Here is a 72,089-nt window from a genome sequence, read left to right on the forward strand (position 1 = left end):
TTCGAGGAGCCAAAAACAACATCAACCAAGGAGGTTTTAATCTTCAACAAGGGATTCAAATGACTCCTCCCAAGCATCTTTCTCTTAAATGTGCATGGTCTTCTTATTGTTATTGTTTATTAACCCAAGATCCTTGTTTTTATCTTGCTTCTTCCTCTATTTATTATTGCAAATTTTCTTCTTTTTAATATTCAAAGACTTGTCGATATGAGAGGCTTTCATCTATGAAAAAAAATTATGAGTTCATTAATGCTTCAAAATTGCTTAAAATAGTTCAAATTTCTTGTGAAAATTCTGTTGTACAACTTAACCTTAATTGTTTATAAAATAGATAATATCTCTATACAATTGACTACTATATAAATTGTAATAGCCTTCTTTATCAAAAAGGTATGTGTCTTATAGTAGACCTTGTATTCTCCATTGACAAACACAAACAAATACTAGTATTGTCCACCAGTAGACACAAGTAATACACACATGTGATTTTTATGATTGTTTTTTATCAAGACATAAAGCACATTACTGCAACACAATATTTGGCTCGTATAAATACGTTTTGTTTGAGTTGTATAAATACATTTTGTATTATAAAATGAATGCTTGAATTTATTAGAGTTTTGAGTGTACATCAATTTAAATGGAACAATTAAAAAAACATCTTTTCATATACATATCGCCTAAATGAAAGACTTATTAAAAATTATGTTATTTATTTATTTATTTTTCATGAAATATAATATATTCTTCTAAGATCATTCTCACTTAGTGTTAAATATATATTTTTCGAATAAATACATGTTAATGATTTGCAAAACTAAATTATTCTTCTCAATACAACAATTATCTTGATTTCAAACATAATGCCTTTTATCGAAAGAACAGAACAATTGTCTTGATTGATTTTTTTTAATAGTAAAATCTTTTAGATTAATAAAATCTATATTACAGTGTGTTAACATTTTTAATTTTTTTTATTGTTTAGGATTTAGTTTGTTATTGTGATGATGAAATTAACATATCCATAACACTTCTATTTTAGTTTTGTGCCCACCTTGGTTGCAAATATCTTAGTGAAATAACCCAATACCTGTTTACATCCATTTCATCTCTGTTTTGCGCCATTTTCCATATATTTGCCATTATTGTACATTCATTTGCACTAGCTTCTATTTATTCCCTCCCTACTTATCTCACCACTCTTTGTATTGTCTCACTCGAATCTTATATGTTATTCTTATTAGATCATTTACCTACAACCATCTCAAATGTCCATTCAAGAAAATAGAACTAGTTGTCCTCCTTAATAGAAGTAATTTCGACTTTTTTACCAGATGTATGGAATCTCTTTTAGGTATACCAATTACACCTTCTAACAATGTAAGTGCTAGTTTATGATTTGTTTGTTTTATTATAAGGAAAGATTTCATCCTTGTACTTAGACTATCTATAATTTGTTTGTTTTATCATAATCACGTGATTCATCCCTATTCTTATCTTTTGAAAAAGTTAAAAACTACACCTAAAATACCTAAACAAGAAAATTAAACATAACACCTAAGATTCCAAAACTTTTATCATTTAATATTATACAACAAAAATTAGATATGGCAACCATCTAATCATAATAATCATACTTAAGAAAATAACTTATTTCTAAAAAAATATACCTTCTTTCTAAAAATATCTGACATACAAATCCAAACCTTAATCTTCAAGCTGCTTGTGATTAAGACTACACTGGCTTGGGAATAATAACAAGAAGCTTCTCGGATTGTTCCCAATTTAAAATTGATAATGACAAATAAATATATTTAAAATTTGGGGAAAGTGGAAGGCGGCCCAACCTGCAAGTCATTTTGCCAACCGCTTTTTCAACAAGCATATCAAATTTCGTTATCGTGGGGCTCATTTTTGTCAAATACTTCGCCTCACACTAAATTTTCTGCGCACTATTCGTCAAATTCTTTGGTCTACGAGGGTAAATTTCAACGTCTACCGCCACTAGAGCTCGGGGATTAAAACTTGAAAGACCGCGCGTAAATCTTGAGGTAACTTTCAAAGATAAAATTTTACATGGGTTTCGAGGATTTTTGGGGTAGACCAGAGATCGAATCTCAAGGCCAGCACGAGCGATTTCGAAGGGAACAAAGATTAACAGGTACGGTCAAAAGCTGCCTCAAGATTTGGAGTTCTTTGAAGCCCGAGTATCGCCTGAATGCTTTTTTAAGGCGTATTTTTTGATTGCCTGAGGACTGAAGTAGGAATCTCCAAGCGCACGGTCTTAAAAGAATGGGAATTGTGGTTTTAAATTGTGTGTAGTTTTGATCTCAAGATTTGAAGGTTATCGATTGAAATATATGGGTTAGAATTTGAACTTTGGCTCCTTTTTTTAGAAGGTTGAAGTTCGAATTTAGTGTCTGAAATGAAGGCCTCTTTGAAGTTGTAAAAAAGTTAGAAGCTGTGGAGGGATCGGTTAAGTTCTTTGGGAGCTGTGGTTAAAATCCCGACTCTAGAAGCCTAGAAATTGTAATATTGTTCAGAATTGTTTAAAGATTTAAGTGTTAGTCTGGAATCATGTTACTTTAAGGGTTGAAAAGAAAAAGCTTCTTTCAATTTGAAATTTCAGGCGATGTTATTCAAGTCATTTGAGACTGAATGCATAATCTGAAGCTTTGAAGCTTTGAGATTGAATGTGATAGTTCGAAATTGCCTAAATACTGAAGTTTTAGTTTGGAATTGAGTCTTTTTTAATTTTAAAAGATTGAAAAGTAAGGCACAATTTCAAACTTGTCTGCATGATTGAATGATATGGTTTAGAATTACTTAAAGAATGAAGTTAAGAGTTTGAAATTAAGTTTTTTCCAGGTTGAAAGATGGTTTAGGATTCCCTTTGGAGATAGAAGATTGTCTGTTAAGTTCATCTGTTCTGAACTTCGAAGCTTTTCATTAATGGAAATTTGAATTGAGGACTGTAGAAAGGCCTGCCTTGAAATGAGTTGAAGAGTAAAACTTGATTCCCATGGCTGAGATTTGCTTGGAGACTGTTTAGTTTTAGGTTAAACTCGAGGTTTGGGAAGCATGCTTAAAGTTGATTAAAGAATAAAGATGGAACATTCATTGCCTAATCAATCTGTTTGGAAGCTTGTGAAGGCTTCAGACCTGTGGTTTCACATTGCCTTTAAACTCCAGCTCAAATCTTGAGGTAAGCCTTTGTGAAGATTAAGGTTTGCAAGTCATGTTTCCAAATTTACGCTGTTTTAAGGCTTTTGTGAATATCAGTTAATAAATTAAAGCAGTTTTAAAGTTTAGTGAGGCTTGTGGAGGGTGAGAACAACACTTCAGGAATGCTTGAATGTGGACCTTAGATTGTCATTTTATGCCATTTTAAGGATCAAACCTGAAAAACATTTTTTGAAAAATATAAGCTGAGGGAAAATGTTTCTCAAACTAGCCTTTTTTTGAAGTTAATGCATGCTTGAGAAGACCGAGTCACAGGAACTGGATGGCAATAGTTGAAAATGACAAAGTAAACCATAATGAAAATCTAAAATCGTGATTGTGCTTCTTGTGATTAGGGCTCAAAATAGACACCCGCTAAAGATTTCAAGTTTAGATCTCAAAGTAAGTAGTTTGAAGTTTTCTGTAATAGCATAAACCATGGCTGGAAATTGCTTTGAAGGTAAAGCCATATGATATTTTGCTTGAAATAATAGTTCAGCTGTGAGAAAACGAAAATCCTGAGAATGTTGTGATTTATCTTAGAAGATTTTGTTCCCTGTAGATTGCTTTTAAGGTTTTGAAAATCTCTGCCTTTTGCATGATGGATGGTTTGTATTTCAGTTAAACCTAATGGTATGCATATTCAGCAAAATAAGCCTTAAGCAGCATGTTCAAATATCAAAGCTGATGAAAATAACAGTGCTGTGATACAATTTTTATTTTACTGTTTGCAGGGCTGGGGTGATTCTTCCCATGATCAGGTGCAATCCTTTGTAATTATGATAACCTGCATCTGGTGATCTGGGCGAAATTCTTGTCTAGTAACTTTCTGCAATCAAGCTCAAACACAGCTGGCCTAATAAGTGTGGGTTAGTGTTTTCATCCCTGATCTTAACTGGGTCAAGAGACTCAAGACTCAAATTGTAAGTACGAGGGAGTCTGTTAAGGACACATACGGTGGTGAACATGCAGTTCTGGAACTCTGTAACTCAGATATAAGCCCGAGTAAACTCTTTGATTGCAGGAGGATGCCCAGTATAATGGAGAAGTCAACTAGTGGTAAAGATGGTAACAAGGACCTGTTGGATAGTGGGAAGTATGTTCGTTATACCAATGAACAAGTGGAAGTGTTGGAACGAGCTTATAATGAATGCTCAAAGCCCAGTTCAGGTAGACGTTTGCAGCTTATCAGAGAGAATCCTATTCTTTCCAACATAGAACCCAAACAGATAAAAGTTTGGTTTCAAAACAGGAGGTACGTTATGTGATGAATATCTGAGCTTTTTGTTTTAGACATAATAAATGTGTTAGAATTGTGCATATCTTTAGTTGATACAGTATAGTTTCCTGAGAAAAATAAGGGTCTATGGAAGAAGCAATTAAGCTTTTCTTTTTCCTGGGAATTCTTTATGTGAATATCAAGAGTTGGAGTTTGCCATAATTTTTGCTGTAGAATTGCATATATGTAATGGTGTTCCAAAAGGCTACAATATCTGGTTATGTTAAAAATTCACATTTCAGCAGCTTTTATGTGAATGAATTCTCTAGTCCAGAGATGGTTAGGTTAGACTAAATTTAACACACTCAATTGAAGTTGCTTTTAATTGCATTCATGTAGGCATTATCCTTGAATTTGATATAATCACTTACAGGCTCATTTCATGTACATTTACTAGGCCTTCATTCAGTTGCATTTACAAGGGTTCTTGTTCTTACCTGTTGGAATATTGAACTGATTTTTATGGTTGGATTACAATTCTTCTAGTTACCAAGTTCTGCAAGGTTTTCTTATACCAATCCAGATGGATCCCATGGAGATCTCAATGGGTCTTAGGGTTCTTCCCCCCTTATAAATCCTTTGATACTAGAAAGAATGTCTATATCCTAACACTAAGATTTAGGCCATGTAGATCATAATGAATCTCGGGGTTCTTCCCTTATATAAATCCATTGATTCTTGAAAGAATGAGTAAAGCCTAACACTAAGATTAAGGCCTAAATGTAGGAAACACTACAACAGGACGACAATTTGAAGACATAAGTTTATAATTTTTCACATTTTGGCATATACCTTCCATGTTGTTCAAAATTCCCATTCAACTGAATCTTTAATGAATTTGTCAAAATTATTAGCTATGTCTTGCTTTTGTTGTCATGTGCATTACATATAGATCGTTTTCCTGAAGTTTGAACATATGGACCAAGTTTTTGAAGGACTACAACTTTAGCAAAATCAACCATGGTCATGATTCTCATTGACAGTTCAAATTATCAAGATGGCCATTCAAATTCAACAATTACTAAAATTAATTGACATCATAAGATGGAAAATGGTATGATTCAATAATTCTAATGTTTGTTCTCGAAAAGTTGTAATCATAAAGTCTAGTTTAGCATGGGCATTTGTTAGCAGCGATTCTGTTCAAACAAGCAAAATCTAGAGTCAGTTTGTATTCATGACATTTCCATACTGTTTATCAATACATGTCAAATTTTGAGTTGATGAATCAGCGTGTGAATGGCTGTTATAGGAGAGATCACTTTTACTTTTAGCAAAAGTTGTATTCATTTAAAGTGATTAGGCTGTCTTGGCCAGTGGTGTGGACTTGCATCTCTTGATTAAACTTTCTGCTGCTGGGAGCATCAGTATTTGTCCCAGACAAGAACTTTCTCCTTCAGACTTGTATTAACGATAAAAATATATTTTAGTTCAACTGAAACTGTTCACATTGGCAGTCTTATCTGAAACTTTATGCTTAAGTTTTTTGTTAAGGATCAAATAGTCTGCCTGTAAGAATAACTTGTTGCTACCTTAGTACCCCACTCCCTTTTTTCCAATCTCAAACTGCAGGACTACAGGATCTTGCTATAGGTTTTTGGTGAATTCTAACTTTTAAATTATGCCTTGAATGTGTTGTCCATTTCAATCATGTGATAAACAACTAGCAGTGTAACTGTATTTGCACTTGTAGCCATTTCATTACATTGTGCTTTGCAAGTTGTACAGTAATAAGGATGTTCAAGTCACTATCTATTCCTTCCGTTGCCTTGTTTATTTATAAGTGGATGAAATTAATACCTTAAATTAGATGAAACTAAAATTGCTTTGATTTTGGATAGGCTGGTGGTGATATCTTCACTTGTTGGAAGACATGGTCACAACTTCAAATACTTAAAAGTTCATTATTGAACAAAGGTACTAATTTAGAAGTGTAATTTGAAAAAAAAATGACCTTGGGCCATAGTTAATAGGAGATGGGTGCTAGTACTGGTATCGGAGACGGGGATGTGTTGAAGTATCAGTAAATAATATTTACTCATGCCTAAGTTTACTTAGGCATGATTATTTAATATTTCTCAAGTGCATAGATATTTGCATCAGGGTAGTTGTACCTACTCTTGCATATGATTGAGACACATGTCCATATCATGTGATCTCCTACCTATTGCCATTTGCTCTATAAGTAGGCATATTGTACATTATTTCACATCTCAAATCAATTCATCTCTTTGGTGAAATATTTGTTTCTCTCCGTGAAGGTTATAATGCAAGTTGTGTTCTTGGCAGTGGAGTTTTACTACAACATGGTAGGTATTAGAGCAGTCTTCGTGCGTCTCCTTCTGCATCTGAGAGTTTTTGCTAGTTTGATTTTGAGGTTAGTTTTTTGGATAGTTATGATTTGCAGTTAAGGTAATCATCATTTGATGCCCCAAATTAATTAAAGATCTTATATTAACTTCTCGGTTTTGAAGTTTGAGTATTTTTCGGCATTGAGGGCATCTTTGTTTTGCTATTTGTTGTGCCATTATCATTTGGCCCAAATCGATTTTTGCCTTTTGGTTTATTGCTTGGCTTTCATATTGGCAGATTGTGTAGAGTAATTTGCATTTGTTACTAATCTTTGCGTGAGATCTAATTGGTGGTGTATATTCCTCATTGCATTTTTCTTGGTTGTGTTGAAGATTTGGTTGTTCTTCCAAAGTATCCCATTAGATAAGTCCCTTGGAGGTTTCAAAAATAATTATATCCTCTGCATTTGTTGCTTGGATTGTGCTTTGGATCGGCCCACTCATCTTATTGTTGGATGGCATTTGAGGTGATTGGTGTTACGTTTCACAGTGAGCTCGTGGGTTCTTGTGATCGACTCTTTGTTGCAAGCGTTTAATGCTTGGTGAGTGGCGCTCCTCATTGCTATATTACCTGATTGCACAAGGTAGCATCCTTATTTTGTTGAGGGATGACTTGTTTTTCCACATTGCTCGATGAACCACCTACCTTGGCACCGAGTTCTCTCCACAACACGCATACCTTCTATTCTTGGCTTGATCTTCAATTGTATATGGTTGATAGTGCCCAATTTCTCCATTGACACATTCGACTCATCATCTTGGCATAACTTGTATTTTATTAAGGCTGGCTTGATATATCATGTGTTTTGCTTGGCGTTGATGTAGATTGGGCTTCATTTCATATTCACTAGACAAGCTGTTTGTAGGGGCTTCAACATTGTCTGACGGTTTATTGCCTTTCTCATGATTGTATCATTCCTTTGGTTTTTAATCATCGAGGTCGAGCTGTTTCTTGATTGGCTGGAGAGATCTCTTTGAAGCTGTATTTGCTGTTCTTGGACCGGGTTCTTCACCTTGAGATTTCGTGGGATTATCCATAGTAGCGACCTTCATATATCTGTTGCAGCCATTACCTTCACTAATTCCCAGCAGTTATATGCTAGTGCGGGTCTTAATTGATGTGGATCGTGCCTTTCACTATGTAGGTTTGTATAATGGCCGAATGCCTTAATTATTTGGCCAGCGATTTCATCGTGTCTCTAGTATAAATCCGATTGGTTATGATAGAGGGCTTGTGGTTTGTAGGCACCCTATGCACCATCGACTGGCTCACATTTCCAATCAGCCCTTCCTACAGGTGAGAGATTGGGTTGGTTTATTTCTTTCACAAAGTTAGATCACACGATTTTGGCCGGCGTATCAAATTTGTTGGTAGGTCGTGGGTTCATTTAAGTTTCATTTGTTTGAATTGGGTTGCTTTGTGTTTGATCCACCTGAGTTCTCCAACATCGCCGATTTGTGATCTTCTTGACTGGCTAGTTCGGCTTTGGCGCAACTTATTTCTCCATTAATGAAATTTCATTGGCCATTTTTCATTGATTTGAGTGATACTCTAAAGTCTCAAGCCAATAAATATTTGTGTTGTATTAGGGTTTGGAGATATTGTTGTGAAAAGCTATTTGGTGGGTTTGCAGTGTGTTTTGAGGTTTTGGGATTTTTATCCCACATTGTCTATAGACTTGGATTTGGGCTCTTTATATGTGGTGCTGCTCCCTCCACCCAATTGCCATTATGACTTTTTCCAACTTGTGAGGTCTCTATTTTTGTCTTCGATATTGGATGTGGCCACATGGAGTGATGTACTGCTGCGATTTTAGCCCCTTGGGTGCCTCAAAAGTGCTTAGAATAGGCCTTTTTTTCATTTTTGCATAACTTTTGCAAACAGAGGGTGGTTTTCGCAATCTAGACATTAACTTCACAATGGACAAGGTATTTTTTAGATATTTTGTTGTTTGGTGCCAAGTTTTGTCCGTTGAAGTTTGAATCTTGGTTTTGCACAATTTCATTTTGTTGATCTCTATTCATGATGTGAGAAGTGTATCATTGATGTCATAATGGGTTATACAACACATCCTTTTGTTATCACTTTGACTAAGGATAATTATGAGTCATTGGCAAAAGGAATCATCACACATTGTCGATGGTTTAATCTCTTGCCTCATCTTTATGGACTCATTCCTGAGCCAAAGACATTATGGAAGCAATTAGTTTGGGCTAATCGAAATGATCATATCATAGGGTTGATTGGTTGTAGCATTAATAAAAGCTTCTTCCATGATATCTACCCCAAGTTTAGCAGTATTCAGTGCCCACATATAGTTTGCACCATTATTTGGGAGATTTTTTGGAGATCCACATGTTCCTCCATTCTCAGATGATCTTGCTTTAGATTGCCTTCTACCACTTGATGATGTTGACAAGATTCCCTTTGATGATCGTATCTTAAAGGAGTTTGAATATAAAGCAACACTTGAGTGTTATGATGATCTAGTGACTCCACTTGCAACTCCTACTTCTCCAGTTGAGATCAAACATTCATCTCTTGTTAGTGATGCATTGCAAGAGGTATCTATTTGTCTTCCTGATTGGGATTCCTATTTGCCGGACATTGGTTATTTGGATGACCCATTTGAGGGTTTATCTCTCCTATTTGATGATAGTTGTGGTACAATTGTTGTCACTTCATCTTTGTCTTTGGAGCATGTTCACAATCAGTTTCCATTGGTTCCTTGTTTGTCACTTTCTAGTGTGGTTGGGCATGTACCTAATTGGTTTGTTGCAGCTTCATCTATCAAGGACTTGGTGACACATGAGCAGATTTCAGAGGCATCATCTTCATACATTTGGATCTAGCTTCCTACCAATTCCTATCCAGAACAAGAAGCATTCCTACATTTGTACTTGGTATATCTTCTTCCCAAGGGGAGAAATGTTGTTTGTAGACATTGGAATATGTTTTGTCTTCAAGCACTCACCATTTTTGCAGGACATTGTCCATTATGAGGGGGGCTATGTAGTTTCTTTTCTTCCTTCCTATGGGGGGATTTTTGATTGTATATACATGATGTATGTTGTCTTTGAGGGGTGTGATTGAGTCCTCCATGCATCATCTTGTTTGTTTTGTTTTTCTCTTTTGGAGAAGATTCTTCTCCCATGTGGTTTTTTCCTTTCCTCTATTTGCGAGAGGTTGCATTTGCATTTTACATGGGTATCTAAAATGGTTTTGTAGCCGGGACCCATATTGCATTTTGCTCTTTATTGCATAATAATCTTCTCCCTAAGTTGCACTTAACGGGGGGTGTTGAAGTAAATAATATTTGTTCATGCTTAAATTTACTTGGGCATCATTATTTAATATTTCCTAAGTGCATAGATATTTGCATCAGGGTAGTTTTACCTACTCTTGCATATGACTGAGACACATGTCCATATCATGTGATCTCCTACCTACCACCTTTTGCTTTATAAGCAGGCATATTGTACATTATTTCACATCATCTCTTTGGTGAAATATCTGTTTCTCTTTGTAAAGGTTATATTGTAGGTTGTGTCCTGGTAGTGGAGTTTTACTCCAACAATGGGTACTGTATGCCATTTAAAAAAAAGGCTAGGTACCAAAATGCTTAAAAGTTAAAAATAAAACTAATATCTTAAAGTATTGAAATAGATAACTTATGTTGATATTTGATAATCATCAGCATGATTAGAAAAAAAAATTTAAAACCATAATCATTAGGAGATGACAAAGAAACTAGGAGGGGAATCGCATTTTTTTTACAAACATAGTATCGGGGACGTTGGAGATGACTATATATTAAATCAATTGATAAAACTTCAATGCATGTACACATCCTAAGCCTTATTAGTTATTGTTGTTTTGTTTTATATTCTTACTTCTTTGTGATTTAGGAAAATTTCTACCCACAAAACAGTTGTATTTTTTTGTTAAAAAAATAGAAAATTACAAGTTTAATAGTGTACATGTTTAGTTCTTTTAACTTTTTATAGGTCTCCGAGATAGTTGTGTGATTTTGGTGCAGGATACAAATACCATGGGTCAGGTTACAAGTCTCCTTGTAATTATGCTTTGTGTGTTGGTTATGACCTGAAGGTTGGGTGACTGATTTTTTTTGTATGGGAAGAGCTATTTAACAAAATCATTGGGGCTTATTTTGATCTATAATGCATCAACTTTCTCATATTCTACGTTATTGATACTATTCAAGCAAGAGATTAGTTATGCCAAAAGTAGACCTTGCAGCAAAGTTCAATATGGTACCAAACTAAAAGGTTGCACTTAAGCCATAAGATTAGCTTGCTTCCAAGCTCTTGCTAAAATCATTTTTAGTACAAACTGGAGGTTAATGCTAAATTGTCAATGCCAAGAACCATATTAATGCAAGAAAGGAATTGACATCACTTTCCAGCTGCACCAAGTTGTTTTGCCAAAGATTGGTTTGTGTCAAAGACTTCTCTAATCTCAAATCAAGACAGAGCAGAGAAGAAGTATAACGAAGCTAGGTGTTTGCTGTTGTTTGAACATTCTACCTAGAAATCCTTTCAAGTAGTTTTTGTAACTGACATTGGATTTGTCTTGGGGATGGATACAGAGGGGAATAAAAAACTCCAGCTTTCAGATAATTCATCTGCCATTTCCAAGTAAATCCCTTGCCCTTCTAGTTATTTATTGAGCTCCTCCCGTGACCCAAATCAGTTCCCCAACTTCAGTGCAGCATTATTTCATGAAGCAGATCAGATCAGAAATAGGATTTAATGGCTTACATTACTCAATTTGCCAAGTGCTCTGATGATGCGTGTTTTACATGCACAAAAGGTAAGAGAACAGACTTATTCAAGAATTATCTTGTAAATAACAATAATTAATGTATATTTTAATACATATATGACTTAATTTGACTAGGAGACAATTACTATAATTAACTTTTAATAACAGTTCTTACTTAATGTGACTACGAATTCAGTTATTATCTCAATACTACAATATGATTATAATCAGAAAATTATAAAGTACATAAATTAAGATTTGAGACTTATCTTATGTGAGATGAGTGGAGTCTTGTAAAAGGATAACCTGCACCCAAAAGGAAAGGCAAACACCTACATACATGTTCAATCAACATCAGTCCTAATCCATTCTAATGCAAGCAGACAGAATTTGGTATATGAGACATGAGAGGGGTTGCGCAGGTCTGTTGTCTACCAAGCCCAAGGAATGGTTGCTTCTCACCTCCTTGCTAGACTTGGCAGCCCATGTTGCTTGCCCTTCAAGTCCATTAACAGTTCTTACACACTTCACCTTGTGAGTTTGGCATAGAGAGTGCAATCTGGTTCCTTGACTCCCAGGGTCCTTATGACCACCTGTGAGCCCCTCGTCACCACTGGATTACACCTCTATCCTTTCCCTGCAAGATGCAACAACAGATTGCATACGTTTATGCTACTGTATTTGCAAACAGTTTCAGTCTGATATTTATTGGCAATTTGTATTACATTGATAATATCATACTATATTAGCAATATTATATCAGATTTTATTAACTCTGGTAGCTTCAGATTTTATTAACATCATTATGTTATATTGTTACCCTATTTTAACAATATTATTATGTTAATGTTTTCCTCATATATCATATTAACATTATTAATTGTGATAGCAGTATTATATTATATTAATGCATCATGTTGTGTTAACAGCATCTTATTATATTAGTAACATCCTACTATAATCTTAGTCGGCCATATTCTTACCAGCACAGACCGTGGGAGTGCTGACCTTTTTTTCTTTATTTCCTCTTTCTTCCCAGAATTTTTCCCTCTTTCAATCCTTTCGTCTGAGTGAATGCTTGATGATATTCTGATTTGATAATCTCTGCTGTGTATGCTTCATCTTTTCCTTTCCTTTATATCTCTCAATGTGAGGGAGAGGTCACATCTCTTCATCATGTGTGCCTTTTGGCAAGAGACGCACACTTTCACCATTAGCACCCTTTTAAAGAGTGCAACTCTTCATTATTTCTGCCCTTTGAAAGGGACACAACCTTTCACAGTCAGATCTACACTTCTTATTTAAATCAGATCTGCACTTCTGATTCCCAAATTATCCCCCTCGCAAATGAGGTTCGCTTCTCCCTTTTATATCTCATGTTTGAGGGAGTCACGACTTTTCATTCCATGTCTTTTGACAATTAATTAAATTAATTAAATTTTAAATATATTTAATTATATTCTTTTACATTTTACTTTAAATTTTATTTTTATTCTTTTGAATTTTAATTTTATTGTTATTATTTACAATTAAATTCTATTTTAAAGTGGGAACATTACAGATATCCTACTGCCAGAGGCCTTTTGGATAGATCTAGCAAAAGCATGTTTCTGTCCTTTAAAATATAAAATTACCAAGGCAAACTACAATAAAGCAAGAAAGAAAAGATCTATTTACTATCACCGAACTAAGTAGATTACCATCTAACATGATTCCAAATCCATCTGAAAAAGATTTATGGCTGCTGCAGGCATCTACATAAACACAAACCAAAATCTATGTAAGCAAGTCTTAACATTATTCAAAATTGAAATCAATGTTGATGAAGAGAGCTGAAAAACTAGTTCCCAAGATTGATACTAGGTCCCTTATCATCTCCTGCAACATTGGTGGATTCATCCTTGAAACAATCTGATTTGCCACCTTATGCTCCAACACAGACTTCTGGTCCTGGAAAGGAAGAGGGAACTGGTTTGATGCATTCGTTGTTAGGTTTTATACAAGGTTTGATATTGATCACTGGTTTCATAGCAGACTGGCCTAACAGCATGTGGGTTTTCAAAATTAGAAACCACCCTTGGTTGAGGATGGGCCAGTCACCAAATCAAATAAACAAATGGTATATGTCTGCAATGATTTGATGCAGGCCCCTACCAACTACCGTGCCATTTCCTTTGTTAACCTGCTTCTCCAAGACCTTGAAAATAGCAATAATATTATGTAGAGGCTTGGCATTTGTGTTCACCACCTCTGCTATTATTAGTGGCCTCCTAGTATAATTTCGCTGCTTCCCTAAGTAACCCCACCTTTGCAGCAAGCTGATTAGGAGCGATCCCATCACTATTTTCAATGTAACATCTAAATTCTTGATACTTTTTTTTGAAAGATGTTTATGCCTTCTTCCATTAGCCTCCACATTGAATTTTCTCCCCTCTTCTCTTTGTCATGAGCTCAGTGGGTGGTTTTCATACAACTGTCAACTAAATGGAGAGGTGGAGAAATAGTTTTCAGAAAACTGCCATCAATCATGGCCTTCCTGATTAGAAAATTGTGAAAGGAAAAGAAGATAAGGATGGTCACCAATTATTTCACCATTAGATAGTTTATTTGTTGATAGTCCAACCATGAAAAACAAGTTGTTAAATTTCAAAGCTCATGCAAAGGGTGTTCCAAACTTACAACAATTAACAACAAAAGGATTGTGGAAGGAAAGGAAAATAAGGATGTTCACCAAGTATTTCACGCTCCTAAATTTGTTCCATGACTTTAACTTGCACATAACCTATGATTGAAATCTAGTTAGATTCATCATGATCAACGTACCTTCCACTGGGTTGAGAATGAAAGCAAGGATAGAATGTGACTTGTAATTGCAACTCCAAGTGGAAGTATAATTTGGGCCTTTAACAATCCCCAATGATAAATTTCAAAACTTTAATGATCCTTGGGGTCCAACAACATAGATGGTGCATCCCAATTGAATACCCACCATCGTGAGGGTTACCCCTATTAGGGCTTTAAATTTGCCTACCATTCACTAGCTCTTCAAGTGGTTCCCTAACTGTTTGGTCTACCTCTCCCTTATTTAAATGATTCTTGCAATGGTTTCTCTACATAGACAAAGTCCATTTAGCTAGGTAGCATGCTTACCATGTTACCTTATCCCTTTCATTTGACAAACCACCATCCCCAACTAGAGGAATGATAGAAAAGTGTATGCTTTTGACCAAATCTACAGCTGCCAAATTTTTGTGTCTCTGGCTAGTCTCTTAGTAAGATCATCAAGAAATCATCTTTGGTTTAGTTTCAACAATGATCCTCAAGGTGGCAACTTGTGGTAGTAAAGGCTACTCTAAATGCCAAAGGCTTCCACAAAGTTGTTAGAGGTCACTCATAAGCAACAGTCAAACCATAGAACAATGTTACTTGTATCCTTTTTGCCTATTCCTCTAGCCCCTTATATTCTTTGGTTTCCTATAGCCACCCCCATTGGTGTTCAACTTACACAATCTCAGATCCAGCATACCTTGGCTTGGCTCTTTTACTCAATTAATCACCCCTTCACCCCTTCACTGCGGAGGTATTTTTTGATGTTATTAGCCTTTAACTGAAAGGGGGATATAAATTTGTATTGCATTACTTGGAACTAGTCTTTTGTGGAATTATTATTTAATGAAGTCAATTGTGAAATTATAAAGTATATGATTATCGAGGAGATCTGGATGAAATTTGTCTCTAGGTTGATAAGACTGCCCTTTTCATACATTTTTTGAAATTCAGGGAGTCCTTATTTATTAATGACTATCATCTCAAATTCTCAATAGTTGGGAGATGGTGGAAACTCCACAGGGTTGGTACATGTATTAATGAAATTTTTAATTTTTTTCTAGAAAAAATTGTCAAGTGTGGTGATTTCCTAGAAATCACCAAACCTACTTCATCTGCAATGTGGAAAACTCTCCTAAATTTTTTTAAGTAGATTTTACAATTTATTATAAAAAAGATAGGTTTCTGTTTACCTAGTGCAATGAAATAAATGAAAAGATGAGTTTACCTTAACTCATCTTATTCAATGAAATATTGATTTAATTACGTTATTTCTTATATAAAGAAATCTCATCAAGGATAGATAATTTGTAGGATTGGCTGCAGAAAGTAAAGTTAATACTCTTAGGTATCACTAAGTCAGGATTCATGACAGTTATAGTGGAAATTAGTGTAAAATATATAAGCAAGGCTAATACAAGTGGTTATTGATTTTTGGTTTATTGAGTGAGCGGATGCCATTCATGATAATTTTGATTGGCTTTATAAGACCTTACGTAGAGCACTTAATCATTGTGGATGATATACTATTGTTTAATTAGACATGTAAATTGGCATCTCCTGTATTTGGAGCAGTGCTGGAAACTCCACCTCAAAACTAATTGCAAGTGAACCTGAAGAAGTGTGAGTTTGCATGTCAATTACTCATGATTTTGAGTTTTGTAGCTGGATTTAAATAGTTGAAGATAAACCCTATAAGTATTCATGCCATTTAGACTTAGCCAACACCTAATTTGACCAAGATGCATAGTTTTGTATGAGCTGCTTGGTTCATTGCTAATTTGTCAAGAATTAGAGCACCATTAAATATGTTCTCTAAAATAAAAGATTAGTTAAAGAGACTTAACACCCATGGGATCTATTCTGTAAACTTGACCTAACTATCCATTCACAGTAATGTGGGCCACTAGCCACTCTTGGAATCATTGGAGGTGTTATTTTTTTATTTTGTTTTTGGTGTTTGGAGTTGCAAACCTTTGAGTACTCACAATGGAGTATGGACAAGGGAGTAACATAGCCAGATGTGGAGTTGTAACCGACTACATAGAGATGTGAGCTCATGAGAATTCTCTTAGCAATTATCATGAAATTGTAATTTGAAAATACCACCATGATCATGCATTTAATATAGTCAAATGTTGGTTCGTTTGATGCCAAAGAAATTGAGTTACATCTTTTAGCATAATCAGCAATAATTACCAAATTTTGGTTCAACATGATAAACTCATCTGATCTTTTAGTATTGAACTATAGTATTATATTATTATTTATATAGAATTTGTTATAGTTTAGGCATGGTGTAACCCAAATATTTTCAACAAATTAAATGATATAAACTGATGTACTATGACCGACATGTAATTTGATAACAAGCTATGCGCATTTGATGCATCATAATGCAATTCATAGGACACATAACTAACTATTACTTTATTTAGAAACATTCATACTTAGTTTGCATTACTTAATGCAGCTATTTGTAGGAATTTTTCTTAGATTTACAAGTGCAACTTTGATTTTTTTCCGGGAATGATTCTCAATGCATATTGTGCTTATTCTAATTTTTATTAATGGATCTTCTTTTATCATGTGCTTTCAGGTGTCGTGACAAGCAGCGAAAAGAAACTTCTCGACTCCTTTCATGGAATGGAAAGTTTACAGCTATGAATCAACTACTTTTAGAGGAAAATGAAAGGCTGAGGAAGCAGGCAAACCAATTAGACAGTGAAAATCAGTATTTACGTCAACAATTGCAGTTAATGCATGCACGTGTTGGCAGTAACACTGCATCTCTCCAGCAGGTTCTTCCTCAGTTTTCATTGCTTTTACATATGTGGTTGCAAATAGTTTGATGTGATGATTTTTTTATCATTAGAAAACAAACTTCATGGTACTAACATATAAAATTTTAAAGTGCCACCTAAAACTTCCACAATAACTAGAGGAGTACATTTGAGGCCTATTATTAAATTTCATGAGTTGTCCATTCTCTTGCAATTCATACACTTTGTGTTTTGCCTCTTCTTTTGGTGTCCAAAAGATCTGAATTAAAATTGTAATTTTGAGGATCACACACTAGTATGGACTTAACATGTTATAAATGAAACTCCAATGGTAGTCAAATGAAAATTAACAATACTGAAGCTGTTTAAAAATAGGTTTTTTTTGCACAAAATAGAGCATATTTTTTGGAGAGATGTATGCCTTGAACTTTTAGTTCTTCATTTAAATACATATAATTTTATGAGCTTTAGATTGCATAAATCAAAAGGGTTACTAAAAATAGTAAATGAAGAATTCTCCTTGAGAAACAGAGTCTCATCCCTCATGAGGGTGACATGTCTTCCTCGGAAGTTGAAATGATTTGTTGACTAAAGAGAAAAGCTAATTGCGTTTAATTGTTTGTGGTGATATTTGCTGAGGTCATAGCTCCTTGACAATAACTTAGTGTTCAAACTTCAATCTTCAGATATGCATTGGATCACATAGGTCATGAACTAGTTTTGATGCACCCAAAGGAAAATCCATGACCCTTTAGAGGCACGTGGACAAGTTGTCAAGGTTAAATTCCACTCCAATGGGGCCCTGAAAATAAAAAATAAGAAAACATAGAAATTATTTAAAATTTTGAATTTTGAAAGTTTTTAGTCTTCTACAAAAATTGCCACCTAGATGAACTGAACTGCTTCTGTATTAACAAAAAATCCACCTTTCCCAAGGAAAAAAAAACTTTATCCCACAATCATACATGAATCATCAGCTGCATTAATCTTATTCTATGGAAGGTCAGTCTAAGAAATTTTCGAAGGCTCGAAACAATGTTTTACAATGCCACCATAATTCACATTTCCTTTTGAGGCTTATGGATATTCACTTTCCTTATTATCCAGCTAACTAGTGCCCTTCTTGTTTCTTTTTTAAGTACCTTTTACCAATCATATTCCCAATTCTCATCTGCTATCTGATTATTCTTATAGTGTTTTGGACAAGCTCTTGTAAGTTGCCTATGCTCATGTAAAATTTATACCTAAAAGGGTTGTTACGTTCCAGTAATCAACAAATGGTTTTCAAAAATTGCATTACCAGCATGTCAATCATGGTTGGGAGGCTCTTAACTAGATCCAATTCAACACCTAATTGTCCATAGTTGTTATTGGTCATCTGTTGAGCAATATGGAAAATCATGAAATGCATTTTCAAGGAATTATCAATCTTCTCAAATTTTACGTTGTGCCAAAATTCTAAATGCAAAACTGGCATGCAAACCCAATTTGGGCCAGAGGAGATGGTTTCCTTTGGTTGGTTGAAATTATTGTCATGTATTTCATGAAAACCTTAACCCTTTCTATTAAACAAAGACCTCTCAGAAAACAATTATTTTTTATCAGTGGTGTTTCAAAGGATCATCAGAGAATAACTACTTGGTAACATAATTGTCACAGGTTTGCCTTGTAAAGTCCAAATGGATTTTAATTATCTGACACTTGGAAGGGAGGCCGAATGCCCTTGAATTTGGCAGTTGATAGTCTTCTTTGTGACAGGGATTTTATCACCAGAGGATTGAGAATATTATCCATATTTGTGTTTTGATTGCTGACAATTTTATTGTATTTATGGGTGGTGCTAAGCTTAGCCTTATTTCTCAGCATTATCCGTAGAGGTCTTCTTAATTCCTTAATAGTGCAATTTGGATAGAATTAGATCTGCCATCTGCTATCCTCTAATTTGGATCAATTCATCAAACCTACTATTTAAGTGAGATGTAAAGAAAAGTTACATTGTATTAAATAGAAAGCTACAGTTCCTGAGTCTCTGTGAAAGATATCAATTCTAGAAAATAAAGAATGTAAGCTTGAGCAATCAAACATGCACACATATCAGGTCACTTTTATCCCTTCTCGATTCACACTATTACAAAGGTATGCATTCACGAGAGAACAAACTACATTGTGACTCTTCATTGCAAATTGAGTACAATTGCTTTCCCTATTTCTTCCTGAATTTCCCATGTCCTCAGAAGTGATACAAGAATCTTTATGGTTGCTTCTCCTTTAGTTCTTTGGCTAGCGAGTCAATTTTCTTGTCTTCCCTAATGTGCAATTATAAAAGGGGTGCACAGTGTACTGACTAGTGTTTTAGTAACGTTTGAATCAATGATTAATTAAGTCATCTTCATTATGATTTGGCTTGTTCCATTTGATTTTTGCAGGGGACATGTCCACTTGGCCCTAAGCTTTGTATTTCTTCTGCCCCTGGCGTGCAATTCTGTAGATTCTTGATGAAAGAGTTGCATAGATTTCACAATTTGGTAAAATCCTTGTTAGTACAACTGGAGTTGGCTTTTAAGATGAAGGAATGCCTATGTTGAATTTAATGAAACAGCCAAGCGCTATTTCATGATTTAACAACCAGCATCACATTTTCCTTTGCAAATTATCATTCCTCAGCACCATGAGGTTTTTCTTCCTGCAAGGAATTCCACATAAGCCACATTGTGGACCATTTGAAACCATTTCCATTGCTTTTTAATTTCTTGTCCTTTGTACCACCTTTGCACATTGCAAGACTATTTCTGTTGAGACATGGACCAGCTAGGACTCAAACCTAGGACCTTCCATCGCTGTTGGAGTGCTCTACCACTGAGCTACTGGCCCCTCTTGGACCAGTCCATCGTCGGTCCGGGGGTGGCTTATTTCCAACACCAACACCCCCCCTTAAGCCACACCTCTCGTGTGCTTAGGGCTCCTAGCCTAGACCTGGCTCTGATACCATGTTGAGACATGGACCAGCTAGGACTCGAACCTAGGACCTTCCATCGCTGTTGGAGTGCTCTACCACTGAGCTACTGGCCCCTCTTGGACCAGTCCATCGTCGGTCCAGGGGTGGCTTATTTCCAACATTAACAATTTCAAGCCATTTCTTCCCTAAAGAATGTGCATTATATATGTCCACAACCAGTGTCTCACAATGTTTTCATTGCTGTCATGTTTCCTCATTCCTCATTTCTTGCAACATGGATTTGAAGAGGTACAAAATTGTTTCCCAATTTTGAGTAAACCAGGAATGAAATTTTTCTTAATATATTTCATAATGCTCCATTTGAGACTGAAATAAGTTTCCTCTCACTTGAGCTTGTCATCATGGAGGAACAACCGCATAAATCTTGAGAAGGTAAATTGAACTCATCCCAATAGAAGGAATAACTGTAAATGCAGATTAGAGAAATCACCTAAATACAAATCTGACTAACAAGGCCATTTGAAGGGGTAACCTGCAGGGTTAGAAAAAGGAATGCAGTTATATATCAAGCGATATCCTATAATAGATGTGTTGCAATACAACCTTTTGTCCTCATTCTGTAAGGATACATGATTTCTTGATAATATGATTATGGTGAATGCACATGTTTAGAAAATATTCTAGGAATACGAAGTTTAAGTCCCAAAGTAGTTCCTTTACTAAGTTCTCACGTTTTTTATTGTTTGTGCTGTGCTAAGTTCTTGTTTCTTCATCTTTATGATTTGACATTATGATGTCTTGTTGACTTTTTGCTTCCTGGTTGAATAAAACATATTTATCTTGCGTTCTGCTTGTGGAATTCAATTACTTATGTTGTAATGTTAACCTCAATTTTGTAAGTTTTGATAAAGAGCTATGTTGGATGAGATAAGTCAAAAAGGGTTGGTTTCCTGTGCCTTTTTGTGATAATGAATGGTCATAGGCTCAAGATTAGAGAAACTTTTACAAACTGAACCTTAGACATCAATGTTAAAGTTTCCAAAATGGAAATGCTAGCCTCCAAATCCTCGTCATATTAGGAATTGGATTTCAAGACAACTAATTTCCTGAAAAATATAAAACCATAGATTTTTTGTAAAGTAAAAGCAAAAATTATACAAAGATGTGACAAATTTCTAGAAAATCACATTTATTGATATTCCATGTAGAACTACAGTGCATAATATTAAGTTATCCTTTACACATTAATCTATACATGCCAAAAAGGATAAAATCAGCACCAAAGTTAATCTTTATGAATTAGCCGGTAAAGGTAAAAGGAAAAAAAAATACATTGCATGCACTTGGTCCTTGATCTTTGAGATAATTAAAATTGGCAAACAATTTTTAATAAAGGAAAAAAATTGTATGAAAATAAGGAAATTACATAGTCGATATGCTAGTTTGGAAATTTAAGTGAAGGCAAAGCTGTGGACCATGGCTAAACAAATCACTATACCAGCTTTTAAGCAAAATCTCAGAGAAGGCACGACAAAGTCAAGCGCAATACCCTAGATTGGTAAAGGCAGGATAACCATCAACAAATCGACCACTGATATGCAATTGTTGTACATGAAAGGAGATGAGTGATAGAATCAAAATTAACTGTCTTTTCCATTTGACATTGTGATTTTAGTCATTGTTCTTCATAAACAGCAACAGAAAGTTAAGTAGTCATCTTTTGAGGTGGTCTGGGGTACTGGTTTCCTATTTGTTCTGAGTGTTGACCTTCCATGTTAGGGTGCAGCTCCTCACCAGGTGTCCAAGTTATCTCAGCAGGAACATGAGCAGGTATGGAAAGGGAAGGGTTCCAGTCTCACCCTTAGATAGTGAACTTCACAGAGCTCTCAGTTGGGATTGTGTTTCTTTTAGCAGTTTGGGCATTTTCATGCCTCACCTTCGCAAGTTTCTTTTAATTCTCTTTTGTGGTGAGGAGTTGTCAAGAGTTTCACTGTAGCTTGAGAGGTGCATGAAACTGTGACTCAGGTAAATAGGGGATATTTCTTATGCTACATACATTCCTGCAGAACTTTGATGCAGTTCTTTTGCTGGTGAATGGAGATAGCCATAAAAAGTATGAGATTTTTCTATGAAGGGAACATCCAAACTTTTTCATCAAGTGTTTTAGCCATGCTTTGAATGCTGGATGTGATAGTCTTGAGGTCTCTAATCAAGGTTGTCTTATCATTTTTCTACATGTTGGGTTTTCTTTTGGCATGTCATTAGGGAGTCTAGTGGAAAAGTAGCTAGCCCTAAGAAGGTAGGTGCATTCAAATGGCCTTTGTGGGAGAAGATGCTGCATTATGTGACTATTGTCTTTTAGGGTCCACTGGATGCCGATGCTGAAGTAATGAAATTTCTAGTCTGCTGGATGAGGTATAGTCATAGTCTTTTGTCTAGGGGAAACCTACCTTGAGATGAGAACTGAAGGACCTTATGATTTATCTCAATTGTCTAGATAGTCTATTTAGTCTGGTTGGATTTATGTCCAACCTAGCCCTTAGCTCTCATGAATAGGCTAATTAAGATGAGATAAGAGTGTGCATGTGGTGTCTCTAATTAGATCTCAATGGCAAAGCTTTGCTGGCCTCGAGAGGAGATAATCCGGTCCCTGCCCCACAATAGAGGTAGAACCACTAGCCATGGTAATTGATCCTGAATGTGGTTAGCTGGTTCACATCTCCAGCTCTCCTATCCATATTTCTATCTATACACTAGACTAGATTCTTATTCTTCTGCCCTACTATTATATATGAGCCTTTGATACTCTTCCACCCTACTATTATATATGGTGTAGGCTCCAGATCTTCCAGTGCACCTTGCCATTCCGGATCTTATGCCCCTTACCATTGCAAGAATATCTGGGATGTACTGATGACTGGTCCTATTTTTCAAGCACCATTGGGAACTATTCTGACCTGTTTTGATTTCTATAATGTGTTGTATATTGTTGTGTTATTAGTTGCTAGTGCAGGCATGATTTATCTTCATATAGAAGGACAGTATTGACAAAGGAAAGACTAATTCCTGTTTGGAATTTTTTTTGTTAAACTATGATGCTTGATTGTGAGTCCAATTCACACTCAATCAAACCTTCAAATATACTCATGGATGATCGTATTTGTCGTTTATGATTGTCTTTATTTGCATAAGATGTTCAATGTAAATCTCATTCTTTCTTTCTATACATTTTACGTACCATTTAGTGACCTAAAAATTAATATGTACAATCCAAAGCCGTAACCTTTCCTCCATTCAATGAAATTCAGCACAATTTGAATAATTTCCTTGCTGATTTTGTAAATATTGTCCTTCTGGCAGCTATGTTAAAGAGGACTATAACTAATATGTAATATGCTTTAATATTTTCCTTTACTTGTTTCAGAAGAGTTGTGGATATAAAATCTTAGCTAAATATTTTCTATTCTGAATAAGTTAAACATGATTTTATGAGTACTGTTTGGAAAAACTTGAAGGCTTGATAATTATTGCACATTGTGAGCAGACAATATTGCCTGCAAACGACACTACCTCTGATTCAGTTATAACAAGTGGGCAACTACAACAACACTCGCCTCAGCATCCTTCCTGTGGTGTAAGTACCTCCAGGTGAGTTTTCTAAAATATATTAGATTTGTTTTCCACCAGAGGTTGGATACAATTAACATATTTAAAACATGTTGCAATTGATACTGGATCAATCATTAATGGCAGGTTGCTTACCATAGCAGAGGAGACTTTGGCAGAGTTTTTAGCAAAGGCAACAGGAACTGCAGTGGATTGGATCCAGATGCCTGGGATGAAGGTTTAAACTTTATAGTGTTATACTTTGATAAAATTTGTCCATTATTTTTGTGATTATATTTTACCAAATATTTCTTAAGTTTTAGAATTGTTTCATTATTTAATGTGATTAGCTACTCAGTTATTTTCTCATTATTGTGTGCCTTTAGCCTGGTCCGGAATCCATTGGTGTGGTGGCTGTTGCACAAGCATGTGGTGGATTGGCTGTGCAAGCATGGGGTGTTTTTGGGATGGAACCTTCAAAGGTGATTTTTAATCATTTGGCATTTGCTTATCACTGCTTTCATTTTATGAAATCTTCCAGGATTATTGGTTGCTTGTGAGTTTGAACAATCAGTCTATGAAAATGAAGCTACAGTTATTTTTGCCAAATCCGGTGGCTTATATTTTCACATTTGTGCTAGTCTAGCTCTTGTCAGCCTTAATGTTAGTAGCTCATGCAGCGTACAAAAGAAAAACTTGTGCTTAACTTGTTTTTGCCAGTGGCTCTTTAATATGCATGTTGAGGTTTAATCTACAGTTTATCCTCTAAACTTCTCGAGTTTTTATACCTTAAAAACTTAAGAACAAAAGATGATTAGATTCTCCTTGTGCATAGTCTGTACGTTTCCTACATCCTCTGGAATCAATGATTTAAAAGTTACTTCCAGAGATCACATGCTGTCTTCAACTATGGAATTCCTGATAACATTTTCTAAAACAATTGGTGATTTAGACAGCATGATTTGGAATTTGAATTTTACGCTTTAGAAGAAACTTGATTTTCTATTGTGCCGTAGATTTCAAATATCCATGCAATTGAAAAACAAAATGTTTGTTAGACCTGTTATATTAATATATTGTCTCTTACAAGAATTGGACCCTTAATGAGAGAGAATTGCTTAATTTTAAATAGTTGAAAATTTGAAATCATGGTTACCAGTGTTGAACTTGGAAAAAAAACTCAGTAGTTTTGGAAGAGAATAATATATATATCTTACAAAGAACACAATTTTAAAAAATTTGGTCTATAATCAGCTAAATTCAGTCAGACTTTCTGAGTCTGGCAAAATGAATTACTAGGCCTCATTTAGGTCTGCTCTGACTTGGAACTGGGAGATTCAGCAAGTCTTGTAACCTTGGTTGAAATGCAATTTATTGGAAAAATCCATAACAAAATAATCTTTAGTGGATATTAGATGAGTATGCTACTTGTCTAGTTGTTCTTGTTGAGGATATGTATTCATCAAGTGAAGGAATTATTTCTTGTCATGTGGGACATCGTTGAAGGGTAGCTCAATTTGAACAAAGTTTTGTGTGTCAAGTAAAGCATAGCTCAAGTAGGGTTTGCCACATCCCTAGTTTAGCTCTGTTTGATATGAGCTTCTGAATCTTTCTTCAGAATTTGTAGGGCTTCTCAAGTTTCTGTGAGGGCTTTTTAAAAATGTATGAAGGCAAGGGGATCAGCTTCTGGTAGGTTGTCACAAAAGGGGGATCAATGTTGGCACAGAAGGTGGCAGCAGCAGAAATAGGAGCAGCTAGAAATAGAAAGTAGCACTGATGGAAAAAAACAAGATTCTATTTAATGACTTGGAATTAATGACCTCCTTGTAGAAAAAAGTGGGAATAAGCCATGGAGCAATTGGATTGATAGAAAACACAATTTTTTGCATTAATCATGAAACATAATTGGGTAGTGTAATAAGATCTTGAAATTAGAAACTCCTATTGATGAGATCTTGGACAAACAAGCATACATAGGTTTGGAAGTGGTCTGCTACCTCAAAAGCCTTACAAGGAGGAAGAGGATATGAAGGAAGCTCATGAGGGATTCACCAGATGGGCAATGCTATATCACATTCATTCATGTTGGGGTTTTCTAAATAAGACAAATGGAGAGTAATATACTCCTAAGTATTAGGACTGTAGGGAATTTTTTTATGAGAAAGATGTATTAGGAGGAGTTTTTTAAAATAGTGTATCAAGAGGCTAAAATGAAATTAGGGGTATTATTTACTGCTTTATGATCGAACATGATATGACATGTTTACTAAGTGAATCCTCTCTGAGGAAGCTCAACCTTTGTTTTTAGGAACATACCTAATCTTATTTCAAAGATGCAACTCACACATTGATGAACACAGTCTTTGAAGAAGATATTTGAAAGTTAGTTTCCAAAATGTAACAGCAGTTTCTGAAAGGTGAATACCAGATAGCTTATCAACTTTCCTTTTTACTGATTCTGCAACACAGAGAAGATGCAATAGCAATAGAGGATTTTAAGGTGCATGTAAAATTCTAAAAGATTTAACACTAATTTTATAACTCAGCCTGTAATGCCCCCTCCTTAAAATTAGAACTATAGTTATCCAACACCCATCTTTCCTATGGGTTTTTGGAATCATATATTAAGGGAATGGACTTTGATTTAATTGTTAGTGATTTGTATCATACTTAACTTAAGGAGGAAGAAAGAAATCTTTCAATTGCATTTTTGTATCAACTGATACTTAAACTCCTATCATGAGCAGCCCAGATACTTTGTTTTCTCCGTGGGACAAATTCTATAGGCTGCCATTAATATCAGTGATGTCCACAGCAAGGGATTGGCCTTCAACTGCTAGCTTGTGGTTGATGAGATAATTGTTTTAGCACCTTGCCTCAACAGGACGTTAAACTTTGTAACGTGCCCTTCCTAGGCACTTTCTATTCTTAGCAGGGTTAGCCTATCAGTAGTGGTTCTCATAGGCTAATATCGTGGATAGGGAATCCATTCGGGGACTGGTGAACCTTGTAGGGGGTTTATTTGGCATTTCAAGAGCTTAGAGCCAACTTCCTATTTTTAAGGAGGTATTGCTATTTTTAGAGCATCCGTTGTGAGTATTTAGTGGTCAGGAGATGATTATGAATAAATACTTAAATATTAGAGTTACTTTATTATAAAGTGACTTTTTAAATAAATTATAAAGTTACTTTATAAAATAATAATAAAGTGACTTATAAAGTCATATTAAGCGCTCACTTTAGAGAAATCCAATAAAGTAATAAAATAATAAATTTAATGATTAATGGAGCCAAAAGGTGGGTTTTTTTGAGGGAGATATCAAAGTTTATTTAAAACATCATTTTGGCATTCTTGAATGCACATTTTTGGAGGAAGCTGAAACACGGGTTTGCTGGTTGGAAGCTATGGCTTTTTGAGGATGAAATCCCTCAGGAAGGATAGTGTTTGTAGGTGTGGAAGATCATCCAAGGACACTTGATTGATAATCTCATTCGGGGATTATATCTGTGCTGCATTGAAATAAAATCATCAAGTAAATCTGATTTAGAATTTCCAGAGAATAAAGACAAGCAGATTTTGAAGAATAAATGGCAGATTGGTAGAATTCTGGAGTCCATTATTGCTGGCCGTACATTTCAAAACAGGTTGTACCATTTCTAGTGGAGGCCGTATGGTTTCCAAGGTTGGGCGTGAGATTCCAAGTTGTTGATTGAATATAATTGCAGCTTCTATTCAGGCTGTATTTGGTATTTATTGCTAGCTGCCTCTCCCCAGTCAATATTGGTCATCATCACAGGGAGGTGTTTGGAGCTGTGATTGAAAGGCAGGCAAAGGGCGTTCGATTGCTTTTATCAGATTTGCCATTGTTGCCTGTAACTGATAAAGGTATGTTCTGTTAAACCATTTAAATGCAATTTGGAGTTAGGGGTTTGAAAAAATTGTTTGTTAAATTATCTGGAATTTTTATTTTATTTCATAGCATTTATATTCAGTATTTATACATCAAAACAAAAAAAGAAAACAGAAAAATTGCAAAACACAAAAAAATCAGAAAACCAGAAAAAAATAAAATAAAAAATCATAAGTCAAATATCCAGAGCAGGGTGGGATATTTCAAACTCTTAGCCATATGTGATTCCAAGGATTAATCGATAATAAGAAGAAGTTATCTCTTAAGGAAAATTAAAGAGAATTATGGATCGCCAAAAGAATGGTGTTTCAAAATGAAATAATAATTAAGTGTTCGAATCAAAAATCATATGAGTGGTGACTCTCGGAGAAAACAACCTATTTAAGAGAAACCAATCAAGGAGATGAAGACATGTTGTGAATATATTTTTGTACCTGATTATCACTCCTTGTGGAGTGTGGTTCAAACAACTTGAGGACAAAATTCTCCTAGGTTAGAAATTAGAGGAAGAAAACCCTCTAATTTCCATTGCTGATTTAGTGGATGAAAACCCCCTAATTTGCATTCCTGATTTAGTGGATGAAAACCCATGATTGAGGTAGATTTTGGAGACATTTCAAAGCCATTTCATTGAAGATAAATTGCTGCAGAAGGACTGATTTACAGGACACTGAAAAGAGATACTTAGGTCATTCTAAAATTAATTTCTGAATATTAAATCCGATTTAGAGAATTTATTATTAGCAGTCATCTCTGAATCATAATGATTTCATTTTTATACTAATAGTGCAAACTACTACAATTGTGAGTTAGGGTTTATTATAGAAAAATAAGAAAAAAAATTAAACAGGAAATTACACAGCCCATTGAGCAAAGACATAAGAATTCTCAACAAATAGGCAAAATTCGTATGCAAAATTAATAAAATTATCTCAGAAATCATGCTGAGTAGGTTGAAACTTCTCTTGCTTATTATCTATCAAGAGTAGGGAGGATTCGTGAAAAGAAAGCAGGTTGTGAATGGTACAACAAAATTTCATGAAACCATTCATTGTTTGACCATAGTGGAAGAAAAGTATGTCACTGATCCTGGATATCTGTCATGTCCCCCTTTGCAATAATTTTCCATGAGGATCTATAAGACCATTCCCCATTTCCTGCAGGCTTAGGGAAATAATAATAGGGAAATGATTCTACGTTACCCGGGCTAAAATCCTTCATCCCCGTACCGGGGACGTTTTGGGGACCCCAAAATTGCAAAATCTGTGGGAAATGTCCTGGAAACTTGGGGACGTAGTGATTCTCAAAGGGCACGTCCTCCCGTCCCCAATATGGTTGGAGATGTCTGTGAACATCCCCTAACCGTCCCGGGGATGGCCAGCCGTTCCCCTTTTCCCAGCACATTTAAAAAACTAAAAAAAACTCAAATGCTCAAAAAAACATGTTTTTTAATTTTATTATAGGTCTGTAAAACTGAATTGTCACTAATATGATGGGTAAACATGTCTGAATCACTTCCAAAAGCACTTAGAAATAATGAGTAGCAGCCTGGTAATAATTTTTATGAACACTTAGAACTCGGTAGTGCGTAAAAAAGTGGTTGCAGGTCTGCAATTTTGGACTTTTCATTGATATGAATGGTAAACAGGTCTGAATCATAGCCAAAAGCAATCAAAAATATGAATAACAGCTTGGTAATGAATTTCACAAACACCCAAAACTTTGTAGTGCATAAAAAAGCGGTTGTAGGTCATAACTATACTGGAAGACTATCAAAATATCCTCCAACCAGAAAGAAACAATGAACTACATGCAAACAAGTGCTGGCATATTGACAATAAATTTTTAATTATGAATGCATATTGAGTATTGACAATGAATTCTGAATTATGAATGCATATTGAGTATTGACCATGAATTCTGAATTATGAATGCATATTGAGTTTTGACAATGAATTCTGAACACAAATGTGGTATGTTAAGGTTCTATAATGTACATATACCTGATGATGGATCACGGAGTGTGATCCGAAACGTTGATACAAAAAACTGTTACACAGTCTAATCCAGAAAGTGAGAGATATATTAAGCTATGGATTGTGGAAATCTGGTATCATTAACTGCTTTATCCATGTTTTCATATGAATATAATGTATATATACATGCTTTATCTATTTTTCATATGTACATTTAAAATTTTCTTATATATTTTAAATTTTCCCTATATTTTATATAGCCATCCCCTTTGTCGTCCCCCCGCTGTCCCCAAAATTGGCAAAAAAATTTGCCGTCCTGGAAACTCGTCTTGCCGTCTCCTGCCATCCTCATCCCGGAAACTTGGGGTAACAGAGAAATGATTTTATAACCTTTAAGCGGGTTATGCTTTTTATGTTTTCATAAAGAAACCACTTAAAATGCTTTATAAAGTGGATTCTATAGTGGAGGCCGTTGTAATTAAAACAAATCTTTTATTTATTCCTCGTAAGTGGTGATCAAAGAGTCACTTGAGAATTTGGAAAGGTTTCCTTTTGGAGGCAGAAGTTGGCGGGCCAAGGGTCTATATAAACAAGGCTTTTGACCAAAGAATGTATGCTTGTTTATTATCTCATTCCCTCAAATAGATTTGACATCCTAATCATCTATTGTTGGAGATTGGAGGACAGAAATCCCTTGATTCCATCTTTGGATTAGCAGATGGGAACCCCTATTTAGATTTGTGCAATACCACCCAGAGATTGTGTTTGAGCTTCAATATTGCAAATTGGAATGGAGTTTGTTCATGGCAGAAATCATTGTTTGTGGCAGCTTTCAAAGCGCCATGTTTCTGTTTTAAGGCAGCTTCCATCAGTCGATCCTTACAGATTTGAGGTGGCTATTTCAATAACACATTCTGATTATTTTGGCGTTTTCCATAGCACCAATTTTCTGAGAGAATAGGTGTTTATTACAGAAACATCCTTTGAGGGCATTTAGGTGGCTTCTTCAGCACCATTCTAGGATTGTTGGTGGCTAGTACAGCACCATTTATTGCTGCTGTTATTTTTGTACATGGTGGAGATTTGCAATTTTTACACTGAAGGTGTACCCTATATGAGATGAATCGAATAACTTTGGAAATCAATGGTTCACATTTATAGAAAGTTGTGCAAGACGATTGCAGCAGTTCTATCCATTGGATCATTTTCATAAATTTTATTTTGGCCATTTATTTTTTGCATATTGATGTCATTGTTGAATATCTCTAAGGCGGAGGGGAAAGTAATGGAAGTGGCGTTGTGCTGCCCTCATGGCCTTTGCACACCCAAGCGCAACACGTCAATTTTGCAAGATTGCGCATTGAAAAACATCTGAGGAATACACCAGGTTGGACCTAAGTTTTAAATTACTTCCATTAATCATTGTTCAAGGAATTAAATAGGATGGCAAATTAATAGGGAAATGAAGGAATAACAATATCATTTCTCTGCAAATATTAGTGAGGATCTTTTGTCTCTGCTTTAGATGCAGAATTTTTTTTTATTGCATTTCATTTGCCCCCATTGTATTAAATGATGTGTTTAGTTCACTTAATTTTGAGAACACCATATTTCTCTCAAGTAGATACCTCCTGCGTGCCTTCATAGTGTTTTGAACGGATCAACTAGCCTTCAAACATGTAATATATGCTTAACACAACATCTTAATATTCATTCCCTTTGTGTTTTGATTAGAAATTACATCTATGAAAGAGAAATGACACACATAACGCCTTTTGAGGCATTCAAGTGAGAATTATATCCAGCGATGTGTAAATGAATGATGCTCCTCATCAAAGTTTTGATTGTAAAAATGGCTTGTTTCTATTTGTTTATACCATTTTATAAAAATCAACTGTGAGCTCTGAATGTCTAGAAATATGTTTTTCAATTTGTTAAAAGAACTACCAACAAGAATTTAAATACTCTCAAGTGCCTTATTTTTGGACATTGAAAAACATATAACTACTCAAATGATTGGTTTCTAGTTTTTTGTTTGGCAGTACCAAATTATACCGCAAAAAGAGTAAAAATGACAAGATGTAGCATGCATTAGGGGAGAGGACCCAGTAATTGTGCACCCTAACTTCGTGCTTCTCAAAATCCTATGTGGAAATTTCAAATCACTCACAATTTTTTACAGCAGCTTACTTGGCAAGTCCCCTTCTTATAACTAAGGTTTCAGGACCACATCATAAAGTATGGTGCCACATCAGCATGCTTTTTGCCAAGGTGTCCAAAACAGGCCAGAAAAAAAGTGAGACCAATAATCGTCCAAAAGAGGCCCCTATACTTGTGCCACTGATGTGGCATCACATGATTGGTTGCTTTTTACAACTAATGGTACATTTCATAGCAATAACAACTTTAAAGTCACAACTATTGGTACAATGCATTGTAATTATTAATATATAAAGACTCAAAAATTGATATTTTATGTTTTAAACAATAGTTTTTATTTTTACTATTATTGGAACAAAAAGTATCAACAAACCTCACAACTATTCTTACATGCTCAACTATTGGTGCTCTTCCCCTACAAGTGACTTTGATTTTGTATGCTTTAGGATTTCATCATCTTCGTCCTCCTTGTAAGCTTGAAGAAGATTGATGATAACAAATTAATCTGCCTAGGTGTGACCATAATAGGTAACTGACTAGTACCAACTATTAAATCACATCATTCCATCACGATGGTTATTGGCTCTAAACATCATAGTAGCAATAAGTATTTTAATGATAACATTGACATTAGTATGAATATGTTACACTGCATCTAGAAGTTGCACAAAATCTCCTTCAAACTTGTGGTAGATTATCTGATGTCCCACACATAAAAGCAAAATGAATATATGTTTCAAAGTTTTATATTTTATTGAATGTTGAGCAGTTTTGTTGCTTCAATTTTTGTCTTGTCCCAAACTTAATTTTTTTTATCTCTGTAATTAATTCTGTTCAATTTAAGAAACCATTGATGGACAACTCAATATTTACTTTTGGACAAGATTAAATTGAAGTTACATAATTTTTGATGTAGATTTCCCCATATTGGAGACATGATTAAAGAATGTTGGTATCCCAAAAAGGCTAGTTTGAATTATGGGGATTAGTTTTAGTTTTTCTGAAAACAATTTGAGTCACTAAAGTCTTTAATTTAGGCTCGTAGAAAGGGCAATATTTATGGAGTACATAGAATGTACCATTGATCATATGTATTAATTAATTAAAAAATATAAGAAAATAAAAATTGTCATGTTTTAATTTTCTTTTAATTTTTAATGAATTAATAAATGTGATCAATGGTACATTTTGTGTGTTACATTGAAAGACCACCTTGATTCAACACCCTTCTATTGGTTAATGCTCAATGAAATTACTATAATCTATGAGTAAATTAAGGAGAGAAAATCACTTTGATATTAAATTCCCATGGTTTGCTAGGGTATTGTGTTTCACTTTGACCTGGCCAGTTAACTAATTAAAAAATAATTACTAAACATTAAATGCAAATGTATTTCATGTTATTTATGTATGGAGTTATTATAATATTTTAAATGTTTGTTATGCTTTTTAATTTGAAATTATGCACACCATCAAATAAATATTTTGAATATTTGTCATGTTATTTCTCGTGTTCTCACCCATAGTCATAATGATAAGAAACAACAATCTATTATAAATAGTGACATCATTTGCCTTTCAACTAGTCAATATTATATAAAAAAATTGCATGAACTTTCTAACCAAACAAAGTGACTATATATACATGCATGGTGTAATTGCATGTAAAATTAGGTTTGAAAAGTTTATACATACATACATATATGATAATTTTATTCTTATATTTATCACACTTACTAATACACCTACCTTGATATTGTTGTTAGCCACATACATCTAATCACTTAGTTACCCAAGGTTGTTTATATGGTTGTATGGTTAACTATATAATCACAAAGTTAACTCCGTCCTTTCTAAAATTTAAATTCAACAATTGACTAAATGACTCCCTTTATTTTCATATCTTGAGTCAACTAAGTACATGTTTTATAAAATTTGGTTTATGTGCTAGAATTTAAAGGCAACCATTAACATTCATTGTGCATCATTAGGAATTTACAAGTCTTCTCTTATTCTAGAGAATTAAAGGAGCAACCAATAATAACATATTTGGATTTTGGTGTAGTAAAAGGAAGGAGAAATCTAAATCTCTCCCTCACCCTCCTAGATATCTATATCTACATCTATTTGCTTGACATCCAGGGTGTAATTATTTTTCCTTATATGCATTTTTCTCTAGTCAAATGATAGTGACTTTAAAAATAGAGATGAAAGTTTGAAGCAAAAAGGGAAGACTGAAGAGCAAAGATAATAAAAATTGGCAACTTCTAATACAAAAGAGATACTGTATTGAATTGCATTACTTATGCTATGAATGAACACTAATTGATTCAAAAAAGAAAGTTAAAAAGAGAATAAGTGAAAATAAGAGGAGATTTGACCAGTGAGACAGAGACTGAACTAGGAACTTGATCAAATACACATGATCCAAAGTTTTGATCGATAAAGCCTTGATACTAAGAATTTGACTTAGATTTCATTCCTATCATCCATCTCTATAGTCTAAGAAGAAATCCAAGGCGGTGGTTGTCATGAAATAAAAGGTTTGGGATCAATGGTTATGGAATAAAATTAAAAATGAAGGAAATCCTTGAAAATGTTACCACCACCCTTATGATCAACCCTGTGTGCTATTAAGAAGACATTTTTTTAACGTTGAGGTAACCTGGCTTCAAAACAATATTTAACACCACCCAAGTCATCATTGCTTAATCCTGCACAGGTGAGCAACAAATGCTTGAGTGCTGCAACTTAAGATGCACTGTGCTCAAAGCAGTTTCATAACTAAAAAATGTGTCCCAGAAGCAGAGGCACAGAATCAGGACCTCCTTGACTCAGTCCAGGGAGAATTAGACTGTGAATCGTACTAGGGAGATCTTTAGATTTATATCAGCCTCCAATATGAGGAATTTAGGCATGGGAGGGGAAATGTTTTTCGGACTCATTGACATGAATTTGGTGACAACCATTTCTTAACCAAAGATCATCTCTGCATTGAAAGTCTCTCATAACCAGGCTTACGATGTGGCCTTACCATCAGAAGAACCCTTTGATTTGGTCTATAGTGGTGTGTACTATGTGATATTAAATGGATACCAATTATAGAAACTTGCTGTCTGTGGAACGTAATGTAACAGTTTGGGCATCTGCATATTACCTATAGGCCATCGTCGTCTTGGTCGTCCACCTGCCAGTTGAAATTCTTTGTCTACAATGTTGTCTTTTCCTGTTGGTTAGCCTGTGGTCTGGCAGGAGTTTACCACCACTGGCTCAGGTATGATTCTAAGGAATATTTGCAGGCAGTGAATCCCCAGAGAGCCATCATCCCAGGGGTTTTTAAAAAGGGTTCACCTAACCAAAAATGAAATTCAATGCTGTCTCTCCCTCAAAAGCTGGAATTGTTACACATTTGATGAAGTCAAGTAGTCTACATTTTCAGATGGGTTTGATGACATTTCTCAAGTCACAATGGCCAAGTTAATCATTCAATGAACTGTGAGTTTGTAGCTTCAATCATCTCATGTACTGCTGGCAAAATTTGAAACAAACTAACTTATGATGCAGCACCCATCTCTACACCTTAACAGTTTACAATGTATATTTATATATTGTTTTTACTACCTAATTTTTGTAACTATATTAAATTCATACATATGTTGAACCTCTGATACTCATTCTAGAATTATCAGAGTTAATATATTTTATTATAGTCATCCTCATACTCTCAGGAAGGTTCAGGGATGCGACAGGTTTTCATTTCATAAAAGTTCATCTACACAGAGCAGAGTCCCTATTTTGTAGAAATTACATGATTTTTGTTTTATAGATTGGTTGTAGCACTCATTTACTTGTGAAGAAAATTTAATGCATTATTTGATAATTGTTAAGAGAAAGTTACTAATACGGTACTTTCATTCAGGTAGTAGAAGTATTGCGCGATGAATCCTCCTGGCTCTATGATTGTCGGAAGAGGGAAGTTCTGGGAACTTTTCATTCACCCAATGGACAGATAGTGGAATTCATATATACACAGGTGCTAACTACATTTCATACTTTGCCCACTATCCGTTTCCTGTTAAGGTGTTGTTGCTCTTTGTTGATATCTTCTTCTATAGGGAGATATCTGGCATTAGATTGTCTTTAGGAATAAGAAGTGTTTTTACTTATTGGTGTATCCACGTTTTTTTTATAGATGTATGCTCCAACAACTCTTGCACCACCAAGGAGTTTTTATACATTACGATACACCTCAAATTTAGATGATGGAAGCTTTGTGGTATGCATGCCAGACCTTATTCTTATTTATCTGAAAAAAGTGGAGAGTGCGGTTAATGTTTTATGGCTGGTGCTTTTGAGGAACCTTCTGTGACCTTTTTCTTATTTCTGCTGCTAAAATCCTCAATGAATCTGTCTTTTAATTGGTTTGTGGCAAAACTTGCACATAATAGATCTGTGAAAGATCTCTGCCTCCTGCACAAGGCCCACCTCTGATATCTCAGTCAAAAAGCTTTGTTCATGGTGATATCTTACCTAGTGGGTGCCTGATTCAACCTTGTCAAGGCAGAGGAGCACTGGTGATTATGGTTGACCACAGAGATTTGAAGGTGTATGTTGTTTGCAGTTCACTTATTTTTATTCTTTGGTTTATATCTATTTAATAGTTAGTGTATTCATGGATTTGTTTCTTGGATTGGCAGGCCTCTACTGTACCTAAATTACTGCATCCCTTATATGAGTCTTCAACATTCTTTGTACAGAAGATGACACTAGAGGTGAGAACATGTTTATAACAAATAGTTCTCTCATATTTGATTGCATATATTTCTTTATTATTACATGGTCGCTATTGGTTTCTTACTAATATAGATCATATCCCTCAGGCATCTTGTCATCTTCAAGCTATAATTCAACCTGAGACAAGTGCCTTAATCCAGAAAATCCAACAACCATATGACATACGCTCATTTAGTCAACGCCTCTGCAGGTGAGACTAAGCATTTTGAAGGTCTTACTGTTTGTTAGAACTTAGAAACAAAGATTGTTTGTGAAATATACCTTCTCTACTTTAGCTAGACATTTGAAGTTTTATGCCAAAATGAGTGTAGAAATTATTTGCAGGGGCTTTAATGAGGCAGTCAATGCATTGCCTGATGATGGCTGGATTTCGTTATCAAAAGATGGAATGGGAGATATTGCTATATGTATAAAACCTTTGTCAAATTGTAAACCAACACAGAATGAGATACCGATGTTAAACAGTCCATCCTCAACAGACATGGGTATTTTGTGTGTCAAAGCCTCCCTGCTTTTACAGGTTGTGAACATTTGCTTCAAAAATTTGGTTAGATTTTTAATATCAAATAATTTATTTGGAGTTATCATTTGTGGATATATTTTATGGTATTCTGGGCTCTGTTAAAAATCCACTCTGATGTTGTGTTTAAAATAGCCTGGCAATGTAATTGTTGGGATCTGAAAACTAATGAACTCAGCATTATGGTATTCAGGAAGTATCTCCTACAATACTGGCCCGTTTTCTGCGGGAAAAGCGAATTGAGTGGGCAAATTCTGAACTTGAATTCAACTATAAAAGGCCCCTTCATGAAAGCCCACAAACATCAGCTTTCTGTAATAATTCGAGACAGGTTTTCATGCCTTTGACCCGGCCTAACCAGGATGAGGTAAGCACCTGGATTAGAGATTTCCGTTGAATTGAGATTAAAGGTAATATCTGTTTCTCATTTTGCAATTTGATAATTTGATTTGCAGTTCTTAGAATTGATAAAGTTGGAGAGTTCTGAACAAGAGAATGATATTGCATCAAACGAAGCATTTATTTTGCAGGTATTTTTATATAAGCTTTTTTGTTTACCTAAGGGTTAGAGTGGATTTTTACTGAGCAAACAACAATAGTCTTTATTTTTGACATAAACCTTGAACAAACGGTGTGGGGTCATGATGATTATTGGATTATGCAGCATCTAATATAATTTTTTTGTTGATTTCTGAAGCTATGCAATGGTTTAGGTGAGAACACATCTAGAGGTTGGGCACAACTTGTATTTGCACCGGTTGATTCTTCATTGTCTGATGACCTTCCTTTACTGCCATCAGGATTTCGTATAATAACTATAAACAATTACATGGTAATCTTCCTTGACAAGTAAAGTTTGTCTGGATTGGCATATATGTAAAAGGCTATAGAACAATCTGATCTGTTGTAATTGCAGGATCAATGCAGCCTCTCACGGACTTTAGATTTGACCTCACACTTAGAGGGTGGGCCTGAAGCACGTCGACTACACACTGCTGGAGAGTTTGATGTTTGCTTCTATTCATCTGTACTAACTGTAGCATTTCAGTGGACATATGAAGCAGAAACACGGGATCTTGTTGCATTAAAGGCACATCATTATGCTCAAAGAGTTCTTGAATTTGTCAAGAAATCAGTCCTTTTGCTTAGGCCTGCTTGTGGAACTTCACAGATGGCAATAAGGCCATATGTATTCAGCTTAGAATCTAAAATGCTGGTTTATACAATGGTGCAGAAATATAGGTATGCTACTAATTTCTATATATTTAGTATATATAGCCCAGGACTCAACTAAGGCTCTAGGATAGAAATAAGAGCGCTTCAAGGCATTTAGATACTTGTTAGACATGTGTTTTCTTTATGTTTTAGACTTAACTTTCTTACTTTTTATCACAGGAGCTGCTTTGGAATGGACCTCTTTAAAACAGGGAATTCTGCAAATTCTGAAATTATTTTCAGAGCCTTTTGGAATCATCAGGATGCAATAGTATGCTGTGCTTCAAAGGTAATTGTGCATAGGCATATTTCTTTGCTTAAATCATATTGCTCCAAATATCTGTTTCTTAAATATTTCAAATTAGGACTTAAACACAAATGTACAAGTTACACTGAAACAGATTTTGAAGTAATAGAATATTCAAATTTACTTTGTAATTTTTCTGATCTTCTGGCCAAATTAATACCGTGCTGCTATAATAAATGTTCTTTGATCATGAATGCCCCAGAATTTCCTTCCTTTTTATTTTACATTGTAATAATCAATTATATCAACAAGATGAACAGGGAAAGACAAGATAACACCACAGATGTAGGTAAATAACAGGACTCGCCATTCTCCTCTGAACCCCAAAATTACTGATGCACGTTGTAATTTAAAGCCTTAAAAATAAACCACATTATTAGTCCACAAGTCTGTCATGTTATATTAAATTAAATACAATATTCACATGTGCCTGTTTGGCTATTATTTTCTTACTAGCTGCTTGAATGTTTCTTTTGAACTATTTTATTTGGATATCTGCTTTTGGTTTTCTAATTGTTGGTTGCTGGTTGATTTTTGTTCCCATGTTTATTGATGTAACATATCTGAAGCTTGCAGAAATTGGAGATCAGTTTCATCAGTCATTCAGGACTTTTCCCAAAAGCACTAGATTTAGGAACTTTTGGTTAGGAAATTTTGTCCACCATGAAAATTTGATTAGTATCCTATAACAAATGTTTTAATTCTTGATTTCAAGAGATCATAAAAACCATTTGTGAAATTTAAAACCTTTTATTCACTTGGCTATCTGCTTCTCCAAACTTTCCAGTTGTTCTGAAAATTGTGAACTTTCAAATTCCAATTGTGTTTATGTTATTGCAACATTTGTATAATATGACTTTTACAATTGAAGCGGCAGATGTATTTTTTTAGATTTCAGAATACATTCAGATGTGCTAGAGTAGTATGTCATACTACCATTCTCCTAAAGATATCTCAACAGTAGTATGCCACATTCTGTTTCAGGTCAAAGAGGGATTCTGAGTAACATTATCACATTCATACATTTTATTTGAATTAATATTGTTTTGTTCTTTTACTTATCAAACTATATAACCAGTGCAATTGTTGCTAATGGTGTTTTCTGATTGCCAGAACATTCCCGAGTACGTTTTTGCAAATCAAGCAGGTCTACAAATGCTGGAAACCACTGAAGATTCTTTGCCAGGACTCCCATGGGAAAAGACCATTCCTGAAAGTGAGAGAGAAATTGCATACAAAGACTTGTTTCAAGTCCTCAATCAGGTAGGTGGAAATGATATGAACAATGGTAGTATAGCTTCATATTTTATGTAAATCAGCACCAATAAATCTTAATGTTCTGGGCATTTTGAGATTCCTTTTTTGTGGCTTTAGAGGCTAAGAGCATTGTTTTTTCACTTTTCTTCAGGGATATGCTTACATTCCAGCAGGTGTTCGAGTATCTGGCAAGGGTAGGGCTGTTGCTTTTGAACGAGCAGTGGCTTGGGATGTTCTAGATGGCAATAGCAACACTGACTTTGTTGCAACTATGTTTATGAATTGGTCATTTCTACAATAGAATGTGGATGCTAAATCTCATGCTTAACCACAATATATGTAAAGACTACGGCTATCCTCTTTGGAAGCCAGAAGCATGAGGTCACTGTTTCTTAAAACAGAGTTCAATCTTTTTACAATGGATATGCTGCGAAATTGAAGGAATGCAAAATGGACAAATAAGGGAAGGGACATACATGATTTTGTGGATGACCTAGGCATTTTTGATCGTATATTATCATGATTAATAAAATGAGCTGTAGCTTGTCATAGAGATAAGAAAATGTAGTAAAAAAAGGTTGGAGGTGATGATGCAGATTTTGCAGTTTGATTTTAAATCATCTATGCTTGAGGCTTATGCTATGTATTTTGATTTTTCAAATTCATTTGCTGGCCATTCACATAATTCTATCATTGAGTGTTACCTATGATTTAGCGACATTTGGTTTTCCTAAGAGGAAGGCAGAAATGCATGGGGAATAACACCAAGAATACATTTTTCTAGTGTCATTTTCTATTTTGATATTCAATTTCAGACATGTCCCTCGCAAGAATTCAAGACATTGAATGCCAAATTACAAATGCTTATCGTTGATAAGCTTTAAACCATAATGTGCATACACAAGGTATTACTATTAATAGACTTAAAACATCATCAGAGTTAAATATTTACATTTTCATATTCTTGTTTGTGTATTGCATTCTAAAGCAAGCGGACCATGGAAATTGTTTTGATTTTTTCTTAAAAGGTTAAAGAATGGTGTCCATAAATGCCACATTATTTTGCAAAACAAAAATGTAAATTGCCTTTGGGAATGGCTTGAGCTTTGAAGTATCTTGGAAGATTTGTAATATCGACTTTCGTTTCCATTGTATGTTGTTAAACTCTGATGTTATTTAGGGTCAAGTTGGCATCACCAAATATCAGTATGAAGAATATGTATATACTTATGCATATCCTTTAGGATTCTCCATGTTCTCTCATGTTTGTGTCTATTAGAGATTTGTCACTTTGTTCATGAAGCTTTTTCTACATGGTATTATGTAGGCGTGACAATCTCCTCTAAGTTACATTGAAATAAAATAAAATGAAGGTTTTTAATAACATTCATGAGATCGAATAGTCTTTGAAATTTCAAGATGGAAAAAACATTGTCTTATTGAGGCTGCTCAAGTTATGCTTAGTTGATATCCATTTCCTTTTTTTAATCTTGAATCTTTTGCGATTCATCTTGGACAATTAGTTTGTTGTTTTTGTTAATCTCCCCCATTTAAATGAAGTAGTCAAGGGATCAACACTTTGGTGTATTTGATTTGGATATTCTTGGATATTCACTTTCTTATTTGAATTTGGTATATGAGATCTTAAGATGGGAATAATAGTGCTTTGTGTGTAAGCATCACATATTGAGATTGCTAATGTTATGCTAAGTTGATATCCATTTCATTTTTTAAATCTTGGATCTTTTGCTTATCTCATGCGCACGTGCACGCACACACACATGCGAACATGCAGACACAGATGCAGATGCACACACATATAGCTAATATCTCCTACACATACAGACACGTGTGTGCACACACAGACACGTGCGTGCACACACACACACGCATGCTGTGCACAGACAAATGCACACACATACACACATGTGCGTGCATACACACACACATCTAGAGCTAATTTAGTGTTATAAAAAATATTATGATCTTGTGAAAAATTTGGTATCACATCAAATTAATTAAGAAGTTTGAGGGTGGAGGCTATAGGATCAACTAGAACATCTTGATGTCTCTTTGAACACCATATATTTGCTTGACCATGGTCTATTTGGTTACCATAATAAAGGCTAATATGTTCCAATATAACATCAAGTGTGATCCCATACTCTATGTTGATAAACTGTTATGCACGATAATAAATCATAGGTGATACATGTAATCAACCTATACAAACAATCTTCTCTAAGAGTCCATGCCACATCATGTGGTGATACTATCTCAACAAAAATGAAAGGATCATAGCTGGTTAATGTGGGCTTAAATATTGAAATGCTAGTACATGGGATTGCCATAGTTGAATGTTAAAAGTGTTCAACACCATGAACAATATTAGTAAGGCTAAAAAATGCCACATCTTGATAAGGTGGTTGTAATCTCTATAGCTACTCTTATGTCTAAGTGTTTTAAGTGCTCAACCCAATGAACAATACTAGTAAGGCTAGAAATGCCACATCTTGATGAGGTGGTTGTAATCTCTATAGCCGCTCCTAGGTCAATGTTTTAGAATTAACAAAAGGTTTGGATCGACTAATGCTTTCTTATTCATGGGTGGTCATAAATATTCTCATCTATACTAATGTTAGGAAACCTTCCTCTCCCTTATTTAGCATGTCCAAGGATGGATGTATAATAAACTAAAATATATAAATATATTTGTTCATATAATTACTTGCAAAAATCTAGTAAAAAATAATCATAATGAGGCTATCTATGATGCACTACTAGTCATCTAGGATAAATAAGTGGACCCAAACAATATCGATGCACTTGATAATAAGATAATCTCATACTCTATCTCTCATCTATAAGTGTAATATCCCCAATTTTTAGGACGTCATTTAGATGCACAGTTTCACCTGTTAGCCACCTCCGCAAGTGAATCCAGTGGTTAGGAGGTGATGGAGAGTGCAAGGAGGCCCCATACTTAGCTAATTTTTGCCTTGGTCGCTCTAATTAGAGTGAACTTTATATTAAAATGTTATAAAGTTTCTTTATCCTAAAAATATAAATATTTTATAAAGTGACTTTATAAGGAGGGTGAACTAATGGTAATATTATATTATAAAGTTACTTTTACCTTAAGTGGTAATATTACATTAAAAGCGACTTTATAAATAAAAGATGTTTATAAAGTACAACTTAAAATCATAAAGTGACCCTCCAACTTGCACGCCTACCTAGACAAGAGTTTAATAAAGCTTAATTGAATAAAGAGGCTATTCTTATAAACTCTTATTATAAATCCCTCAAGGATGAGCACTCAAGGAGGAGTATTCCATTTAGAATCATAGAATCTTGGAGCCCTAACTTGGGCATGGGAATTTGGGAAGAAAAGAGGCTTCACGCGAAGATTTTTGGCATTAATGTTATTCATTTTTTTGGAGAATACTTTTCATCAGCAGGTTTGCAACGTGGTTGACAAAGATCTGAGAGCAGATTGGAGACAAAAACCTCCATCTCTGGTGACAAGATGTACCCTTTCACTAATTCAACATTTGGACACACAAAGAACTTCATTTCAGGCCATTGGGGGCCAAAAATCAGAAGTTTACAAGGTTAGACAACAATTACATGGCTTTTACATCAGCTATGAGCATATTTGGATGATCTTACCAGCAATTCAAACTTTATTCTAGCAAATCATATCATTTCCAGTTGAGCCATACATCGAATTCTTGCCTGGAGTTTGTAGAAAATAATTACAAGGGTTTTAACTTAGCCAATTGCACTAAAATTCATTGTTGGTAATTATGATCAACAAATAAGAAGTTATTTTGGAGAAATAAGGTCATATGTGATCAACATATTGAATAATATAGGGAAATTCTTCATTCTGGCAAGGAGTTAGAATTCCATCTGGGTCTACATATTTCTTCATCAATTATTTTTAGTAATTCATTCTAAGGTCAATAAAGTCAATTAGAGCTGTCAGCACATTTAGGAAGCTCCTATTTCATCATATATTGAATTTCAGTCAAATAAGGAGGCTCAACCAAGAAGGCTCAGGACACCTGATATGCAAATTTGCTCTCTAAGTGGAAATAAAAAGTTATTCTTGATATATTATATTGCTGTTGTAAACATCAGAAATCTGATTTTAATTCTCAGTATTAGCTTAATTTCATTTTTGCATTTACTTCCATTGTGCATCATTCAAAAACTCTCAAAAACACATAAAAACCTCATCAAAACCTGGAAGAGTGGGAAAATGAATTAGCCGCCATCAAAATTGCTAGTTGGTATAACGGGCATTAGAAGAAGAAGAACCATCTAACATTTCAAGAGTATCTAGCTCTAATGAGGAAAAGTATACCTCTGCATGAGGCAGTTATTAGAATTTTTGATAACTACTCATGTGAACCTGAGGAGATCAAGGCTATCGAACCTTTTGATAGGTACTACACAAGGAGAAGGAAAGAAGATTGGTTTCAGCCAATCCATGTTCAAAATAAAAACAAAATTCAATCATGTGGGAGGCCTATGGTGGAAGAAGAGAACAAAGAGTTGTTCCATCCTACCTATGAAGATATGGACCAACAGGAATCAACCATTGCCCCTGCAAAAGGAGCACACACAGGTCTTCATGACAATCTTGAGGTTGAAGGGAAGAAACCAACTCTATGTTTTAGAGGAAAAAATCAATTTGTGCTTTGGACAGTGATGTTGTTCGCTAGTCATATGGAAGCACTACAAAAAGGTGGTCTAGTAGTAAGTTTGATTCCACTTGTTTCATTCACATGTTTGCCTTGGAGGAATAATTGATGAGATCATATAAGGCATTTTGCCTTGGTGAGCTGATTGTTGGATTTAGGAGATTGCCTAACAAGAAGGTTCTACAATATGATAATGTTTGGTTTGTCATGATGATTTCACTATTGATGCAGAAGCACCGGTCTAGTTCTTACCGGTTGAGGCAGTTTGCAGTGGAATTGCTTGAGATCGTGACATTTCTTCGTGTTTGAGAGTTTAGCATTGTAGTTTTGGATTTATTCCCCTGAGTTCGTGGTCTTTGTCATGTTCAAGTTTCATGGCATTTGGATTTAATCTCGATGAGTTATCGATTCCGGTATTGGCCCGGTTGATATGTTCTTACCGGTTATTCTGGCAGTGTGTTTAACGAAGTTGGATTGGGTTGCGGTTGATCTCCGTGACTTGTAGATCGTTGATTTATGTTTTGTGTGTCGTATGCGATATTCCCGAAGGACCGCGCATTGTTTTATGCATTTTGGAAGTTGTTCTTAGTGATTTGAGCCAATATGTTACCGTTATACGTTTCATGAACTGGTTGGTCTATGTGTCGTCTTGATCAAGTTATTATTATTTGTGGATGGTATAAATAGAAGTTTGTGAATCATTTGAGAGGACAAAAGTTAGAAGATCAAAGACAAAGTTTAGAGATCGAGCGAAGATGTAGATCTGACGAGATTCTGATCCGGTGGACTGAGGCCGGAAGCGCTGAGGTCCAAATTAGGGTAGAACCGACAGACTGTTTCTGAAGGCCAATCTGATATGTGGATGATTTGCGGATCTTATATTTGTGTTGTAAGCATTGTTTGTATCCTGGATTGCGATCCAGCATGTGGCATGTGTAATTCTTCAGACTGTAATAAGATTTATTCATACTGTTTACCGGTTTAGTGTTCTGTGATGTTATCGGTTGTTCTCTCTGCTATTTTTGGTGTTGTATTATTGGTTACTGGTATATTTTGCATGGTGTTTGTGTTAGGTTGCAAGGAATGGGCTGTCCTTCATTGGATCTCCCTACCTTGACTGCATCAAGTGGTATCAGAGCTGGTTATGGACTAACTAGTGGAAGAATTATTTGCGAACATTGAGACATTCCTTTGGGTGGATAGATCGCCGAGTGGAGGTAGGCTGCACGTGTGTTCAATAGATCGTCGAGGGGAGGCAATTGAAACCGACAGTTAGATCGCCAAGTTGAGGTAGTTCATCGGAGTGGAAGAGGAGATGCCGCCTAGAAGGACAAACCCCCGGAGGGTAGAGAAGATGATGGAAGACTTCAAGAATGAAGTGAGGAACGAAATCTGAAACACTTTGGCTGGTTTGTGGAGAAACCCTAATTCTGAGGATGAATATGAAAAAGCTAGTGAAGAGATTGAGGAAGATGATGGACCGAAAGAAGAAAGAGAGGAAATATTCCTGAGAGCAGTGGTGCAAGCGAGTAAAGTTCATAAAGTTGAAGTTTCTAACTTTTCTGGGATGCTGAACCCAAAGGATCAGATCGATTGGATCAGAGAGTTGGAGGACTACTTTGAGTTTGAGGATGTCAAGGACCTGCAGAGAGTCTGGTTGGCATATACTAAGTTGAAAGGGCATGTTGCCTTGTGGTGGAAATAATTGCTAAAAGACAGAGTGGAGAATGGTGAATTGAAGATCACCTAGTGGAGACAGATGGTTGCAAGATTGAAGGCCAAGTTCATACCAGGAGACTATGAACTAGAGTTGTTCAAGAAGTTGCAAAACCTGAAACAAAGAAACATGACTATGAAGGAATATACTAAGGAATTCTACAAGGTGGTGATTAGATCTGGACATAGAGAGATGGACAGAGAGAAGGTGGCGAGGTACATAAATGGACTTGCTTTTAACATTCAAGATGAGATGAGTATGTTAAAGATTTCCACACTTGAAGAAGATTACTAGTATGCTTTGAAGGCCGAGGAGAAGATGAGAAAAAGACAACCAAATAGAGGGAAGGAGAAATTCAAAGGTTAGATGAGTGATAGTATGAAGAAATCGGTTGAGGAAGATGAATCAAAACTTAAGTGGAGTAAAGAACCGGAGCAAAAGACATTGAGGAAAGGTAGCAGCAGTACCGGTAGAGAATTTCCTGGCAAATGTTATAAGTGTGGAGAAACCAGACATAGATTCTATGAATGTAAGTAGGGAATGGTAAGAAGTTGTGTGGAAAATGGGGAACCGAAAGGTGAAGGTACTAGATCTGATTGTGCATCGGAGCAAGGAGAATCCCTGATGTTCAGAAGAAAGGATATCGGATCTACTCAGAGGAAGAGTCTTTTCTAGACTGTGTGTAAATCAGGTGGTAAGTGTTGCAAGGTTATTGTAGATAGTGAAAGTACTAACATTTTGGTATCTGAGGAGATGGTTGTGAAGCTTGGATTGAAGAGGCTTGAACATCCCTGTCCTTATGAGGTAAGTTGGTTACAAGATGATCAAAAGATAGAGATAAAGGAGAAGTGTTTGGTGAATTTTAATATTGGGCCTTTCAGAGATGAAGTTTTGTGTGATGTTGTATCTATGAGTGCTTGCCATGTCTTGTTGGGAAAACCTTGGCATTATGATAAAGGAGTTATTTATGATTGTAGAAGAAACCTAGTCACTATTGAGAAGGGTGGGCAAAAGTTCACATTGATTTCTTTGAAGGAGAAAGAGAAGGAGGTGAAGAATCCGAGTCCTGAGAAAAGTTGCAGTACTAAGAAATCGGTGGCAGAGGTTATACCAGAGGGTTTGAAGAAAGATCCGATGGAAGAGGTTATACCAGAGGGTTTGAAGAAGGATCTGATAGAACCAATTGCAGAGGTTATACCAGAGGGTGACATGAGTTTGCAGATGGATCTAACAGATGAACCCAATGGATGGATGGAACTAGATGACAGAGAGCTTATGGTGACAAATCAGATGAAGTCTTGTGGCAGGACCAAATCAGAGTTGCACAAGACAGAAGGCAGTAAATAGAGACAATGTGCAGATCTGAAGCAAAGGAAGAGAAACAAAGAGAGTCAGAGGTTAGAAAAGCTGGTTGAGGCACTAGAGGAGCTAAAGCAGAGGTTGGCAGATAAGGAAGATGTTTGGATAAGAAATGAGCATGGGGTCTTTATTGTGAATCCTTTAAGATGTTTATGAGTTGCCTCTCATGGAACATCTTTTTCTACCTGGGTTGTTTGATGCAAAAGCATCCCTGGTCGATGAGCAATCTTGCATCATCCAACAAATATTTCCTTTCAGTATTGTTCTTGTTTAGTTCTTTATGCAATTTTCTACGTTCTTACTAGTTGGCACTGGTAGTTACTTTTTTTTCATGGCAGATCTTATTTTCAGTTTCTTGGCTGGTTTGTGTGCTTAATTTCAGATTTCCAGTTCATTTGGGTTATTTTTTGGTCAGTTATCGCTTCCGGTCGATTGTTTCTAGGTTTCACGACAGTTCTTGTGCTTACCGGTTGGTTTTCCTTCATTACCAACGCGATTCTTGGTGTGTGGATCTATCTTGGGTCTTGTCCGATGTTCTTTGGCATGTGGCCTACCTTCTTGCTGAACCACATCTCTTGGTTGTTATTTTCCGGAAAGATTTCTTTAATTCTTAGGGCTGACCTATTTACACGTTTCATTTTCCTGCATTGGTAAATGTAATCTTATGAGGCCGACCCAGATATGTTCCGGTGGGAATAAATATGATTTTTTGTAATCATTTGTAGGGGCAGAGGAAGTATAATTGAGAATAAGGATTGAGATTCACATTTTGTGATCTGGTCGATTCTTAGAGTCCCGGATTGGATTGTATCTGACTAATAGCCTGCATGTAACTAGTTAATTGCCAGATGTTCTTTGATGATTATATTATGATAGCTAGATGATTGTTGGAAGTTCTAAAACAATAATATTGTTGGTTGAAAATTTTGTACACTTGGGGAAACATACAAAAATTTTGGTTTCAACCACAATGCACGAGTAAAAACTCTCCTAATTAAGGGAAGGCTCCCCCTATCTAACTACAGCTTTGGAAATAAAATGGGATGGGACAACAATCTTTCTTCTTTTTTTCAAGAAAGACAATATCCTTTTCTCTTCACAGAAAAGGATAGCAATTGAATATGAACAACAATAACCACTTTCAAGTGAAATGAGAGGAAGGAAATGAAGTTTCCTGAAAGCGCAAAGACTTCCGTCACTCCCTTCGGGACGAGACAACAATATCAAGCTCAAAGACTTGATTATGTGAAGTCCTATCTACCCTTTGCTATACTAAATTTTACAACAAATAAAAGATAACAGCTCAAAGACTGGAATAATTTATTCTTTCAACACAAAGACAAGAACTAATGCAAGCTCAAAGACTTGCTGCTATTTCTTATCAAACAATAATTTTTCCTCAAGAATAGACGCAAGCCCAAAGACTTGATGCTCCTTCTAGAGATTTTCTTATTTTAATTAATCTTCTCTACTTGCAACTCAAAGACTTCAAATCAGATTAGACTAAGCTCCTTTTAGAAACACTTTGCATAGAAGAAATAAAAAAGATTCAAACTCAAACATGTAGCTCAAAGACTCAAAACTTGAGTAATCCATCTTTATTATTCTTCAAAAACTTTCAATTCACATACATAAGGTCAAAGACTTCTTGCTTTAAATTTGGCAGAGTTTTTGCTTGCTTTCCAAAAAGATATAAATTACAATAGACCCCCTCAAGTATTTATAGGAGAGGAGTCATGAGAAAAAGGTGGGAGGATCCCAACTAACTTGAGAAATTATCTCAACCACCAAGACTTATTCAATAACTAACTAAGACTTCAATAAATAACAAAGACTTATTCCAACTACAGTCCTAACTGAACACAACATGTAGTTGCCTTACATGTAATTACAAAAGTGCAAGTAATGAGTTAACTTGCATTTACAAAGTTATTTTTTACATGTAACTTGTCAAAACGAAATTACAAATGCATAACTAAAACTATTCCATGTGTCTAAAGACACGACTCTAATTGCATCATCCTTTGTCCTTGATGTTCTTCATGTCGCCTCAGGATGCTAGAACTTTCAATATTCTGGATCAGTGAAGGCATCTTGAACCGGAACGGGAATTTGCATCCTTAATGATCTTTGTTTCCTTGTCCAACGAACTTCAACCTTATCCTCTTGCTTGGGGTAGTACTATCTTTTCAAGAGGGAAAGGGCTGCCTTCCTCTTTTCATGTCATGACCATATTTGTCTTGAAAGCATTCTGTGCTCTCAACCATGAATTGTTGTTGTATCTCTTCTTTGTATCATCCTCCAATCTTGAAATCTTTTTGCAAAATAAGGCCCATGCCTTAATCCATTGATTTGGTAGATTGTGTGTGCAAACCGGACTGACAAGGGAAGGGATAAATTGATGTAAAAATGGGCTCACAAGTGAATTTCGAGTTTTGGAAGCTGCATTACATGTGTGGGATAAACAAGAGCATTAACTTGCAATTGTGGAGAACAAACATGCAACTTCATATGTGTAATGGGTAACTACAAGTTTGCACTTGTAATTGGACCTTTAAAACTCATTTACAAGTGTTTTTTGAGTGTATTTTGGACCAATTTCGGGGTTCTAGATGGCTAACCGCAGGTAGACTTTAAATGGGGAAAATGAATGAAAGTGTGAAATGAGTGGATGAAATGGTATGTACGGATGATGGAAATGAATATGAAAAGATTTTGGGAAGATAATCTTCAAGAAAATGGGAAGAACTTTCAACATGCAATCCGGTTCCAAAAACCCGATTTTGAAAGAATGGGTATTTCTCATCTTTGCAACTTGGAATTTCAACAAAAGATGGTTAAATATTTTATCCATAAGGGAAGAACAATTATTTTCATCCAACTTGTAATCAGGATTTAAAATCCCGAATACAAGTAAAGAGGGAAAATGGGGAAGAACAATGCAATTCTAAAATTGCTTTACAAAGGGGAAAATCTCTCTCACAAAATCTGATTTTTGGGGAAGAACCAACATATTTGAAAACAAGAAAAATGAAACAAGAAGAAAATAAATCTTACCTTGCTCCAATCTGAAAATACCTCTCCAAAAGATAATCAATCTTTGAAATAAAGAAGAACATCTCTTAAAAGAAATTAACCGTATTCCAAAACCCTAGCCACGTTTTTGAAAAAATGCCCAAAACTGAAAAACGTGGTAGCAAATGCATGAGAAATGGCATGGAAAATGGCCAAGACTCTTTCTAACCTCAACGCCTTAGCATACCAAGCCAAAACGATTCATAACATTGTTGATTCATGGCATTCCAAATGGCAAAAAAACATGGTTTTTTGAAAAAACGTGGCTGCTGTTATAAAGCATAAAAACCAGCAATCTTAACCTCCATGTGGCATGAAAGGTGTTTGAAAATGCATGGAAATAGGAAGGAATCCTAAACGCCTTCCTCCTCCAACAAATTCTCCACAAAAATTTGCTAAAAATCCTAAAAAAAAAACGTTTTTCCTTGCAAATCGGGTTTTTTGGAACAAATAGCAAGTTTAAAATGCATGAAACAATGAAAATCGAGTTTTTTGGAACAAATAACAAGTTTAAAATTTCACTTTTTCAACATGTTAGGTGAAATCGGGGTTTTTTGACCAAATAGCAAGTTTAAAATGTCAAAAATGCACTTTATAAGCAAAATCAGGTTTTTGGAGACAAAGTGCAAGTTTAAAATTATCAAAAATGCACTTTATGTGTAAAATCGGATTTTTTAGACCAAAGTGCAAGTTTAAAATTGTCACTTTTTCACTTGCAAGGCAAAATCGGTTTTTTGGGAGAGAGATGCAAGTTTTAATTACTTGTAAAGGGGAAATAAAAACAAGTTAAAATTACTTGCACACATGTAATGGGGTTTTAAAATCCCCATTACATGTAAAAACCATTAAAGTAGGGGTTTTTGGAGAGAACTACAAGTTTACTTGTAATTTAGCCAAAAAATCCCTATTTTAACTAAACAAGACCAAAAAACAATAAAAACAATTAAAAAAAAAAGGGAAATTTAAAACAAATTACAAGTAACATCTTTTAATAAAGTGCACATGTAATAAGCTAAAAATTTCTCTACAAAGACCAAAAAAATGAATATCATTAAAACCTGCAGTTTGAAGAAAATTCTCCACCTGCAGTCGGGATTTTAAAACCCGATTGAAGGAAAGACATGGCAAACGAACCCAGAATTCAACGAAATTCGAAACGTAGTTTGAGGATGGATTGAGGATTAAGTCAGTCCAAGGATTAGGTGAAATTATGCCTCGAGAAGTGTGCCATAGAGTAAAATTTTCAACCTCCAGTGACTGTTTCGAAACCCGAAATTGCACAGAAAGCTAGGAAAAGGAAGACCAAAACTCACCAAAACTTGGACAATGATGGAAAAGACACCCCCCAATGTTTTGACACTATCAAATGTGAGTTTTTAAGCTCGTAAAATGTGCCTTGGAGAAAAAAAAAACACTTTTTAGGCAAAAATTTGTAGGGGTTGTCACATTTTTGAGAATCCAAAAATGAGGACAACAAATATGATCTGTTTATGTAATCTTGTTATGTTTTCTTGTTGCTTTCATTGTGTTACTCTTGCTGCATAAGCCGGTTGATTCTCTTTGAGGGTTTTACCAGTTATGGCTGCACCAAGTGGTATCAAAGTGAGTTTGTGAACCTGTTGTTGGACAAAGTGTTGATTGTGCATTGGTTGGTTGGAGAAGAAGTTGAGGCAACTTATGGACTTGTTCAGATCACTGAACGTGAGGTAGAGAAAGGTTCGCAGGTAGATTGCCAATCTTAGAGATTGAGCTTGAGGCAGTTAGTCGGTGGAGACTTGGATAGATCGCCGATTGAGGCAGGCTGCAGCTTGGACTTGTTGATCACTAAGGAGAGGCAACCGAAAGCTGTAGTTAGATCATCGAACCCCCTAAGGCAGTTGCAAGTACCTACTGACAGATCGCTGAACCAGATCAAGTGATGGGACTCACTTTTCAATTAACCCCGAGAATTTGATGCAGGAGCACCGATCTAGTTCTTACCAGTTGAGGCAGTTTGCAGTGGAGTTGCTTGAGATCGTGGCATTTCTTTGTGTTTGAGAGTTTAACATTGTGGTTTTGGGTTTATTCCCTTGAGTTTGTGGTCTTTGTCATGTTCGAGTTTCATGGCATTTGGATTTAATCTCGATGAGTTATCGATTCTGGTATTGGCCCGGTTGATATGTTCTTACCGATTATTTTGGCAGTGTGTTGAACGAAGTTGGATCAGGTTGCAGTTGATGTCTGTGACTTGTAGATCGTTGATTTATGTTTCTTGTGCCATGTCCGATGTTCCTAGAGGACCACACATTGTTTTATGCATTTTGGAAGTTGTTCTTAGTGATTTGAGCCGATATGTTATCGTTACACGTTTCATGAACCAGTTGGTCTTTTGGCCGACTTGATCAAGTTATTATTATTTGTGGATGGTATAAATAGAAGTTTGTGAATCATTTGAGAGGACATAAGTTAGAAGATCAAAGACAAAGTTTAGAGATCGAGTAAAGATGTAGATTCGGCGAGATTCTGATCCGGTGGACTGAGGCCGAAAGGGCTAAGGTTCGGATTAGGGTAGCACCCACATACTGTTTTCGGAGGCCGATCTGATACGTGGATGATCTGCGGATCTTATATTTGTGTTGTAAGCATTGTTTGTATTCTGGATTGTGATCCAACATGTGGCATGTGTAATTCTTCAGACTGTAATAAGATTTATTCATACTGTTTACCGGTTTTGTGTTTTGTGATGTTACCGGTTGTTCTCTTTGCTATTTATGGTGTTGTATTATCGATTACCAGTATATTCTGTATGGTGTTTGTGTTAGGTTGCAAGGATGGGCTGTCCTTCATTGAATCTCCCTACCTTGACTGCATCAACTATGGTTGTGTTTGGAGGCAAAGAGCATACATGAAACACAGATTTGGATTGTTTCCTTGGACTTTACATTGGGCTATGAAGATCAACATGTAAGGGACTTCATTTGTTGCATGGCTAAACAAAATATTTACTTGGCATCCTCCAATGAAGACATACTAACTTGTGGAGAAATTGGGCAAGTTGCAGTCACTGATCGAAGGTTTTGGAGAGATTTCCATCACTCTTCCTTATTTGGAAATTGGCTCATTGATGGGTTCATATCAGTATTGATGGTTGGTGGTACTTGTGGCTTCAATTGGAGTAAAGTTCTCAGTTGGTTAGGTGATGTCCAGATTCACATCAGCAACATAATGAGTAATTACATGATGGATATATATGACAGTACAATGATTTGGGATCCTGGTATTGACATGTGTGGTGCACTTCTTCAGTTGCTTCATTTGGGGTATACAAATGTTTATATCAGAGTAGCACAATAATTTGATGGAGTAACGTTTATTAGATTGGTATGAAATCCATGAATTAGTTGTCATTGTGTAGGTGCAGATTGCTTGAGGACAAGCAATCTTTGGGAAGGGAGGACTGTAATGTCCCCAATTTTTAAGACGTTATCCAGATGCATAGTTTCACTTGTTAGCCACCTCCGTAGGTGAATCCAGTGGTTAGGAGGTGATGGAGAGTGCAAGGAGGCCCCATACTTAGCTAATTTTGGCCTTGGTCGCTTTAATTAGAGTGAACTTTATATTAAAATGTTATAAAGATACTTTATTCTAAAAAATAGAAATATTTTATAAAATGACTTTATAAGGAGGGTGAACTAATGGTAATATTATATCATAAAGTTACTTTTACCTTAAGTGTCAATATTACATTAAAAGCGACTTTATAAAAGATGTTTATAAAGTACAACTTAAAATCATAAAGTGATCCCCCAACTTGCATGCCTACCTAGGCAAGAGTTTAATAAAGCTTAATTGAATAAAGAGGCTGTGTAGGGGAAAAAGCGAGACTAGGTTAACATGCCCTAATCCTACCTTTTGACACACATTACGGAATACAAAAGAGCCTAGAGATATCACACAATTGGCTACTTCTTTTTGTGAAAGAGAGAGCCACGGGATATCTATTAGGATTTCTATTCCTTCATTGAAATTGAAAGATAAAATGATTCAAGTTCAAGTCCTAATCTCAAAATGCAAGTATGAACTAATAACAAGATTGCAGAATTGAGATTAAACAATGAACAGTTGTAAATACAAGGATGAAATAAGAATGCAGATGTGTACCCGGAGTCAAAATCGGACTGAAAATGTTCGGGACGGGGGTGCGGGCGCCACTGTCCTGATTCTGTCCCGAAAACTGCACCGGAAACTGCTGTTTTGCACTCTGGAACACTGTCGGAAACTATCGGAAATGCTATCTGTCCGGAGGACCAGGGCGCCCAACGCCTCTGTCCCAGGGACTAGGGCGCCTAGCGCCCCTGTCCTGGCAGGACCAGGGCGCCCAGCGCCCCTGTCCTGATCTTTTGCTCTGCAATTTGATGTGGAGTGCTGTCTCGACCTGCTCTTCCCGGATCTGTATCCTGCGGCGTCGTCCGAGTCCCGAAACCTGCACTGATATCTGAAAAGGGTGTGTGGGCGGCTATATAGGGTTTTGCCTTAGTCAAACCCCCGCTTCGGTGATTTCCACCTCCACGAATAGCCAAGTTGTAATGTATTGTGTGTGCAGACCTAGTGTGTGTGCAAGGTCCTAAAAATGCAAGAAAGCAAACTAGAGCAACCTAGAAAGTAAACCCTAATTGCTTGTAAATGATAATGTAAATGCTCTAAATCAAGATGCAATGTGATCTAAAGCATGAATAAATGATATATTGAAGCTTATGCAAAGACATGAAAACAACATGAAATCATACCCAACCCTCAAAGGAGGGGTACAAGCCAATCTTCAGTCGGTAATCTCCTATTGTTCTTCAATGTCTTCCAAGCCCTAAATGGATGAATGAAATTGATAAATGCTTGATAGAAGGATGTTGAATGTTGTTGAAGTCTTCAAAGATCTGCTCTTTCGCTGCATATGAGGTTCCTGAAAACAAAAATCGGATCCTTTCAAATGAAGAAAGAGAGCTCTTATGTATGAAACCCTAGGTCGTAATTTCATCTTTTGGCCAACCTAGAGATTGAATATCCCGCCAATTTCTTGGGGTTAAGCTTTATTTTATGATTGGATTGTGCTCCTAAAATTTTGGGAAAAATGTCCGGGACCATGTGCACTCCGGGCGCCACGGTCCCGACAACTTTTCACCAAATTTTCAGGGCCGTCGGATATGATGTTTTTAGAGAGAACCCTGAAGTTACAGGTGATTTCGAGATGTTTTGACCCTGAAACCAAGCCCCCAAGTTCAAAATAGGACTTAATTAGGGTTTTTGATTGAGTGATGTATTGGAGGAATAAAATGAAAAGGGCACACTTTAACGAAAGGGCCCAACTTTATGATGTAGAGGACAATGAAATAGGACCTTAGACCTAATTAATTTGATTAATTAAGTGCTAAAGGAGAGATGCAATGCAAAATGTAAAATGCACCAAGGCGGGTGCTAAACTAGGTGTGAAATTGTACCACCCTAGCGAGTGCGTACAATTTACGACGCTACAGAGGCCATTATTATAAAGCTCTTATTATAAATCCCTCAAGGTTGAGCACTCAAGGATGAATATTCCATTTAGAATCATAGAATCTTGGAGCCCTAACTTGGGCGTGGGAATTTGGGGAGAAAAGAGGCTTCACGCGAAGATTTTTGGCATTATTGTTATACATTTTTTTGGAGAATACTTTTCATCAACAGGTCTACAATGTGGTTGATAGAGATATGAGAGTATATTGTAGACGGAAACCTCCATCTTTGGTGACAGAACATAACCCCTTTCATTAATTCAACATTTGGACACACAAATAACTTCATTTCAGGCCATTGCAGGCAAAAAATTAGAAGTTTGCAGGCTAGATAACAATTAAATGGCTTTTACATCAGGTTTGAGCATATTTGGATGATCTTACCAACAATTTAGACTTTATTCCAGCAGATCGTATCATTTTGAGCCATACATTGAATTTTTGCCAGGAGTTTCTAGAAAATAATTACAAGGGTTTTAACTCAATCAATTGCACTAAAATTCGTTGTTGGCAATTAGGATCAGAAAATAAGAAGTTATTTTGGATAAATAAGGTCATATGTGATCAACATATTCAATAATATAGGGAAATTTTTCATTCCTAGAGGGCCACGCCTGGCAAGGAGTTAGAATTGCATCTAGGTCTGCATATTTCTTCATCAATTGTTTTTAGTAATTCATTCTAAGGTCAATAAAGTCATTTGGAGTTGTCAACACATTTAGGAAGCTCCTATTTCATCATATATTGAATTTCAATCAAATAAGGAGAGACTCAACCAAGCAAGCTCAGGACACCTGGTATGCAAATTTGCTCTCTAAATGGAAATAAAAAGTTATTTTTGATATATTATATTGCTGCTGTAAAAATCAGAAGTCTGATTTTAATTCTCAGTATTAGCTTAATTTCATTTTTGCATTTACTTCAATTATACATAATTCAAAAACTCTAAAAAACACATAAAAATCTCATCAAAACCTAAGACCACATCAAAAACCAAAATTAGTCTATTGTTGGCCAAAGAAATCAGTTAAACACACCAATCAACTGTCCAACATCTCCAGTCGACATCTTACAATAAGATGGGAGCATGTGAACCATATCTAATGAGACAACCCTATCAATTGAAGACTTTTTAACATTTCTAGTAACAGTCCTACATAAATATAGACACACTAAATACTAACATCATCATCAAGGTTATATGTTCAAGATTTGTTGATCATACATGAAATACTCTCTAATTGTCACTAACCTATCTTTATTTAATAGGAAAATGGTAAACAAAGAATATCTTGATGTAAACGATGTAGTGTAATATTTATCATATAAATTTTTTACTTCTACAACTATGATTAGGCTTATTAGAACAATGAAAAGACTAAATAGCCATGTTTGAATATATGTTAATGTACAATTTTTTTTTAAATTTAAAAATAACATTTATTTTATAAGTTGAAGTAAATTAAATTTTAAAATATAATTTAAAACTTATATACATGTATGATAAAAGCTTAAAAGCTTCAAACTTTTTTAAAAGACCATGAAATATGCAAGTGAGCTAAGAATGTAACCATTTAAATCATCTAAAGTAAAAACTACGAACAAATAGATCATGTGAGAGAAAGGTAAAATATGAAAAAATGATAATTTTAGGAAGCACATGGTTTAGATCTATTAAATCAAGGAGTGAGGTTGCTCCCAACATGGGTAAGTAAAAGTATTGATGTGGCCCTTAATAGCTAGTAACATTTATGTAAATGTATTGGACATTAGATATGCTACCTACGTTGCCTAGAACAAAGTAAAATGCAAACCATCACATGCATTAAACTAATTTACATTGACCAAACTAATTTACATGAATAATGCAATGATGGATAAGTATATAGATTTGTGTGTGCTAATGTTACTTAATGTTAAACCTAATGATTTGTGTGTGGGTAAAAAATGGTGGGATCATTTTGCATGTACAATTATATAAGTGATTTTGGCATACATGATTCATGTATATTCACATGTAAAACTACTTTTTTGTGTACTGATATCATTTTATGTAAAAGATAATAATTGATGTGGGTACAAAAGCTAGATTCATTTCACATCTATATGGAGATATCAATTGAGGCATTGGTTGACATTGAACCATGTATTTTGGAATGCTTGATTATCTATTTTACTACATAAATTATTTTGGCATACATGATTAATGCATATTCACATAGAAATCAATGTTTTTTTGTGCACTAATGCTATTTTATGTAAAAACTAATAACTTATGTGGGTACAAAAGATAGGATCATTTTACATGTACATAGAGACATTAATTAAGGCATTGGTTGACATTGAACCATGTATCCTAACATGCTTGTCTATTTATTGTACTACATTAAGTATTTTGGCATACATGATTCATGTACATATTCACATGAAAATAAAAGTCTCTTTTGTGTACTAATATTATTTTATGTACTAATATTATTATTTTAGTGTAGCATAAGGCAAAATGAGGAGCAAAAACCCTAAGCTTCAATGGTGGGGATGAAGAGGCAGATGATGGTAACCCAGACGATGGTAAAGGAGATATATAAGTTTTTCGGGGCTCTTTCCTAGTTGTTGAAGCTCATGGGAAATTGAGTTTTTCCCCCTCTATCTGTCGGTAGGGGCTCTATGCATGATGGGTGCAGAGCCAAAATCTTAGATTTTGCTAATATATCATTCATTATTGTGGGTGATAAAGAATGTACTCTCCATATGTACTATGTGTTTGGACCCTTGTGTGGGGCTTTCTAAAGTTTCTACTAAGGGAAAAGGCTATGTGTTTCTTTCTTTTATAGAGACAACCTACGACGAGGTCTCTGCTAAGGATGTTGGCGATGTAGACAAAGTTGTTGATCCTTGGTTATACTCCTAGAGTGAGGAGGATGATATGCTTTTGGATATTTATCTTCAAGATAACCCAACTCTAGGTATTGAGGCTTAGGTTTGTGCAAAAGAGAAGAATCTCTATTTTTTGGATAAGGCAGATGACCTTCCTTCTCTATTATCCATTTCTAATTTCTTTCTTTCTGAAGGAGATGATGGTACTGGAGATGTTCTTGATGACGAGGATGTTCTTTTTATGAATATGTTAATGAAATCTCATTTAAAGTCCACTAAGAAAGCTATGTGTTTTGAAGATGTGGTCTTCACTAGTAGTAAGTTCTTGGGGTTGAAAAAATATTTTCTCTCACCCTCTTTGGGTGATGGGGCCCCCAATATGGATTTAAGATCTGTATATCTACCAAAACCCTCTCCATCTACTTTAGAGAAACAAGGTTCAATATCTCAGTTATTTAACGATAATACTATTGGTTCTTTGTATAATGTCTCAATGGTTTTTGAGCATGATGTGAAGAGTAGTATCGAGAACATGTTTGAGGTTGTTGTCTCTTCTCGAAGGAATCTTGAGTTGGCTGCTCTTCATGCTTTAGAAAATGATTCTAGGAGTGTTGGTATACAAGTTTCAGTTGACGATGTCATGAAAAGATATTAAATTAGATCTATCTTGGTGGAGAAAGTTGTTTTTCCTTCACCCCCTTCTTTTTCTCCTATGTTAGCTCCTACTATCTTCATTGAGAAGGTGTTAGAGGACCAGATCCAATTAAATATCCTAGACTCTTTTATGTTAGGTTCTCTTTAGATGACCCATGTTACTTCATTGGAACAAGGTAATAAAGAGGCCAAATCTATTATGACATTTTTATTTGTATCTCAATTCTTCTACATGTGTCCCTTGTGTTGTCTACTTGGAGATGATGCAAAGCATTGAGATCTCTTTTGGTCTCTTTCACGTTGACTCAAAGAGATGCATGTGCTCTTCTTCCATTGTGTTTGTCGTTCCACTACCTTTAGGGGATGAGGTCAATTACATAACAAATATCTTTGATATACAATGTTTATCATAAGAGCATAGTGACCCCAAAGATAGTGGATCCCTTATGCGATTTTATGTTTTGTGACTATTATCCTTTGATTTATCGTTTCTTGGGGAATCTCATTGTGATAATGTTCTTGTCTTTTGGATGTGTGCTACATTAAAGCTATTTGTCATGATAAGGCATATTTAATCACTTTAATGTGGGGACATGCATACACTCTGCTTAATGTTACACTTTATGCACGCACCATGACATGTTTTTGATAAGATACTTTGCAAATTGAGCCTTTTGCTTTGTAATTTGGTATATTTATTTTTCATGACTCATACTAAGTGAATATTACTAGGCTAGTAGTCATGCTCTCTCTCTCTCTCTCTCTCTCTCTCTCTCTTTCTTATGATGTTCCTTTTATTTTAATATTAGAGTAGTGAGATCATAAAGTACCTGGTGGCTTAGTGTGTCTTGTCTCTTTGATATCTTAATGAAATTTTTTAATGCAAATCTTTGTACTTTACCATGGGTATGCTTAGTCTTATACTCCTGCTAAAGTGGGAGCTAAATGTAACATCCTAAATTGTACTCACTTGTAAGTTTGTCTTCACTTGGACTTGAATTTGGTGCTTTGGCTTCCAAGGCCTAACTAAAGCACTAATTCTTCTCACATAGCCTATCAAACATTCTTTTTCACTATCTCCACAGTCTCCCCACAAACTTGGAGCCCTAATTTATAGGGCCATAGCACTAGCTGCCCTTGTCCTAAATCAAGACCATGGTGCCTAGAACTATGGTCCTCTAAAAAGGGGCCCAATTTGGGGCATCATAATGGTCACATAATTTTAGCAGGGACCTAGGTCCTGTGTTAGCTTGTGTCAAAAATTTAATTTATTTTTCGACAAACATGTATAAAAGGTGATCTACCCCTATCGTTTGAAGTATAACCTCATTCAAGATCTAAATTACACTCTTGCAAATTCAAGTGAGTTGTCAATTGGTCTTTCATCAAGCATTGGAGTAGAAGTAAAGTCAAGTTTTAGGCTTTGAAGATGACATTCATGATCTATGTTTTATGAAGACAACATACATGAAACCCTAATTCCTTTGTGAAGGTCAAAAAAAATTTCATTGTGGTATATCATTAGTCTCTCAAACCTTTTGAACCTTTCCCTCATAAGGAAAGTATTTTACCATAGCCTTTCATTACATTTATTAATTCAATTTCATGGTTAATTACAAAACTAAGTTTTAACCTAAGGCAACCCCCTATTCCCAATAATTTTCCCTTTCTCTCTATGTGTAGGAACAATCACAAAGATGTACTTGGGAGGATCTATAGAGTTCACAACGATGAATATGTTCAAATTTTGATAGAAAAAAATTCATAGGACCATGGTGAATTTATACTACCCGATCTTGAAAAATTTGGCCAAACTTCTGAGAGTAGATTCTAGACAGCTTATTTTGCCCATATCTAGGTCAATGGCTCCATGGGACATCTATAAATTACTGTTTCAATTATCACCTATTTTTCCCTAATCATCAATAATAAAATAATTTCAACTTAGGAAGGAGAAAGCCCTACCAAAAGAGCCTAGAATTTGATTAGAATATGAGTCTTTTGAGGCTATATCTATAGGCTATCCCACATTAATGGTTCCCACTTTTGCCAACGAAGGAAATTGGCGAAAGTGGAGAATTTTATTTTGGGGGGGTTCGAACGAACTAGGGGGGTTCGCTCGAACTCCCCCTTAGGGTTCGATCGAACCCACCATCGGACACGGGTTTGATCAAACGCACCATCGGACATGGGTTCGATCGAACCCCAGGTGGGTTTGAGGGTTCGTTCGAACCCCCTGTTCGATTGGACACCAGGTGGGTTTGAGGGTTCATTCGAACCCCCCGTTCGATCGAACCCAATTTAAAATTGTTTTTTTTTCAAACTTCTATAAAATCCGAAAATGATAGTTAAACTATCATTTTCAAACTTGTGTTTTTATGTGTCCAGAGGGCGTTAGAACGAACCCGTCATCAGCACCACGTCACCGTGCCCTGTCTCTAGCAGCTAGCGCATCTCACCTTTCAGCTTTCAACCTACATTATTTCAGGTGCACAAAATAACCCTTTTTTATGTTTAATAATGTCTTTTTTTAATTAAATTTATTTAAAAATTAATAAATAATTTGTTTGTTAATTTATTTTTTAAATTAAATAATTGTATATTTATTGTTTTTCAACATTTTAGAAAAATGTTTGATAATTTAATGTTTTGATTTAAATTTGTCAATTTATTTTTAAAATTACTTAAGTGCATATGTATTTTTTTTTCAACTTTTTAAAAAAATGTTATGAAAAACTTAGAAAACTAAGGTAGTAAATTAGAACTTGGAAAAACATTAAAAAAAAAATTAGCAAAAAAAGAAATAGAAAAATGTTACAAATCTAAATATAATAAATTAAAACGTTAGAAAAATTAATAAATTTAAAATTTAAAAAACATTAGAAAACTTAGATAACAAATTTAAACAAATTAGACAAAATAAATCCTCTACAATGTGACCACATCCTATTACACACACAACATGACCCCTTACGACCCCTTAAGACCACATATGCCCTCGATGACACTATATGTCCTCTTAGGACCATAGAGGATCACATAGTGGACCCTAAGGGGTCACGCATTTGTTCTGACACATACGTGACCCCTTATAAAAGTCTAGTGTTTACGACATACCCCTTAGTCCATTACATAGTGTCCTAAGGGGTCATATGTGGTCCTAATGGGTCACACATGTGTTAACAAATGTGTGACCCCTTAGGACCACATATGACCCCTTATAACATCCTAGTGTACATACGACCCCTTAAGATCACATGTGCAGTGTCCTAAGGGGTTGAATATATGGTCGTAAGGGGTCACACATGTATTCTAACACATGTGTGACCCCTTAGGACCACATATGACCCCTTATAAAATCCTAGTGTACATACGACATTCCCCTTAGGATCACATAGTGTCCTAAGGGGTCATATGTGGTCCTAAGAGGTCACACATGTGATCTAACACATGCGTGATCCCTTAGAACTGCATATGACCCCTTATAAAATCCTAGTGTGAACGACATACCCCTTGGTCCATCACATAGTGTACTAAGGGGTCATATGTGGTCCTAAGGGGTCACATATGCATCCCTTAGGACCACATATGACCCCTTATAACATCCTAGTGTACATACGACATTCCCCTTAGGATCACATAGTGTCCTAAGGGGTCATATGTGGTCATAAGGGGTCACACATGTGTTCTAGCACATGCATGACCCCTTAGAACCACATATGGCCCCTTATAAAATCCTACTGTGAACGACATACCCCTTAGTCCATCACATAGTGTCCTAAGGAGTTATATGTGGTCCTAAGGGGTCACACATGCATGACCCCTTAGGACCACATATGACCCCTTATAACATCCTAGTGTACATACGACATTCCCCTTAGGATCACATAGTGTCCTAATGGATCATACGTGGTCCTAAGGGGTCACACATGTGTTCTAACACATGCATGACTCCTTAGAACTGCATATGACCCCTTATAAAATCCTAGTTTGAATGACATACCCATTAGTCCATCACATAGTTTCCTAAGGGGTCATATGTGGTCCTAAGGGGTCACACATGCATTAACACATGCGTGACCCCTTAGGACAACATATGACCCCTTATAACATCCTAGTGTACATACGACATTCCCCTTAGGATCACATAGTGTCCTAAGGGGTCATATGTGGTCCTAAGGGGTCACACATGTTTTCTAACACATGCATGACCCATGAGAATTGCATATGACCCCTTATAAAATCCTAGTGTGAATGACATACCCCTTAGTCCATCACATAGTGTCCTAAGGGGTCATATGTGATCCTAAGGGGTCACGCATGTGTAAACACATGTGTGACCTGTTAGGACCACATATGACCCCTTATAACATCCTATTGTATACAACATGTACCCCTTAGGATCACATAGTATCCTAGAAGGGGTCATATGTCCAGTCATAAGGGGTCATGCATGTGTGTTCTAACAATGTACATGTGTGACCCCTTATAACATCCTAGTGTCTATGACATACGATCCATTAAGATCACATGTACAATGTCCTAAGGGGTTGAATATGTGGTCCTAAGGGGTCACACATGTGTTCTAACACATGCACTACCCCTTAGGACCACATATGACCCCTTATAACATCCTAGTGTACATAGAACATTCTCCTTAGGATCACATATTATAGATTTAATAATTTTATAATCATATGCCCATTACAAAATTACAATGACCTCTATTGTTTTGAGATATGGAGTTCAATAACAAACAATATCAAAATTTTTAGAGAAGTTACATTCCATTCTGTAGATCAATGCCCATGTTTTAGTGAACAAAAAAATTAATTTTGATATACACAAAATATTTATACGTTACAATAAAATATAGGTCTAATTTGTTTTGTTATTGACTTATAAAAAATATATATTATGTTCTTGAATTTTTTATGTATTCAAGATTTAAATGACAAATATATATATATATATATATATATATATATATATATATATATATATATATATATATGTTTTAATTTAGTAAAGTTGTATGTATATATCTTTAATGATCTCTCTCTCTCTGAAATTAATGTTATCTCTTTCTCTCTCTAAAATTAATGTTATCTCTCTCTCTCTCTAAAATTAATGTTATCTCTCTCTCTCTCTCTCATGAAAATTATCTCCTTCTCTCTCTCATTAAAGTTTTAATTTAATTTAAAATGTACATGTATATATATATATATCTATTAATTATGTGAGAACTTCACATGTGTACATTATATATATATATATATATATATATATATCTATTAATTATGTGAGAACTTCACATGTGTACATTTTAATTTTTAATGAGCTCAAGATTAACATTCTCTCTCTCTCTCTCTCTCTCTCTCTCTAGAATTTAACTAATTTTAATTTTTAATGCTTTAAATTGAATTCACTTCATGTGTGGTTGTGCTTACATATTTATTTTAACTTTATGACCTACCTAGATAGATGGCGTCCCAGGATCCACTTGCACAGGCTCCTGATTAGGAGCCACACATTGATGATATAGATCCTCCACACCAGGATCCCCCGTTGCCCGACATTGCTACCATTTTCTAGTATAGTGATCGTGAGTTGCATAGGTTGAGGGTCATATTAGATGACCCCCGTACTGATGGAGTGTACAAGAGTACATGCACATCCATTTTTGATAGTTTGCAGACATTGAGGGACCGCTTAGTTTCTCACACCTCATTCTCACTTGAGGTTATAGAGGATATTTATAGATAGTTGAAGAGTGAGGTGAGGGGTTCTGATTCTTTTGCTGATGTGGTGAGGGTGGTCTCTAAGGAGACCATCAAGGAGAGATGCTTTCCACAGTATTAGGAGAAGAGTAAGGTGAGAGGATATCAGGTCACGAGATGTATTGACCCATAGGTTGTATTATTGATTTACCCATGCTTCTTAGCTGCCCATGGTCGTTATCCTAATAACGACCAGATACCGTTATACTTTGCACAACAGGTATTTTCTGAGGTTCATTGTCAGATGAAACCAAACTACCTTGATATTCCAGCATATTATGGATAGGGGAGGGGCAGGATTGCTGATAGAGATGCATATCATAGGCGTGATAGAGCTCCGCCTAGACACAGGGACCTTGTTGGTCAGAGATTTCTGACAATAGTCCCATCCCTTGCCCCCATAGCGAATCACGTTGTGATTGCTTCTCAGAGAGAAGCAATTGATAGGATTGGACAAATTGCATCAGTAGCAGCCACCATATCATTTGACAGGCTGGGTAGATATATAATGAGCTAACCACGTTCGAGATCATCCACAGATCATGCATCTTCTAGTCACGGGGTGGCTTCAGATTCAGATGATCAATATATTACTGCTGGCATCCCCTCCCCAGATGAGGTAGAAACTATAGTCGGAGGTAGTAGACATGTACAAATGTCACAATATTTAGCCGAGGACCTACTACATTCTTACCATTTTATTTCATCTCGACTTGGGATACCATTGGCTATTGTTAGAGAGGAGATTCTCAGAGATGGGCAGGCTACTGCTGCATTGACACATACCCCAAGGTAGTCACAACATTCTCATCACTCTATGCATGCTCCGAGCACCGACCCACCTACATATCACTCTATTGCTGCAGAGGAGGAGATATGAGCTGATCAGGTCCATATCATAGATGAGGGATTGGATTCATTTGAGGAGCAGCTGCGAGGTTTGAGCCATACTAGGTTTATGGATATGCTACAGTCAAACACTTCATCCACGATGCCTAGTCATCTAGTTATCCCCTTACACTCCTCAGTCATACGTACAACCAGAGAGAGATATGCATGCACGAGTGATGTGGTTGATATGATCACATGACATGATCAGACTATACAACCTACTCCTGATACACAGGTATGTACATACATGTGCGTTTAAATTTTTACAAGACATGTATATGTAGCAATGTATGATAAATCTATATGTAGATCATTTAATAAATAATAGTTCTAAGTTAATTTATATCATTTAAATTGATCCTAGACTAATCCTTAAATACACACACACACACACACACACACACACACACACACACACACACACACACACACACACATATGTATAACAGTTAGCTCATGTCACTCCTAGCTTGAGCTCTGAGTGTGTGCATAGGAGAGATTCTTTTGATGCGGTTAGTGGACAGGTTAGTTATGGTTTTTTGTATATATGTACATGTATGTATGTGCGTTGCAATTTATATTTTAATTTTAATTTAACTCTAGTCGGATTTGATGTACACGTGTCTAGAGATCTATATTTAATATTTAAATAAATTCTACTTTTGCAAGGGTCTATTAGACATCTAGACTCTCACTAGGACTCTCCCTTAGATGGTCGCTCTATTCGTGGCCGACATGATGCATGTTGATTTGCGGGACTTTATAGCTCATTTGTTTATCTTTTTATATATACATGTACATTTTAGACTTTCATATTATATATTCATGCATGTATGAAGTTTAGACTAGACTATACTTTATACAGTATGTGTTTGATCAGATTATATATTTCATGCATGTATGTTAGATTATGTGTACTTTATATAGTTTGTGTTTGGTGGACTGTATTATATATATCATGTGCATGTATGGTTAGATTATACTTTATATATGTATAGTTTGTACATTTGATCCTGGATTAAATATATCGCATCATTTTTATTTAGATAATTATATATGAATGAAAGCACACATGTTAGATTACTTACACACTTTAAATATATATGATTGAATGCACATGTTCTCTAAAACTTTCAAATTTATATATATCTGTGACAAAATTTACATGTACATGTAGATAGATTAAAAAAAGATTGATATGTTTATAATTTAAATTTTAAATTTTACTATATGTAACATGTATACAGTAGATATGCATTAATTTAAAAGAATTTGTGAACAATATATATCCACTCCAATGTGCAAGCCATGAACAATATAAAAATCACACTTGTTCATATCAAATGAACAAACTAAAGTTAATGAACATATTCAATAATTTAAATTCTAGGTGTACTTCTAGGTGTACTAAATAGTTCACACCATGTACTTCTAGGTACATACAAGTTAAATAGTTCACAACACATCACTTAGTGGTCCAGACCGCTCTTCAATTATTACACACACGTCCTAATTTAATATCAAATTTACACATGTACATTCTAATTTAAATATGCATTTTTAATTAAATTTATGTGCATGTGCATTTTTAATTGAATAAATACATGTCCTTATTTACTTTACATGCATGCTTTAAAATTATTTTAACAACTTACAAATTACATATGCATACATGCATTTAGAATTAGATAGACTATACATCCTAATCAACTGCATACATCGGGCCTTAACACATTTTCAACTCATCCACATGTCCCAATTTACTTTACATACCTGCACATAAGTATTATTTAACATACATACAAATTAACTTCATACATCCTAATTTAATATAATTGGAAATTTCATATTTAACTAAACAATATATGGTCCACACAAGCCATATATATATATATATATATATATATCAAATATTAAATTCAAATATTTATCCAAGTTTCAAAACAAGTTAAAATCTAATTTATCAAGTATTAATTCAATTTATGGGTTAAACCACATGTACTTTGGTTTACTAAATAGTTCATACCACATCAAGTGGTTCAGAATGCTCTTCAATAACACTTAATATTTTGTCATGATCTTCACTATCTAGTCTCCACTTTTGAGACCGCCCGCGACATGGAACTGTTTGAAGAATTAGGCCAACATCAATGATCAAGTGGCTATACTGATATACCTTGTTGTCAATTTGGTATTTAGTGAAATGAATCCCATGTTGAATAATTTTAACTTGTTTGAAATATGTCCCTTGCACTACAACTGAGCCTACATGTACATGTATATAAGAAACGAGAAATTAAAAATTTGCACGTAAGCGATCTGTATACATATAAAAATGAAAACATGTGCAAATGTGTTCATGTTTAAAATACATTTATTTAAAATAATTTAAACGTAGATTGAATCAATTCAAACTTGTGGGAAAGGACATTCCATCACTCATTTGAGATTTTGTTAATTTCTTTATCTCTTTTGTGCAACGCAATAAATAATAACTAACACCTTCTGTATTTCCATCTTCTGCTATGACTGCAAAATATCTCCTACAATTTGAAACAAGTTAAATAAATTTTAAACATCATGTACTCGATTTAAAACTTATATATAATTTATTTACATGTGCACAACATCTTTTTAAGGAAATATATATATATATATATATATATAATTTAAATATATATGTGTACATCATATACCTTTTTTAATCAATCCTGAAATATGATCATAATCACCGGAAATCAAAGGAATGTCTTCAAAGATTTCATCCTCATTTGAATCTTCATATGTGTTAGAAACATCTAGTGGCACCAATTTCCATTCACTAACATATCCAAGCTCTTGGTTCTTGCAATCAACATAGTTTTCCAAAATGCAATCAAAACAAAAACATGAATAATCCCTAGTGTAGAATGTCCATGGGCGATTATCTGTACTCGTGACACAATGCAAAGATCTTGTCCTCTCCATCCTCTTGCATCCATGCATTGATCTTCTATCCACATCTGTATTTAATGTACATGTGTACACGAACATACATGTAGATCAAGTTGTTAAATTAGAACATTTGAAGTAGGAACATTTAAAAAAAAAACAATTTTTTAAAAATAAAACACTTAAAGAGAACATGTATCGGTTATCTCCCAAAACACTCTATATGGAATGGGTCTGTATGTTCTCGATGATGATTCACCAAGATAATTAGGTTTCTCAAAGTGTTTCTTACACCATTCAACAACATCATGTGCATCGTCTATACGATCTCTTGTGTAATTTATTTGATGCTTTCTTAAAGCACGTTTGATACAAGCTCCTGCACCATCATGTTCACCCTTTCCATGACCACTCTAAAAAAAACTCCAAACATGTGGTATTTTGTCATTTCGATGATATCTACATAGTGCATAAAATAGCCTCAAAGATTTAAATTGTGTCGCACATCCATCAGACCAAACAAAATGTTTAACTATTGTTATGCCTCTCTCTTTCAAATATTCAAAAAACTTCTTAAAACAATGTTGTACAAAAAGTGTGTCATGCTCCTTATCATCACTGATATAGAAGTGGTACTCTTTCTTAATGATACGATTTTCAAATGTACTATCAACACCATCCAACTCCATTTGTGCATGTCGATAACACACATGTACCAAAAAAGTGATTTGCTTTGAAAAGTAATACTCTGATGGAATCTCTTTTTGATGTGCAAAAGTAATTTTCTGCGAAGTCCATTACGAATAGAATAGTTCCAAGTGAGAAAGTGTCTCTTAATCTTTTAAATTATTCTTCTTGCCACTTGGCAAAAAAACCATGGCATATGTATGGTTTTATCAACTTACGAAAATTTTCCATAAATGTTCCAATAGGTATTTCCTCTTCTACATAATCTAACCTTGTAGATTCCTTTCAAAATTTTGTTTCAATTTTTTTGTACTTGTAACTCTTGCAATTTACCATCTTCCTCATGTCAGTATCTTTATCTCTCAAAGGCAATTTAGAAAAGTCCCCACATGTTCCACGAATTCCTTTTATGCAATTTATTTGACTGGTTGCATTATCATTTGATTTATCACATAAGATGGATGCTATGAATTGACTTGTTCGTTTTGGAGGAGATTTTTCATAACCATCACTATCTTCTCTAATCTTTTGAAACACCTGATAGTAAAGATCAAATTCGATGTGATAACGACAACAACAAGTTTTGAAAACTTTGTTTACCTTCACATAATATGGCCTTAACCGTTCAAACATGGTTTGTCCAATCTTTATATGAGGGTTTGTTTTAGTAAACAACACATACAATTCATGTTTTGTTGTGTCTATCCAATGTTTTACATGGAGATCATAATGATCAGGGCCAATCCTTTGCTTGATAACATCTCTATTGTTTGATGAAGGATGAGTATTATCATTCCAAAAACTTGTCATGAAGTTCCTAACAACATCTTCAATTCTATCAGAACAATGAGCTCTTCACATAATTGCCCAATTCCCTTCTGAGGTAGTATCATCCAAACTCTTTCTCCTTTTAACATATTTTGATATTGTCCTTCTACTAAAACCAAACTCAGATGATAGTGAAGAGATTTGTCTTTTTTGAGGCAATCTTTCATTTACTAAAGATGTCAACATCACTCTTCTTGAAATGGTCTTATCTACTGTTCAAGATTTTTTACCAATGTTCACCAAACCTTTCTTAACATTATCAACAATAGAATTTTGTAGCTGAGAATTTTCCCTCTTTTGACTTGTTGTATCTTTACCCAACAATTTCAGTGGATCTATTAAGTCTTTACGAGTAAGTACAATTGATAACAATTGAGCCTTCTCTAGTGTAGTATCAAGATTGTAGAAATGAGACATTATTTCTTTTGCACTTTTATTCATTGACCTCCTTTTAGTATGTCTAGGTTCTTCACTGAGACGTTTCAACTCATCCACATCCATTTCAAGTAAATGATCTAAATTTTTATAAGAAATATTTCTCTTCACTTGTTTAGCTAGATCCACAATATTCTCATCCATACCAGTGGTAGGAGGTAAGGAGCCTGACCCCTCTCCTTCAACCTCCATTGGTTCAACTTGGGAAAGCTCCTCCCTATGTTCATCAACTATATTGTGTTCTTCAATAGGTTCGTTTGCCTCGACTCCTGCTTCAGAACTCCCTTCTTCTCAAGCCCATTCTGTACATAATTTAAGATGACAAAGAATATTTTTAATGCAACAAAATTCCAAGTTTAATTTGAAACCAAATTTTCAAGACATTTAGTAAGATGTTTAAAAATTATGTCATAAAAGGTGGACTATAATGTCATGTATTTAAGACCTATTATTGCATAATAGACCTCCTAATATGATTTGCATAATATAGGTCTTAAGGGGACTCTTGAGTATAATGTGAAATGTTTTTGCATACATGAAGTCATATTAATCGAACCTATTATGACATAATAGGTTCTAAATTTATGTCACATTTAAGACCTATAATCACATAATAAGTCCTAATATCACATAATAGGTCTTATTATTACTTAATATGACCACGTATGC

At 35.2% G+C, this 72,089-nt stretch overlaps 1 protein-coding gene and 1 non-coding gene across 4 annotated transcripts; one reads left to right on the forward strand and one right to left on the reverse strand.

The window, feature by feature from the left end:
- The first annotated feature begins 1,867 nt into the window (after positions 1–1,867).
- LOC131032655 (homeobox-leucine zipper protein ATHB-15) lies at positions 1,868–40,896 on the forward strand. Of its 3 annotated transcripts, XM_057963690.2 has the most exons (20): positions 1,868–2,161; positions 3,957–4,091; positions 4,247–4,477; positions 17,064–17,265; positions 23,748–23,851; positions 23,957–24,047; positions 24,196–24,291; positions 35,776–35,889; positions 36,049–36,132; positions 36,305–36,460; positions 36,554–36,628; positions 36,737–36,840; positions 36,975–37,170; positions 37,364–37,537; positions 37,626–37,700; positions 37,868–38,002; positions 38,087–38,412; positions 38,566–38,674; positions 39,806–39,955; positions 40,101–40,896. In XM_057963690.2, exons 3-20 carry the CDS (start codon positions 4,251–4,253, stop codon positions 40,248–40,250), a joined length of 2,568 nt encoding a protein of 855 aa, XP_057819673.2. In that variant the 5' UTR covers positions 1,868–2,161; positions 3,957–4,091; positions 4,247–4,250; the 3' UTR covers positions 40,251–40,896. The 3 variants fall into 3 exon arrangements, with proteins under 3 accessions (XP_057819673.2, XP_057819675.2, XP_057819674.2); XM_057963692.2 differs by lacking the exon at positions 1,868–2,161 and adding an exon at positions 2,182–2,364 and having other exon boundaries at positions 3,957–4,477; XM_057963691.2 differs by lacking the exon at positions 1,868–2,161 and adding an exon at positions 2,371–3,205 and having other exon boundaries at positions 3,957–4,477.
- Positions 20,246–20,316, reverse strand: TRNAA-AGC (transfer RNA alanine (anticodon AGC)). Its single transcript has one exon. It is a non-coding gene; the product is annotated as a tRNA-Ala (tRNA).
- Positions 40,897–72,089: the final 31,193 nt, after the last annotated feature.

This window comes from Cryptomeria japonica, chromosome 11, assembly GCF_030272615.1.
Source record: "Cryptomeria japonica chromosome 11, Sugi_1.0, whole genome shotgun sequence".
NCBI classification, from domain to species: Eukaryota; Viridiplantae; Streptophyta; class Pinopsida; order Cupressales; family Cupressaceae; genus Cryptomeria; species Cryptomeria japonica.

Excerpts from the sequence above, each read along its gene's own strand:
- LOC131032655 (XM_057963690.2), top strand. The coding sequence starts at position 4,251 with ATGCCCAGTATAATGGAGAAGTCAACTAGTGGTAAAGATGGTAACAAG. Across the intron at positions 17,266-23,747 it reads ACACTGCATCTCTCCAGCAG|ACAATATTGCCTGCAAACGA; the intron begins GTTCTTCCTCAG and ends CATTGTGAGCAG. Across the intron at positions 23,852-23,956 it reads TGTGGTGTAAGTACCTCCAG|GTTGCTTACCATAGCAGAGG; the intron begins GTGAGTTTTCTA and ends CATTAATGGCAG.